Here is a 72,089-nt window from a genome sequence, read left to right on the forward strand (position 1 = left end):
CCTCCCCCTGTAGTTAACTCTTTGTTGTCCAGTGCGGCCAGTCCCCCTCCCTTCCCTGTAGTTAACTCATTGGTGGCCAGTGGGCCCCCCTCCCTCCCCTGTAGTTAACTCTTTGTTGTCCAGTGCCGCCGGCCCCCTCTCCCTCCCCTGTAGTTAACTCCTTGGTAGCCAGTGGGCTCTCCCCCCTCCCTCCCCCTCCTAATTAAAATCTCCCCCCTATCATTGGTGGCAGCGGAGAGTACCGATCGGAGTCCCAGTTTAATCGCTGGGGCTACGATCGGTAACCATGGCAACCAGGACGCTACTGCAGTCCCGGTTGCCATGGTAACTTAGCAATTTGTAGAAGCATTATACTTACCTGCGAGCTGCGATGTCTGTGTCCGGCCGGGAGCTCCTCCTACTGTAAAGTGACAGGTCTGTGCGGCGCATTGCTTAATGACCTGTCACTTACAAGTAGGAGGAGCTCCCGGCCGGACACAGACATCGCAGCTCGCAGGTAAGTATAATGCTTCTACAAATTGCTAAGTAACCATGGCAACCGGGACTGCAGTAGCGCCATGGTTACCGATCGGAGCCCCAGCGATTAAACTGAGACTCCGATCGGTACTCTCCGCTGCCACCAATGTTAATGGGGGAGATTTTAATTAAGAGGGGGAGGGAGGGGAGAGGGCCGGCCGCACTGGACAACAAAGAGTTAACTACAGGGGAGGGAGGGGGGGCCAGCCGCACTGGACAACAAAGAGTTAACTACAGGGGAGAAAGGGGGGGCCCACTGGCCACCAACGAGTTAACTACAGGGGAGGGATGGGGGGCCGGCCGCACTGGACAACAAAGAGTTAACTACAGGGGAGGGAGGGGGGCCCACTGGCCACCAATCAGTTAACTACAGGGGAGGGAGGGGGGGGCCGGCCGCACTGGCCACCAATGTGTTAACTACAGGGGGGGGGCTGCCCCCTGCTGCCTGGCAGCACCTGCCAGGCAGCAGGGGGCAGTCATGTACACAGTTCTTTTAGTATATTCTAACCTGAAGCGTCCCCATCACCATGGGAACGCCTCTGTGTTAGAATATACTGTCGGATCTGAGTTTTCACCAAGTGAAAACTCAGCTCTGAAAAAGCTTTTATGCAGATGGATCTTCGGATCCGTCTGTATGAAAGTAACCTACGGCCACGGATCACGGACACGGATGGCAATCTTATGTGCATCCGGGTTCTTTCACGGACCCATTGACTTGAATGGGTCCGTGAACCGTTGTCCGTCAAAAAAATAGGACAGGTCATATTTTTTTGACGGACAGGAAACACGGATCACGGATGCAGCTGCAAAACGGTGCATTTTCCGATTTTTCCACGGACCCATTGAAAGTCAATGGGTCCGCGAAAAAAAACAGAAAACGGCACAACGGCCACGGATGCACACAACGGTCGTGTGCATGAGGCCTCAATCAATATTTAGTAGAAACAGGTATATTGAACCCCTGAGGCCTCATGCACACGACCGTTTTTTTTACGGTCCGCAAAAACGGGGTCCGTAGGTCCGTGATCCGTGACCGTTTTTTCGTCCGTGGGTCTTCCTGATTTTTGGAGGATCCACGGACATGAAAAAAAAAGTCGTTTTGGTGTCCGCCTGGCCGTGCGGAGCCAAACGGATCTGTCCTGAATTACAATGCAAGTCAATGGGGACGGATCCGTTTGACGTTGACACAATATGGTGCAATTGCAAACGGACCGTCCCCCATTGACTTTCAATGTAAAGTCTGGAGTCTCTTTTATACCATCGGATCGGAGTTTTCTCTAATCCGATGGTATATTTTAACTTGAAGCATCCCCATCACCATGGGAACGCCTCTATGTTAGACTATACTGTCGGATATGAGTTACATCGTGAACCTCATATCCGACAGTATATTCTAACACAGAGGCGTTCCCATGGTGATGGGGACGCTTCAGGTTAGAATATACTACAAACTGTGTACATGACTGCCCCCTGCTGCCTGGCAGCACCCGATCTTTTACAGGGGGCTGTGATCAGCACAATTAACCCTTCAGGTGCCGCACCTGAAGAGGTTAATTGTGCGTATCATAGCCCCCTGTAAGCGATCAGGGGCTGCCAGGCAGCAGGGGGCAGACCCCCCACCCTCCCCAGTTTGAATATCATTGGTGGCCAGTGTGCGGCCTCCCCTCCCCCGCCCCCCCCCCTTCCGTCGGCCCCGCTCCGTCGGCCCCCCTTTCTCCGTTGGCCCCCCTCCCTCCGTCGGCCCCCCTCTATTGTAATATCATTGGTGGCCAGTCTGTGGAAGCAGGTATATCAAACCCCGTAATCAGTATTTTGTGGATGCAGGTATATCGCAGGCCTCAATCAACATTTGGTGGAAACAGGTATATCGAACCCCTTAATCAGCATTTTGTGGAAGCAGGTATATGGCAGGCCTCAATCAATATTTGGTGGAAGCAGGTAGATCAAACCCCTTAATCAGTATTTTGTGGAAGCAGGTATATCGCAGGCCTCAATCAATATTTGGTGAAAACAGGTATATCAAATCCCTTAACCCCTTAGGGACACATGACGTACCGGTACGGCATGTTTCCCGAGTCCTTAAGGACCCATGACGTACCGGTACGTCATGGGTTTAAACCGCGATTGCGGCGCGGCGGGGGTTAATCGGGACAGGATGCCCGCTGAAATCATTCAGCGGGGGCATCCTGTCACAACGCCGGGGGGGGGGGGTCAATTCAGTTTACCTGCGGTTGCGGCGGCGATCGGGCGGTGCCATCGGGTCCCCATGCAGCTGTAAGGGGGACCCGATGGCATGGAAGACAGCGCGATGTCTAAGGAAGGCATAGCGCTGCCTTCCGGTGACAAGCCTGTGAGATCCAGCCCCCTGGTTCTCACAGGCCCCGGAAGCTGTATGAGTAATACACACAGTATTACTCATACAGCCAATGCATTCCAATACAGAAGTATAGGAATGCATTGTAAAGGAATATACCCCCCAAAGTTCAAGTCCTAAAGTGGGACAAAAAATAAAGTGAAAAAAAAAGTTGAAAAAATATAGTTTTCCCCCCAAAAAATTTAAAGTTTCAAGTAAAAATAAACAAAAACGTCATTTTCCCCAAATAAAGTAAAAAAAAATTGGTATAAAATAGGGAGGAAAAAAAAGTATACATATTAGGTATCGCCGCGTCCGTATCTACCGGCTCTATAAACATATCACATGACCTAACCTTTCAGATGAACACCGTAAAAAATAAAAAATAAAAACTGTGCTAAATAAACCATTTTTTTGTCACCTTACATCACAAAAAACAGCAGGCGATCAAAAAGTCGTTTGCCCACCAAAATAGTACCAATCTAACCATCACCTCATCCCGCAAAAAATGAGCCCCTACCTGAGACAATCGCCCAAAAAAAAAATAAAAAAATATGGCTCAGAATATGGAGACACTAAAACATCATTTTTTTGTTTAAAAAAAGCTGTTATTGTGTAAGACTTACATAAATAAAAAAAAGTATACATATTTGGTATCGCCGCATTCGTATCGACCGGATATATAAAAATATCACATGACCTAACCTCTCAGATGAACACCGTAAAAAATAAAAATAAAAACTGCTAAATAAACCATTTTTTGTCACCTTACATCACAAAAAGTGTAATAGCAAGCGATCAAAAAGTCACACGCACCCCAAAATAGTGCCAATAAAACCATCATCTCATCCCGCAAAAATCATACCCTACCAAGGTAATCGCCAAAAAACTGAAAAAATTATGGCTCTCAGACTATGGAAACACTAAAACATGATTTTTTTTTGGCTTCAAAAATGAAATCATTGTGTAAAACTTACATAAATAAAAAAAAAAAGTATACATATTAGGTATCGCCGCATCCGTGACAACCTGGTCTATAAAAATATCACATGATCTAACCTGTCAGATGAATTTTGTAAATAATAAAAAATAAAAACGGTGCCAAAACAGCTATTTCTTGCCTCACAAAAAGTGTAATATAGAGAAACCAAAAATCATATGTACCCTAAACTAGTACCAACAATACTGCCACCCTATCTCGTAGTTTCTAAAATGGGGCCTTTTTTTGGAGTTTCTACTCTAGGGGTGCAACAGGGGGGCTTCAAATGGGACATGGTGTCAAAAAAAACAGTCCAGCAAAATCTGCCTTCCAAAAACCGTATGGAATTCCTTTCCTTCTGCACTCTGCCATGTGCCCGTACAGCAGTTTGCGACCACATATGGGGTGTTTCTGTAACCTACAGAATTAGGGCCATAAATATTGAGTTTGGTTTGGCTGTTAACCCTTGCTTTGTAACTGGAAAAAAATTATTAAAATCGAAAATCTGCCAAAAAAGTGAAATTTTTAAATTGTATCTCTATTTTCCATTAATTCTTGTGGAACACCTAAAGGGTTAACAAAGTTTGTAAAATCAGTTTTGAATACCTCGAAGGGTGTAGTTTATAGAATGGGGTCATTTTTGGGTGGTTTCTATTATGTAAGCCTCGCAAAGTGACTTCAGACCTGAACTGGTCCCTAAAAATTGGGTTTTTGAAAATTTCTGAAAAATTTCAAGATTTGGTTCTAAACTTCTAAGCCTTGTAACATCCCCAAAAACTAAAATACCATTCCCAAAATGATCCAAACATGAAGTAGACATATGGGGAATGTAAAGTAATAACTATTTTTGGAGGTATTACTATGTATTATAGAAGTAGAGAAATTGAAACTTGGAAATTTGCAATTTTTTAAAAAAAATTGGTAAATTTGGTCTTTTTTATAAATAAAAATGATTTTTTTAACTTCATTTTACCAGTGTCATGAAGTACAATATGTGACGAAAAAACAATCTCAGAATTGCCTGGATAAGTCAAAGCGTTTTAAAGTTATCAGTACTTAAAGTGACACTGGTCAGATTTGCAAACAATGGCCAAGTCCTTAAGGGCATAAGGTGTTAATTTGTATTTTTTGGAAGCAGGTATATCACAGCCCTCAATCAGTATTTTGTGGAAGCAGGTATATCAAACCCCTTAATCAGTATTTTGTGGAAGCAGGTATATCACTCCCCTCAATCAGTTTTTTTTGGGGCAACAGGTATATTACACCCATTGCAAGTAGTTGTTTCAGTAGCACTTGTCCCTCTATATAGTGAAAATAATTATTACCTGGAATTTTGCTTTCCATGAGTCCGAAGGCAGCACATGAAGGGTTAACATAGTCCTATTCTCGCCCCAGGACCGCCCACCTAGATAACAAAACAAGATAATTGATTAATTAACAATCCTATAGGTCCCTATAAAGTACCCCCTCTGGCAAACCTCCAATGTGTATAAAAAATAGATTCAGGCAAAATGCAAAACAAAAGGATTTATTAGGGAGGGTATGTATGTGCTGCCTTCGGACTCATGGAAAGCAAAATTCCAGGTAATAATTTTCACTTTCCCCTGACGTCCTCGGCAGCACATGAAGGGATATGCATAGATACTAAAGGGAGGGAATTACTGAACTGCTGCACTCAACACCGCAGTGCCAAAGGCTGAGCTCTTATTTTCTATGTCCAGCCGGTAGTGCTTCATGAAGGTAGATGGCGTAGACCATGATGCTGCTCTACAGATCTCTTCTAGGGAGACATGCGCTTGTTCAGCCCAAGATGTTGCTGTGGCCCTAGTTGAGTGGGCTCTAATTGGAGAAGGAGGAGAGATGCCCTCTATGGTGTATGCCTCCAAGATGATAGACTTGATCCATCTTGCCAGGGAACTCTTAGATGCCTTGTGACCTTTATTAGGACCGGAGTATAGCAAAAACAGATTTTCATCTAGTCTAAAATTCTCAGTTCTCCGAAGGTAGATCTCAACTGCCCTCTTGACATCCAAGGTGTGCCAGCGAGCTTGTTCTTTATCTGAGGGGTCCGGGGAAAAAACTGGTAGAAACGCTTCTCGGTTGACGTTAGCAGAAGAAGGAACTTTTGGCACAAAGGAAGGTAGAGTGCGCAGCAGAACTCCATTCGGCAGGATTCTTAAATACGACGTCTTAAACGATAGTGCTTGCAATTCCCCGGGTCTCTTAGCCGAAGTGATGGCAATAAGAAAGAGAACTTTGCAGGAGAGCCATTTAAGTTCTGCGTCTACTAAGGGCTCAAAGGGGGGTTCAGCCAATCTTCTGAGGACCAATGACAGATCCCAAACAGGCATAGGGTGTCTCACCACCGGTCTAAGCTTCTTAATGGCCTTGAAGAAACGATTAATTAAGGGATGATGTCCGAATCTGCTCTCTGTCATCGCATTAATGGCTGTCATGTGCACTTTTAAAGTGTTTGGAGTAAGACCCTTCTGGAATCCATCTTGCAGGAACTGGAGGATAACAGGGACTGTAATATCTGAACATTCATTCTCTGACATCCAGGATGAAAATTTGATATTTGTAGAAGTTTTCCGGGAGGAGAGTAGAGTATTGATGACAGGGACAGATAGACCTCTTTCTTCTAGTCTGGACCTCTCAGTCTCCAAGCTGTGAGATGAAGTTTGTTCAGATGTTGATGAAACAGGCCGTTCTGAACTAGTAAGTCGGGATGAGATGGAAGCTTCCAGTAGACTCCTTTGGATAACTGGAGTAGAAGTGGGAACCATGGCCTGCGTGGCCAAAAAGGAGCAATCAATATAGCTTGCGGTTTCTCTAATATAATCTTCTGCAGGACTCTTAAGATGAGGGGCACCGAAGGAAAGATATAAACATACTGGTCCTTCCAGGTTATAGAAAAGGCGTCTACTGCTGCTGGATTCTGGAATCTGTTCAGAGAACAGAACTTGGGAAGTTTGCTGTTTTCCCTGGAGGCCATCAGATCTACAGACGGAGTACCCCATCTGGCTGTAATCTGCAGGAAGTATTTCTGGTTCAGCTCCCACTCGGTTTGTCTGATCTTCCTCCGACTCAGAAGATCCGCCTGAGTATTCAACGAGCCTTTGATGTGTACCGCCCTTAGATTCTGTAAGTGCCTCTCTGCCCATGCAAAGATCTTCTTGCATAATGCAAGGAGTAGAGGCCTCCCTGTTTGTTTATGTAAAAAACTGCAGGGAGATTGTCCGTTTGAATTAGGACTGATTGGTCTTCCAAACCTGTCCGAAAGTGTTGTAACGCCAGCTTGATTGCCTTCAACTCTCTGAAGTTCGAGGACAGCTGTCGTTCTGTGCAGGACCAAGAACCTTGAACCCAACTGTTTCCGAGATGGGCTCCCCATTCCCGGGAAGAGGCATCCGTTGTAACAGTCACCGTAGGTGTTAGCTGGAAGGGTCTGCCCCTGGATAAAGTCCTTCCTCTTAACCACCATTTCAGCTCCGTGATTGTAGAAGGTCTCAACCTGACACGGGCTGAAAGATTGTGGTTGTGCTTCCAGACCTGAAGAAAGTCCTGCTGTAATTCCCGTATGTGGGCCTGAGCCCATGGAACTGCATCTATTACCGATGTCATATGACCCAGGGTTTTCATCACCCTGTGGACTGTAGGTCTTTGGCCCGCAATCAAGGTCTTTATTGCTGATGTGGCAGGGCTTATCCGGGAAGTCGGGAGATACAGGGTCATGGTACAAGTGTCTATCCAGAAGCCTAGAAACGTTTTGGATGTTGCTGGCTGGATGTCGGATTTGTCCTAATTGATGAATTGATTCACGTAGCGGAGGTCTATGATTAGGCGCCACTTTCCCTATGACTTGGGGACTGGAAACACTCTGGAATACACTTCTGTTCCTTCTTGATGTTTTGGTACAGGTTCCAGAGCACCCTTTTGAATAAATTCCCTTACGAGGTCTATGACCCGAGGGTCTTCTCTTTGATTTAAGAGAAAACAGTCTCTTGGACGGCGGATAAACTCCAGTGAGTAACCTTCTCTTACGATCCTCAAGGCCCAACTGTCTGAGGAAATTCCCTGCCATGCTGCGTAGAATCGAGTAAGCCGACCTCCTACCCCTTTGCTTCTGGCGTCAGAAGTCCTCTTTGGTGGGTTTATCCTCTGGTCTCTTCCTACTCTTATCCGATCCTTTCCTGTCCGAACGCTCGCGAAAATCGGATCTTTGAAAGCGCTGTCTTCTAAAGGGCCGAAAGCTTCTGGGTTGAAATCTGCGCCTGGAAAGGGGAAATTCCAGTGCTTTATCTTCTTTATTGGTTTCCAATAGAGTGTCTAGCTGCGAGCCGAACAGACGCCCTGGTTCAAATGGAAGAGAGCAAAGGTTGTTCTTGGAGGGGACATCACCCGACCACAATTTTAACCAGATTGAACTCCTGATAGAGTTGGAGAGAGCCATATTTTTGGCTAAGCCTTTCAGGGTATCCACGGGAAAGTCACAAAGGAACTCCGCCGCGATCTTCAAAGAAGGAAGTTGCTGAAGTAAATCTTCTCTATCAACGCCATCCTCAATATCCCTTCCTAGTTGACTCAACCACACTCTCAGGGCACGGGCTACAGGCACTGCGGCCATGGACACCTTCTTCAGGGAGGCTATATAAGAATGAAGCCGCTTTAGGAGATTATCTGCCTTTTTATCCATGGGATCCTTTAACAACGTAGAGTCGTCAGACGGAAAAAAGGACCTCTTCGCTAGTCTGGCCACTGCAGGATCGACCTTGGAAGGTGCCCCCCACTTCTCACATTCAGCAGGGTCTATTCTGTACATAGCCTTAGCTATTCTTCCTGAATCCATCTTCCTTAATGGATGTTTCCATTCTTTCTGGATGATAGATTCAAGCACCGGATGACTGGGAAAGACCTGCGCTTTCTTTTTAGGAAAGTAAAACAGGCTCCCCTCATCTTGGTCGGCACGCATCTCCGTCTTGGATTCAATTATATGCTTCACATCCTTGATGAGACGGTTAATATCCTCCTTCCTGAACAAGAAAAGTTCTCCTCTGTGGCTGGTTCTGGATCTGAGCTAGAACCAGGGGACACCTCCCCTTCCGAGTAAGAAGACCTCTCGGGAGACGTAGAAGGGCTAGGCTCAACCCGTTTCCTCTTATTCGTCTTCTGTCTCTTAAATTGAGACAGAAAGGATTCGAGTAATGAGATTAACTTTTTAGTATTATCTTCAGAGACGACCTCCGGCTGAGTACAGGCTACGCAAATGTTAGACGTATAACTCTCAGGAAGCGGTTTAATACAAGTGATACATAAGGGCTGCTTTTTCTTTTGTCTCTTCACACGCCTGGGTGAGGATTCCGGGGAATGGGAAAATGCCTCTAATCCACAGCTTCCACAATAATTGTCCTGGTGGTCATCAGGGAGAGGCTGGTCGCAGGATTGGCACAGCCTGTGCCTGTGCTTCCTGGATCTTTTTCCTCCTTTACTGAAATGGCTGGACATCTGGGAAGAGGAACAGATTAAATATATAAAAATGTATAGAGACTTAAGGTACCACATAAAATAAAGCCAGAACAAACTGGCTGTAATCAGTCATGACCAGAGAGCCTGGATCAAGGGTACCTTAAAAATAAATAGAGCTCGGCTGCCAAGGCACAAGGGCAGTAAGAGCATGGACTATACCACCTTAAATACAGGAGATCTTCTGAATTTGCCGCCAGAATCCCGGGGGCGGGCGCCCGCTGATGACGTCAGACGCAGCCGACGCTGCGTTCCACGATGCGTTCCACTGAAGTTTGCAAGCACCGCCATTGCCGCCCAGTGAAGTGAAGCACTGGTGCGGCATATTGCAGGCCCCGCTGCACCCCGAACCTGGTTAACTCTTTTAGAGCGGCAACACAAAAGGTGGCAGGAAAGGAGAATTCCACAGAGCAGCGCCAAGGCACCCCCATGGCTTGCTGGACTCTGAGCCTAAGCCTGGGACACCCCCCAGGCATGAGGGCTTCCAGATGAGGTGGGCTATGGAACCTGTCCAGAATAAGGACATGAAAAAAACACATTGGAGGTTTGCCAGAGGGGGTGCTTTATAGGGACCTATAGGATTGTTAATTAATCAATTATCTTGTTTTGTTATCTAGGTGGGCCGTCCTGGGGCGAGAATAGGACTCTGTTAACCCTTCATGTGCTGCCGAGGACGTCAGGGGAAAGCTGTGGTGTCGCAGCAGAACCACACACAACTGCTGCACAATACAAATGCGCTATAATATACTTTCTATGTTAGAAAGTATATTATAAGTATATTAGACCCCTCAGTATATAACACCTATCAATAGCACACCTATACCAGTTCTTAAAAGGACTTTTGTGGCCCTATTAGCTAGCGTTTGGTGTCCCTAGCAGCCTGTTCCTGCTCCACAAAGTAACCTCTCCCTACACTGTCAAAACACAGAATGTAAAATAGCTGCCAGATTGGATTCTGTTAGAAGATGGGGGGGGGGGGGGGGTCTATGTGTTGAAACGTCTCAATTGGCTGTCCTGTCCCACCTGATGGATGTGTCATGGGTCAAAGTTCGGCACAATGCAAAAAGAATGTGCCGCCGGTGGACATCGCCATATGTTCGCATGTTCAGCGAATTGTGAACGTGCAAAGTTCACCGCGAAACGACCACCAGGCGAACCGCAAGGCCATCTCTACTTTTAGTAATTTAGAGATAAGGTTTATTAGATGACCTGCACAAAGTGAAAGTAAAAAATATGATTCAGATAGCTCATTATTTATAATAAAGACCAATTAAATTTTTTTATTTTTAGCCCAAACTGACTAAAATGCAATCATGAAAAAAATAAAAATTGCCCCCAAAGGTGTACATAGCTTTTAAATAGACAAAATGAAACATCTTGTACTGCCAAGTGGCAACTAACATTGTTTTTGGCATCTCATTAGGAGCTAAATGGTCTTAATTGGGGCTTTCTTTTTTGACACGTTTCTTTGGTGCTTTGGAACAAAGGTTTGCTTTTGGCTATATCTCTGGAAATTGAGTTTATCCTGTTCAGTTATATTACTCAACAAAGACATGCCTACTGATCCATTGTGACTGGCATATGCTTGCTGGGTTCACCTTAATGTTATGTTTAAAATGTGGTTGAGCTGGATTTACAAGCAAGTACCATTTACTTAGTGCCCGTGTTGTTGTCAACAAACTGATGCCAAGGCATTTTCACGATTCAGTGATATCTCAGAAAGAAGGTTTCAGGTGCTAAAATATCTATAGGTTTTCAGTCCACACCTCAGGTCAACGAATTGTATTATGCGCTGCTACATGCCTGTTATGTGCCAGCTCTGTATTTTTGTCTGCCAACTGGTCTAATTCAGAGCCATTTTGGGCCACAACACCAAGCACAAAAGGGGTTTACAGTATTAAGATTTTTGTTTGATATAAGGTTACTGTAGACTGTCAGAGCGAATTGCAACAAATCTATTCTACATCTGCTGCATATGTATGTATCTTTAAAGGTGGTGTTCATGAGCTGAGTGGGCTCCATAGCTGGTGAGTGTCTGCTGTTTTACTCCAATCATGAACTTTAAAGGGACACTGACAGGCGAAATCAGCATATATAGTTAGATATAAATATATATCTAACTATAGGCAGCAGCTGCCTCAGCCATGCACTGTTCAGAGCAGCGCTTCAGAGCGCTGCTCACTCACATCATATAAGGGGTTAATTATAGTGCGTCCGACGGCACGGCGGGGCGCAGGCGCAGAAGATTGGGCATGAACGATGCCGGGAGGATTGAATTGCGCAGGCGCAGGATCGGGACTGGGGAGAGTTCTAGCCCCGCCCAGCGAAGTGAATAATGATGAGCTGGGCGGGGCTTAAGAACGGCAGTTGGGAAGGCTGGCTGGGCGCATTTTCACATGAAACGCCGCCCCTTGGGCAGATTGCTGACCGCAGAAGCAGGTTATAAAACTTTATATTTCGCTCTTTATAAGGTGGACAGGGGGGATACTTATATGCTTTTAAAAGACTCTATAAGACCTGTAATGTGATATATCTAACTATATATGCTGATTTCGCCTGTCAGTGTCCCTTTAAAACCCTTAGGCTACGTCTACACGACGACATTTGTCGAGCGACAATAAGTCGCGCGACAGATAGGGTTCAACTACACTGCAACATTTGTTGCGCGACATTTTGTTGCACTAATGTCGCGCAACCATTTTTATAATGGCAGTCTATGGTGTCGCACTGCAACATGCAACATGCTGCGACTGCGACGCAACAGTCGCATAAAAATCCATCTCGAATGGATTTTCTGCGACCGTTGCGTCGCAGTCGCAGCATGTTGCATGTTGCAGTGCGACACCATAGATTGCCATTATAAAAATTGTTGCGCGACATTAGTGCAACAAAATGTTGCATGACAAATGTCGTCATTTAGACGTAGCCTTAGTTGCCATGGTCAATTGCAATCACGGTATCTGAGTGGTCAATTACCAGGATTAAGTTGCTCCCCATGACCGAATGTTCTTCCCCACTTCCAGGGTTGAGATTGCAGGAGCCTTCTAGTAGCCTTTTAGGTTACTAGGAAGCACTGCTTGTGGCAGAGCTTAAAAGGTACACAGTAATTTTTCCACAGGCTACATGTTCACATCCACTTGGGGGCTATAAGTAATGTTGCTTTATCTCTCTGATGTGCCAAATCATGCTTCAGTCTGATTACTGGACTTAGGGCTCTTTCACACTTGCGTTCTTGTCTTCCGGCATAGAGTTCCGTCGTCGGGGCTCTATGCCGGAAGAATCCTGATCAGGATTATCCTAATGCATTCTGAATGGAGAGAAATCCGTTCAGGATGCATCAGGATGCTTAAGGATGTCTTCAGTTCCGGAACGGAACGTTTTTTTGGCCGGAGAAAATACCGCAGCATGCTGCGCTTTTTGCTCCGGCCAAAAATCCGGAACACTTGCCGCAAGGCCGGATCCGGAATTAATGCCCATTGAAAGGCATTGATCCGGATCCGGCCTTAAGCTAAACGTCGTTTCGGCGCATTGCGCATTTAGCTTTTTCAGAGTGGTTACCATGGCTGCCAAGACGCTAAAGTCCTGGCAGCCATGGTAAAGTGTAGCGGGGAGCGGGGGAGCAGTGTACTTACCGTTCGTGCGGCTCCCCGGGCGCTCCAGAGTGACGTCAGGGCGCCCCAAGCGCATGGATCATGTGATCACATGGATCACATCATCCATGCGCATGGGGCGCTCTGACGTCACTCTGGAGCGCCCCGGGAGCCGCACGGACTGTAAGTATACTGCTCCCCCGCTCCCCGCTCCTACTATGGCAGCCAGGACTTTAATAGCGTCCTGGGTGCCATAGTAACACTGAACGCATTTGGAAGACGGTTCCGTCTTCAAATGCTTTCAGTACACTTGCGTTTTTCCGGATCCGGCGTGTAATTCCGGCAAGTGGAGTACACGCCGGATCCGGACAACGCAAGTGTGAAAGAGGCCTTACTGACAGCTGTGGTACCTTTAGGTGGGGTGCCTTTGGCTTTTGACCCATCGTAATATGCTGTCTGTTAATCTGTAAGGAGTCAAGGTGATTTTCATCCCCTTCCAACTCTCAATTTCCATCTCAACTCTAGACTAGACTACACAGACTGAAAACTTCCTGCAGCCCCTCTCTTGGTAGGAAACGAGATTGGCCGACTTCTCCCAAAAAGGGGGAATGTAAGTTCCATTCTATCCAAACATCTCCCTGCCATAAACACTGCCACCTGCTGGTGAATCAGCCATATAACATGTAATTAGTGGTTGGCCAGCATGCTCGGCTAAACACTAGTTCGGACTCGAGCATCGCAATGCGCTGCACAACACAGTGTTCGGCTGAATACTGAGTGTGCTCGAGTCTCCTCCCCAGGGCCGTTTCTTTGACACCAACAGCGAGGAGGCTCCTTGGCCAGAGTAGAGACTGCCACAAACACCAGTGTAGCGACTGCCACAAACACCACACACTGTAACGACATGCAGGACAGCGGCAGCCTTCTCTCACCTCCCGGCAGCACCCTTACTACAGGGGCAGCTGTCATGTGTATAGATGTAGCAGAGCTGGGTGTGCTGGAGCAGCTATCATATATAGAATTATAGAAGAGATGAGTGTGCTGGGGCAGCTGTCATATAGAGATATAGCAGTGCTGGGTGTGTTGGGGCAGCTGTCCTGTGTATAGATGTACACTGGCTATAACAGCCATAACAGAGTCTACAGTAGAAGTCTCATATTTTTTCAGTCAGTGGCTATGCAGCTCTTATAGCTGTGTGGGTAAGTGCCTTGCCTCTGATACAGAAGGTCGTGGGTTTGAGTCCCAGCAGAAACTTTTCTGAAGTACAGGCTAAATTAGAATACACAAGCACTGACTCCATATATGGACATATAGGCCGGAAGAGGCTGCATTGCATCGCTGACATGGAGGTAAGTATAAGTGTTTTTTTTTTTTTTTAAATACCCGACTGTTACTGCCACATGGGGGGAGCGGGAGGCACTTGATACTGGCACATGGGGGGAGGGGGGTTGGCACCTGATACTGGCACATGGGGGGGTTTGGCACTATGATACTGGCACATGGGGGGGAAGGAGAGAGGCACTTGATACTGGCACATTGGGAGGGGGGAGATGGCACTATGATACTGGCACATATGGGACGGGTGTGAAGGAGAGAGGCACTTAATACTGGAACATTGGGTGGGAAGAGATGACACTATGATACTGGCACATGGGGGGTGGGTGGGAAGGAGAGAGGCACTTGATACTGTCACATTGGGGTGGCTACTGGCACATGATAGGAGGCTACTGGCACATAAGGGGCACTACTGGCACATAAGGGGGCTACTGGCACATAAGGGGGGCTACGGGCACATAAGGGGAGCTACTGGCACATAAGGGGAGCTACTGGCATATAAGGGGGGCTACTGGCACATAATGGGGGCTATTGGCACATGATAGGAAGCTACTGGCACATAAGGGGGACTACTGGCACATAAGGGGGGCTATTGACACATGATAGGAGGCTACTGGCACATAAGGGGGGCTACTGGCACATGATAGGAGGCTACTGGCACATAAGGGGGGGCTACTGGCACATAAGGGGGGCTACTGGCACTTGATAGGGGGGCTACTGGCATATAAGGGGGCTACTGGCACATGATAGGGGGGCACTCTGGCTACTGGCACATGATTGGGGGCATCTATGGGGGCACATCTTACTGGCACATGATTAGGGGGGATCTATGGGGGCACATCTTACTGGCACATGATTGGGAGGCATCTATTGGGGCACTTATTACTGGCATATTATTGGGTGGCACTATAGGGGCATCTACTGAGGCTAAAAGGAAGGGGTATTTTAAATGGAGGGGGCTCTGTATTGGGGCATTTTACACTGGGACACATTATGGTGGGTACTATGGGGAAGGGGGGAGAGAAGCACTATGGGGTCATCTACGGGGGCACTGAGAAGGGGTATTTTATATTGGCACATTATGGGAACATTAGCCCAACTGGGGGCATTACAAGGGGGTATTTTTTGCACATTATAAGGATAATTATTTTCTTCTGGGGGGGGGGGGGGCATTATAGTGGGCTTTATTTCTCCCCCATGGTATGACCCCCTAGTAGCAGCACCAGCCTCTCCCTGCTCTGCTATCCCTCTGCCCCTTCTCCAAATCCTTATTATGAATTCTTTTAACAAATCTCTTTTTTATTAAGATTTTACAAGTTACATACACAATGAAATCGGAAGATTTTCGCCTAAAGCTAGTTTCTCAAACCACGATGGGGTTGAAGTGGTATCATATTTGTTGGCTAGTAATTAGCACGAGCGCTCCAATTCCCGTCTGGCAATTAACATAACAATATCTGAAGGCACTTGTGGTATAATGAAAGGAACCTCGCCAGAGCAGGAACCCTTTTCGACTGATCCATAACCACATCAGGCTAAAAACCATATAAGAACATAATCCTGGCATTAAAACAAAGTTACCAGTAAGAGTAAAGCGCATAAATGCACACAGACTAGAAGGAGCAACCTTAGACAATAAACAACAGAAGGAGGGAGACAATACATACAAACGATAGACACTAAAGGAGGGAGATGGGTACTGAATAGGGGGTAAACCCAAAGAATACAGAGTAAAATCCGCAGCTTAGGCCAAAAGGTCCTGGAACTCCTGAGACTCCTGAAAAGAAAACCAGGTGGCCCATGAATCAAGGAAGGCTTTATGCTTGGCTCTCAGCTGCGAGGTGAGTTCCTCTATTCTCCGGATCTCCTCCACCTTTTGGATCCAAAAACCGATAGTCGGAGGCGCAGAGAGCTTCCATCTCGCAGGGATACATGACCTAGCCGCTATCACCAGGGAGCACCGACATGTCTTCCGGAGCACACTCATTGGCAGATCCGAGAGAAATAATAATAAGAAACCAGGGGTGTGTGGTATCGTAAATCGGAAAATTGAAGACAAGGTCTTATGGACCAACTGCCAAAAAGGACGAATTTTTGGGCAGTCCCAGAAAATGTGTATCATGGAGCCCATACTGGAGTCACAGCGCCAGCAAATAGGAGACGCAGATGGGAACATTTTCTGCAATCTGGTTGGAACATAGTACCACCTGGACATTATTTTATAACCCGCCTCCTGGAACCTACTCGCTATGGATGACCTGTATAGCAGACTGAAGAGTTTTGACCAGTGGTCGGGGGGGATGTTCACTCCCAGGTCTTGAGACCATTTAGCCACAAACGGTGGAAGATAGTCCTGACGAGGGGCTACCAAGGACTGATAACATTCAGAAAGGGAATGTCTATAGGCGCCCACCCCAACACAAATTTTTTCAAACGAGGTGAGAGCCCTGTCATACCCCGTGGAGGTCGGAATAGAGGATAAAAAATGCGTCAGTTGCCTGGCTCTCCAGAAACCCAAAGAGCAGGGATCTGTTATACTCAAAATCTCGTCATAGGTGCGCCATCTGCCTGAAGTTCTGAAGAAGGGAGCGCGGAACCTACCATTAGTCCTCCACTGCAAGAACGGTCCGCCCTTGCAACCCGCTGGAAAAGTGGGATTCCCTAAAATGGGAGAATTCTTTCTCATTAGGATAAAGCACAACATCAGCTCCACCGAGCCCCCCAGCCAAAGTGTTGAAGTGGCGTCCGAGATCCCCAAGGGCCAAGCCAAGTAATTGTAAGTTTTCATGTGGAATATGTTTATGTTATACACATATAGGTTACACTTTGCCACACAATATACAGTATACCTCTACACTGTGTAGGGGTTATACTGTTTATTGTACAGCATGGCACAGAGGCTATATTGTCCGGCATGGTGTAACCTCCATACATTTTATGTACAGTATACAGTAATCCGCCTTGCCATCTATGCTTTGAATCTGGTTTTATATGTTACTTTCTACCTACCAGCGCCAGTGTAAATTTATACCGTAAGGTAACCAACATTTAATCAACTTTGTATCCTGGGCGTCAGCAGCAAAGCCCATTATATACACTGTGCAGCGGACCTCCAACTGGAGTTTGGTGGATTTTTTGTATGGGAGCGCGGGAGTGCTTTTGATTTTATTTTATATGTTACTTGGTTTTTGCACATTTACTTGCGTGTGCTAGTTGAGACCTGCTGTGATTGGGTTTTAGTTAGTTATTAAATGCTAACATGACAGTTTTTTAGTTTTGCACATTATTGATGACTGTATTTCATGACTACTCTTCTAAGGGTATTGCCTTCCTTTTATACTGCAGTTCTCCTGTACCACTCTGCCTGCGACTTTTAGCAGTTTAAGCAGTAATTTATGATTTTCTTTTGCTCTCAATAAATCTTGTGTTAAGCATAAAAAAAAATAAAAAAATATGGTGAGACGGTTGCAAGTACTCTTCTGATATGATTTCATCAAGCAGTTTTGATGGGGGGGAGTTCTTTTGACACTCGCCCTGAGAGAAATTTTACGTAGAAACTGCACTGCTCCTCACCACACGTTTGTTGGCTGGTACGCAGCCAATAAACATGCAGGTAAGTACTGCCATTCTCTGTAATGCCGTAGCCATGTTGGCTGCTGGCATTACAGTTATTGGCTGGCCAGAACGTGTCATCGGGTGCTATATAGCACCTGATGACACGTGTTCGGCTCAGTATTAGTCAGGGAGAGATGGAGAGCAGAAGGGAAAGATAGTGTAGGCAATGAAATAGCAATATTTTATTTTTTATACTTGTTATTATAATAATAATAATAATAATAATAATAATAATAAAATGTATTTTTATAGCGCCACCATATTCCGGAGCGCTTTACACAAAACTAACTGGCTAATATGAAACTGAAACACTAGGAGTCAGGGCCCTGGTTGCAAGAGCTTACAATCTATGAGGAATTGGAGGTGACACATAAGGTAGTTGATTGTGATAACTAGGATTTGAGCCATTATTGAACTGACAGGAGTGGTGTCGGCCAATCTGCTTCGGGTTTGGGACTACTAGAGGATCGAGTTCAGGCCAGAGGAGTTGGTGGGGGAGAGGTTTAGTAGGGGAATAATCAGTTTAGGTAGCTTGATAAGCCTGCCTGAAAAGATGTGTTTTTAAGGCACGTTTGAAGGTGGAGAAGTTGTGAATTGACCTAGTATTCCAGGGCAGAGTATTCCAGAGAGTAGGTGCAGCTCGAGAAAAGTCTTGAAGACAGGAGTGAGAGGTACGAATTATGGAGGTTATTAGTCTTAGGTCGCTAACAGAATGGAGAGCACGAGTAGGGTGGTAGATAGAGATGAGGGAGGATATGTATGGAGGTGCAGCACTGTGGAGATCTTTTTGGGTGAGAAGTTTGAACTGTATTCTATGGTGGATGGGCAACCAGTAAAGTGACTGGCGCAGGCTAGTAGCATCAGTGTAGCGGTTGGATGGATAGATGAGCCTGGCTGCAGCATTTTGGACAGACTGAAGGGGGGAGAGTTTAGTGAGAGGGAGATCGATTAGTAATGTGTTGCAGTAGTCAAGACGAGAATGAATTAAGGCAACAACAAGAGTTTTTGCTGTTTCCACCGTAAGAAAACGGCAGATTCTGGCGATATTCTTGAGATGCAGACAACAATAGCGTGTACTAACTGATTGAATATGGGGAACAAAGGAAAGATCAGAGTCAAATGTGGCCCCAAGACAGCGGGCATGTTGCACAGGAGTTATATTAGTGCTGCTGACCGAAATTTTAATATCAAGTTTAGGTGAGTTAGTAGATGGTGGAAAGACAAGAAGTTCAGTTTTTAGAGGTTCAGTTTTAGATACAGAGAGGACATGATGTTAGAGACAGCTGCCAGAAAATTACTGGTGTTTTGGAGTAAAGCAGGGGTGATGTCAGGGGATGAAGTTTATAGTTGGGTGTCGTCAGCATAGAGATGGTATCGAAAGCCAAATCTACTGATAGTCTGTCCGATGGGGGCTGTATAGAGGAAGAAGAGTAGAAGACCTAGTACTGAGCCCTGAGGAACGCCGACATCAAGAGTAAGAGGAGAAGAAGAGGAGCCAGTGAATGATACACTAAAGGAGTGGCCAGAGAGATAGGAAGAGAACCAAGAGAGAGCAGTGTCCTTAAGGCCAATTGAGTGGAGCATGGTGAGGTGGAGTTTATGGTCTACGGTATGAAACGCTGCAGAGAGATCCAGTAGAATCAATAGCGAATAGTCACTGTTTATTTTTGCTGTTAGGAGATCGTTAGACACTTTAGTAAGGGCAGTTTCTGTAGAGTGAAGTAGGCGAAAGGCAGATTGTAAGGGGTCAAGACGTTCAAGGAGTTTTGGGATGAAGGGGATGTTAGAAACTAGTAGCTAGTTAGCAGCACCGGTCGGGTCAAGAGATGTTTTTCTTTTTTTGTAGTGGGGTTATAAGAGAGTGTTTGAAGAAGGAGGGAAAGATACCAGAAGAGAGAGAGGTTACAAATTGCAGTTAGCTGAGTAATAACAGCCGGGGAGAGGGACTCGAGGAAGTGTGATGGAATAGGATCACTGTTACAGGTTGTGGGTCAAGAAGAAGAGAGAAACCTGCAGACTTCTTCCTCTGTAGAGAAGAGGAGAAGAGAGAGCATGTGGAGGAATGGAAGGGAGGGGGATTGAAATTATTTGGGGACTGGGAGATTATTTTTCTGCCAGATACTGCCAATCTTGTCTCTGAAGTAGGTGGCCATGCCTTCAGTGAAGAGGTCAGTGACAGGTTATGGAACTTTAGGGCTTAGAAGGGAATTAAATTGTCAGAGAGACATTTTGGGTTATTTGAGAGTGGGGAGATGAGAGAGGTGAAGTACTTTTGTTTCGCAATGTTGAGAGCCGAATTGTATGTTTTGAGGATAAATTTATAATGGAGGAAGTCTGCTGATATTCGCGATTTTCTCCATAAGCGATTTTTTGAACATCTGGAGCAGTGTAGAGAAAAAGTGTTTCAGATGTGTGCCAGGGTTGCTGTGTTCTGTGTCGGGAGGGTCAGATTGATATTGGAGAAACTTCATCTATGGTGGTTTTGAGGGTCTGGTTGTATTGATTGGCAGCCAGGTCTGATCGGAAGAGGGAATTGGGGTAAGAGCTAATTGTAGGGTGTTAATAAGTTGCTGGCAGTTAATAGTGTGCAGGTTTCTGTAAGTGTGAAAAGTAGGATTGTCATAAGAAAAGTCAGAGGTCTTAATAGAAAGAAGATTGTGGTCAGAAAGTGGGAAGGATGAGTAACTAAAGTTTGAGACTAAGCAGTGATAGAAAAAGACTAGATCAAGTATATTGCCCTGTTCATGCGTGGCAGAGGAAGTAAGTTGTGATAGGCCAAGAAAGGAGGTTAAAGAAAGAAAGTGCGAGGCTGATGGGGAGATAGGATCATCAATGGGGATATTATAAAAACCCATAGCAAGAGTTGATGATTCAGAAGATAGAAAGTGAGGATGGCAAGCTGACAAATGATGCCAGAATTGGTGGGGGGAGCCTGGGGGACGATAGAAAACTGCAACTCTCAGAAATGGATGGAAGAGTCTAATGGTGTGAAACTCAAAAGAGGGGAATGTGAGAGAGGGCACAGGGGGAATGACCTGAAACGTGCACTGTGGAGAAAGTAGTATGCCTACTCCTCCATCGTGCCTGTCATCAGGTCTGGGGGTATGGGAGAAATTAAGTCCGCCATAGAATAGGGCAGCAGGGGAAGCAGTGTCAGAGGATTGAAGCCAGGTTTCTGTAAGGGCCAGCAAGTTTCATAGAGTGTGAGAGGAAGAAATCGTGAATTGTGGGTAGTTTATTACGAACCAACCGTACGTTCCAGAGTGAGCAGTTAAAAGGGACTGGAGAGGATGTGCAGTGAACATTAATAAGATTTTTGGGGTTTCTGTGTGTGGCAGAGGAGAAGCTGAAGTTAGCAACAGAGGGAGGGCCAGGATTAGGTGAAATATCCACTGCAGCTAGTAGCAGCAGAACAGAAAGAGATAGCAAGTGGTTTAAAGATATACAGTTGCAAGAAAAAGTATGTGAACCCTTTGGAATGATATGGATTTTTGCACAAATTAGTCATACAATGTGATCTGATCTTCATCTAAGTCACAACAATAGACAATCACAGTCTGCTTAAACTAATAACACACAAAGAATTACCATGTTTTTATTGAACACACCATGTAAACATTCACAGTGCAGGTGGAAAAAGTATGTGAACCCCTAGACTAATGACATCTCCAAGAGCTAATTGGGGTGAGGTGCCAACTGGAGTCCAATCAATGAGATGAGATTGGAGGTGTTGGTTACAGCTGCCCTGCCCTATAAAAAATACACACCCGTTCTGGGTTTGCTTTTCACAAGAAGCATTGCCTGATGTGAATGATGCCTCGCACAAAAGAGCTCTCAGAAGACCTACAATTAAGAATTGTTGACTTGCGTAAAGCTGGAAAGGGTTCCTAAAAGTATCTCCAAAAGCTTTGCTGTTCATCAGTCCACGGTAAGACAAATTGTCTATAAATGGAGAAAGTTCAACACTGCTGCTACTCTCCATAGCAGTGGCTGTCCTGTAAAGATGACTGCAAGAGCACAGCGCAGACTGCTCAATGAGGTGAAGAAGAATCCTAGAGTCTCAGCTAAAGACTTACAAAAGTCTCTGGCATATGTTAACATCCCTGTTAGCGAATCTACGATACGTAAAACACTAAACATGAATGGATTTCATGGGAGGATGCCACAGAGGAAGCCACTGCTGTCCAAAAAAAACATTGCTGCATGTTTACAGTTTGCGCAAGAGCACCTGGATGTTCCACAGCAGTACTGGCAAAATATTCTGTGGACAGATGAAACCAAATTTGATTTGTTTGGAAGAAGCACACAACACTATGTGTGGAGAAAAAGAGGCACAGCACATCAACATCAAAACCTCATCCCAACTGTGAAGTATGGTGGTGGGGGCATCATGGTTTGGGGCTGCTTTGCTGCGTCCCGGCCTGGACGGATTGCTATCATCGAAGGAAAAATGAATTCCCAAGTTTATCAAGACATTTTGCAGGAAAATGTAAGGCCATCTGTCCACCAGCTGAAGCTCAACAGAAGATGGGTGTTGCAACAGGACAACGACCCAAAGCATAGAAGTAAATCAACAACAGAATGGCTTAAACAGAAGAAAATACGCCTTCTGGAGTGGCCCAGTCAGAGTCCTGACCTCAACCCGATTGAGATGCTGTGGCATGACCTCAAGGAAGCGATTCATACCAGACATCCCAAGAATATTGCTGAACTGAAACAGTTCTGTAAAGAGGAATGGTCAAGAATTACTCCTGACCGTTGTGCATGTCTTATCTGCAACTACAGGAAACGTTTCGTTGAAGTTATTTCTGCCAAAGGAGGTTCAACCAGTTATTAAATCCAAGGGTTCACATACTTTTTCCACCTGCACTGTGAATGTTTAAATGGTGTGTTCAATAAAAACATGGTAACATTAAATTCTTTGTGTGTTATTAGTTTAAGCAGACTGTGATTGTTTATTGTTGTGACTTAGATGAAGATTAGATCACATTTTATGACCAATTTGTGCAGCAATCCATATCATTCCAAAGGGTTCACATACTTTTTCTTGCAACTGTATATAGGTGTTTTTTATGCTGCACCGTGGAGGAAGATAGTTCATGGTGATGTATGAGGGTATAAAGTGTATGCGAACTGAACAAGGGTGAGGGAGGGACTGATTTGGAGAGAATGGACAGAGGGTGGAAGGTGTGGTTGAATTTGAAGGTAGACAGCTATAGCAATGAGAAGAGTAGCCAGAGCCTGAGTGAAACAATATTGTACCATACCTGTGCTGTGTTTAACTTTGTTTGAGTAGTACACATAGCACCTCCATCTCCTGCCCTGTCTAACTGCCATGATTAACTGCCAAGCGCTTAGGCAATATGGTGCTTTGGCAGAGATGGTGCTTTTGGTTGGTGCTGAGTCTGACCCCTGTTAGTGCTTCCCTTAGACTGTGTCTATATTTATAGGGGTAATTTAGCTCATTAATCAATTAATCACTTAAGTAAGGCACATGAGAAGAGATGCTATATGTAGGTAAACAAACAAAGCTAAGGATCTGTATGGGCCATAAAATCACTACAGATCACAAGCATTACGACAGTAACATACTGTAAATCACAGGTCAATTGTAAGAACCTCTATAGGACTAATAACAATGATATCACACTTGCAGAAAATAGTATACATTGATGAATATGCAAAGTTCTATACCAGGGAAAATGGAAGCTGCACTATTAGGCTTAGGGAAAGCTGGGTGGAACAGTATTGTCCAAATGCAATGCAGACATACCTGTGTGAAGAGAGGAGAGAAGCATGTTATATAACTGCCATTATTAACTGCCAGCACTTAGGCAATATGGCGCTTTGGCAGAGATGGTGCTTTTGGCTCGTGCTGACATTGACATTGAATAACTCATTTTACATATACAGTTACTGTATAGTATGTCCAACAGACAGGTGCCAGGGCCCTCTGAGACTACAGGCAGTGGCAAAAATGTTGCTGGAGCCAGCAGAAGTAGCAGTAGAAGAGGGGGGAACAGGCAACAGGCCACAGCTGCCACTGTCATCCAGTAGTCGTGTTTTGACCAGCAATCCAGGTGTCTTTGGTTGAATCTTAAACATCATCTCAAATGACATCAGACACCCACAGCCAGGAGTCGGTGGGTTCCTCTGACACCACGATTAGTTGGCATTGCCCAGGAACAAGCTCTGTGCCCTTACCTGTCCGGAACCAGCCTCTTTTTTTTATTTTTTTTATTGCTGTTTCTGCTTGAGAAGTATTGTATGCTGCCGGCTATGCTCTGTTTTTCAGCGAGGTCGAACTTATTGAGGATAGTCAGCACCTACTGCCCAGCCCCAATTTAGAAGAGAGGTCTGCTGCGAAATCCTGTAGGTGTGCAAGTAGCAATGATAAGAGTTGCTTGGGAGAAGGTGTTGCAAGTGGTAAGGGATACGGCCATACGACTGGTGAGGATGACATAAGTGAGTAGCAGACAGTAGTGGATGATGTAACAGATCGCACATGGGAGCCGGGTGAAGAGGAGGCTTCATCATCATCATCAGGCTGTGATAATTGCAGCTTGTGCGTGAGTCAGCAGGGAGGCAACAGTGTGAGATCTGGAGGCAAACGTGCCTGGAGTAGCAGATGGTCTACCCAGGAGCCTACCTGTCCAGAAACAACTAACTGTGCATGGGTTCATAGAGGCAGAGGCAGGGAGTAAGAACACAGTGGTGGGAGTAATGTGCCATACTTGCCGATGTGGTAATTTTTCATCAAGTTGCGAGAGGATGTAGAATCTGTGGGCAGAAGGTGAAGTGCAGCTGGTGTGCCAATGTTGGCACCATGGGATAGTACCCACGGACTGATGTGCTGGGACACTCCTCCAATTCGGGAGAGATATTGGCAGATGCCACTCAAGTGGTACCAAGAAGTGAATACGTTGTTGAAACAGATGATAGATTCCGGAGTGGTGTGGGGTAGCCAGAGCCCTTGGGCAGCCCCAGTGGTGCTTGTCAAGAAGAAGGATGGCACTATTTGATTTTGTGTGGATTATCGGCGGTTGAATGCGAGCCATCAGAGACTCATACCCTCTGCCTCGCATCGAGGAGTCTCTGATGGCTCTAGGACGGGCAAATTACTCTCCACCCTGGATCTAGCAAGTGGGTACTGGCAGGTACCGGTGTCAGAGCACCACAAGGCAAAGACAGTGTTCATACTCCCCATGGGACTATTTGAATTCAACAGGATGCCATTCGGGCTATGTAATTCTCCTGGCACCTTCCAGCAGCTGATGGAGAGATGTCTGGGAGACCTGAAATTTGAAGCCACTCTGATATACCTGGATGATATTATTGTGTACTCTGCTACTTTTCAAGAACACCTGAATTGACTAGAGAAGGTACTCGAGTGACTTCGATCCCATGGCCTGAAGGTAAAGCCAAAGAAGTGTCATCTCTTCAAAAGGGAGATGGAGTACTTGGGCCATACAGTGTCCCAAGACGGAGTGCTGCCTTCCCAAGACAAAGTGGCTGCAATATGACAATGGCTAGTGCCCAGGACGCTCTGGTAGTTGAAGGCCTTCCTTGGACTGACCGGGTACTACCGGTGGTTCATCAAAGACTACGCAAAGATAGCGTGCCCTCTGAATGAGTTGTTGATAGGAACGACTGGGAGACCCAAGAGCCAAAGCATTCCCTGGGGACAGAAGCAGAAGGAGGACTTCCAGGCCCTGAAAGAAGACCTGACATCGGCCCCATCTTGGCTTATGCCGACTTCGACAAACCATTCCTCTTATCTACTGATGGCAGTCTCTACAGACTGGGGGCAGTCATGTCGCAGGTACAAGATGGACACGAAAGACACGAGTTATCGCCTATGCCAGTAGGTTCCTGTGGGATACAGAGCGAAACCCCCATAACTACAGCTCCTTTCGGCTGGAACTCCTTGCCCTGGTGTGGGCCATAACAAATAATATACTTTATATATAGTGCATTTGGGTAGTGCAGCTACACAGAGTGACAAACGCTATTGGAACAAATAATTTAAACTGGTGTGATATACCAGTTGCCCCCCCAAAAAAGTGATTGAGGTAGGGGTGTGATATACCAATAATATACTTTCTATATAGTGCATTTATGTAGTGCAGCATTTGTTTGTGGTTCTGCTGCGTTACCACAGCTACATAGAGTAACAAACGTTATTGGATGAAATAATTTCTACTGGTGTGATATACCAGTTGTCAGCCCAAAAAACTGATTGAGGCAGGGGTGTGATATACCTTCTTCCACAAATACTGCTCTCCTATAGGGACTTTTGTCACAGTGTCATTTTGAAAATGACAGGCAGAGGAAGAGGCAGGCCATTCCGCAGGGGTGGTAGGGGACGGGCAGGTGCACCAGGCCGGAGCCTAATTGGGAAGTTGGAGCAGGTGTGTGCGATTACGTTAAAGGATGCACCAGAGTTGGTTGAGTGGCTCACTCAGCCTTCCGCTTCTGCACCCTCCTCATCCTCTGTATCAGCACCCTCCTCACGCTTAGGGGAGTTCAGAAGGAAAAACTGAGCAGCAGATAGGGAGGAGAAGAAGGCAGAACTTACTGTGCACATGAGGCAAAAAGCAGACTGCTAATGTATCTGGAGCGAGCCATTTACCATGCACGGTCACATCTGGCTCTCCCAGGATACCTGCACATGGCTTCGCAGTGTGGGCTTTTTTTAACGTGTCCGCTGCTGACAATAGTGTTGCCATCTGCAGCCTGTGCTGTCGACGCATAAGTCTCGGTAAGCCCAACACTTACCTAGGGACGACCGCCTTAAGAAGGCACCTGGCCTCCCATCACCGAGCCCAGTGGGAGCTACAACGTCAGAACCCACAAAGCTACATTCCCGGCGCTCCACATCCTGCCTCTTCTCCTCTCTCCTCCCATTTGTCCTCCACTCTAGCTTCCACTGTGCCATTGTCGAGTTCATCTGGAAAAAGGCAGGCTTCCGTTGCCTAAATGTTCGAGCGTAAAAAGATAATGATGCCGGATAGCCCTCTTGCCCAACGGATGACTTCCAGCTTGTCAGAACTGCTAGGCCGCCAACTACTGCCATATAAACTGGTGGACTCAAAGGCCTTTAGAAAATTTGTGGCCATAAGCACACCGCAATGGAAGGTCCCCGGAAGGAAATATTTCTCCCAGAAGGGTATCCCAGAAAGTGAAAGTTCAGCGGAAAGTGAATATATCTCTGGCACACAGTGTCGGTGCCAAGATATAACTGACCTCAGACACGTCGTCTAGCAAACATGGGCAGGTAAGGTACATAATTTTCACTGCCCACTGCCATCAAGCATGCAACCTGTGGCACCAGTGTGGATTTGGTGTTACCGCCACGGATTGCATGCAGGCCCGTCTCTTCTTCTCCTCCTCCTACTCCATCCTCTGTCTCCTCCTCGGCTGACTCCTCCTTTTCCACTGCTACCGCCTCTTCCGCTCCACCCCCAAGCTCCCCAGAACCTATTCAACGTCCCAGGTGAGACGTTGCAATGCTTTGCTGCGGCTGTTGCGCCTGGAAGCCAAGAGCCACACTGGTCCTGCACTCCTTTCAGCTCTGTGGTCACAGGCCAATCAGTGGCTAACCCCACTCAATTTGACAGTTGGTAAAGTGGTGTGTGACAACTGTGCCAATCTGCTGAGCGCGCTGAAACAGGGCAAAATGACACACGTGCCATGCATGGCACACATCCTGAACTTAGTCGTGCAGCGATTCGACACGGCCATGGCTCGTCTTGATGACGTTCAGTGGCGACACCACCTGCGCGTCAGATGTCTGATTTGTGACTGACAGACGCGATGGAACTCTACCTTGTATATGCTTGATAGGCTGCTCCAGCAGAAACGTGCAGTTAACGACTACCTGTACGAACTCTGCGGCAGGACAGGTTCTGGGGAGCTTGTTTTTATTTCACCGCGCCAGTGGCTGCTTATGCGCGACGCATGCAGACTTCTGTGGCCATTTGATGAGATCACCAAACTGGTCGGTCGCAGCCAGGGCACCATCAGTGACATCGTACCTTACGCCTTCTTTCTGGAGTGAGCATTGCCTCGTGTCATTGATCGAGCTGTCGAGGAGCAGGAAGATGAGGAAGTCGCAATGGTGAATGAATTTCCAGGGGGGGATATTCCATCTGAGACAAGCCAACAGGAGTCTGAGGAGGAGCAAGAAGAGCATGCTTTAAAATTTTTTGGGATCCCTGGTTTTGTCCATGGCTGGGGGGAGGAGACAAAGGACGACATTATCCTGGACGATGAGCAGGAGCCAGGCCATTCCACCGCTTCCAGTTTAGTGAAAATGGGGGCCTTCGTGCTCCAGTATTTGAAGAGGGACCCCCATATAAAAAGCATAAAAGGCAAGGACCAGTACTGGGTGGCAACTTACTTAGACCTCCGGTACAAACACAAAATGGCAGACATGTTACCAGCATCACAGAGGGCTATCAGAATGCAGCACTTCCAGGCCTTGCTTCGAGAAATGCTGCATTCTGCTTTTGCGGGCGCTGGCAGAGGAATTTCTACTCACAGAAAAACAGTTGTGGGTACCAATCCAACAATGCATGCAAGAAGAGGGCGGTTTGAAGCTGTGTTGGTCACTCCAGATATGAGATCATTCTTGCAGCCAACTCATCGACAGCCGTGCTCCGGATCCAGCTTCAGCGAACGCCTAGACCGACAGTTGTCTGACTACATCAGGTTAACGGCCAATATTGACGCTCTGAGAAGCGTGGAACCCCTGGACTACTGAGTGTGCTGGCTTAACCTGTGGCCAGAGCTGGCACAATTTGTCATGGAACTCTTGGCTTGCCCCTCGTCCAGTGTCCTGTCCGAAAGGACGTTCAGCGCAGCTTACGACAGTGTGGACTACTAAAAATGAATGAGGCATGGATCTTGGGGGAATTCAACACCTGTGACGACCACGTTTAATTGAATTTCCTCATGCCACACATATCCTACAACACCAAGAACAAAGAATGGTCCCTGTCTTATGTAAATAACGAGGCATAAAAGTCCTTTTCTGTCCGTTAAATGCCTAATGTTTTGGGCCTCGGAGGAATTCAACACCTGTGACGACCAAATGTTTCAACTATTATCATTAGGGTTTTTTTTCAAGAGGGGGGATTTCGTTAGCCATGTTTTTAGTCCAATTTTATATTTTTAGTTCTTTTAAACATATGTTATTTGACATGTATTTGTACTGGCCTTCAGTAAAATTGATATCCATTGACCGTCTAATATACCTCCAGCCATATAATCACTTGATCTTTTCTGTACGGTGAATGCATAATTTTTGTGGCCTGTAAATACACTGGCCTGCAGTAAAATTGATATTCAATGACCGTGTAATCTAACTCCAGCCACATACTTAATTGTTCTTTTCTGTCCGCTGAATGCATAATTTTTAGGGCCTGTAGTCAACTGACCTACTGTAAAATTGATATCCAATGATCGTGTAATCTACCTCCAGCCACATACTTACTTGTTCTTTTCTTTCTGCTGAATGCATAATTTTTGGGGCCTGTAGTCTACTGGCCTGCTGTAAAATTGATATCCTATGACCGTGTAATCTACCTCCTTCCACATACTTACTTGTTCTTTTCTATCCGCTGAATGCATAATTTTTGGGGCCTGTAGTCTACTGGCCTGCTGTAAAATTGATATCCAATGACCGTGAAATTTACCTTCAGCCACATACTTATTTGTTCTTTTCTTTCTGCTGAATGCATAATTTTTTGGGCCTGTAGTCCACTGGCCTGCTGTAAAATTGATATCCTATGACCGTGTAATCTACCTCCTGCCACATACTTGTTCTTTTCTGTCTGATAAATGCATAATTTAATTTTTGGGGCCTGTACTCCACTGGCCTGCTGTAAAATTTATATCCAATGATCGTGTAATCTACCTTCTGCAACATACTTATTTGTTCTTTTCTTTCTGCTGAATGCATAATTTTTGGGGCCTGTAGTCCACTGGCCTGCTGTAAAATTGATATCCAATGACCGTGTAATCTACCTTCTGCCACATACTTATTTGTTCTTTTCTTTCTGCTGAATGCATACTTTTTGGGGCCTGTAGTCCACTGGCCTGCTATAAAATTGATATCCAATGACCGTGTAATCTACCTCATGCCACATACTTATTTGTTCATTTCTTTCTGCTGAATGCATAATTTTTGGGACCTGTAGTCCACTGTCCTGCTGTAAAATTGATATCCAATGATCGTGTAATCTACCTCCAGCCACATACTTGTTCTTTTTTGTACGGTGAACGTACCTTCTGCCACTTAATCAGAATTAATTTTATGTCAGGTCAAAGCCTAATTTTTAATGCCCTACTCCCGTGGCCTAAAATAAAAAATTTCTAGGCTCCAACAGGGCACATTCCAGAGAATTTCCCTTTAAGATGCATTAAAATGTCCCCTGATTGAGATATATATCTTTTGTTGGAATTTTTGTCATTGATCCTGTCATGCCCTGCTCGGACGGTGTGTGGAGGTCTGTCAGATTGTCAGCACGTGTCTAACCATTTGTTTTGTTTTGTTTTGGAATCATGCTGGATCCGCCTTCCTTCAGGTGCTCTGGGTGGGGTCATTGGCTTAAATTGCCTTCACTCCCAGAGGGCCGTGCGGGTTATAGAATTCTGTCTGGCCTTGGATCCAAGGAAGGAAGGTTTGTCTGTTCCAGCTCAGATAAGTTTGGTTTCTGTTTTTGTTATTTGCGGTCTAGGTTGTTTGTGTGTCTTCTGCCCCTTCTCCCCTTTCACCATCTCAGGGATTCTAGGGTGTGTGCAGTCCAGGCACGAGGACACATTATTCCTACCATCTAGGTCTGAATGTGGGCTTAGCAGCGTAGGGACAGAAGTCAGGGATATGCTAGGAGGTGACCATTCCCCAGCATCCTGCCTAGACACTTGTTTATTTGGTTGTCTGTATATCTGAGATCCAGTCTGCCGTGACAGATCCCCCTTTAGTATGTCACTGTCCATGTTGTGGGACTATTTGTGCACTTCTACTAAGTATTTGGTGGCTGCAAATATGAGCTGAATGTTTTTCAGGTTCGCTTGCCATTAAAGTGAATAGGGCCACTATTCAAATTTGATCGCGTTCGCGAACCATCCCGGCCGATGTTCGTCCATCACTGTTAAGGACTATAGTTGTATCTGGCAGCAATATATACAGTGAGGAATATAAGTATTTGAACACCCTTTGATTTTTCAAGTTCTCCCACTTAGAAATCATAGAGGGGTCTGAAATTCACGATGTAGGTGCCTTCCCACTCTGAGAGACAGAATAAAATAATAAAAAAAATAAAAATTCAGGAAATCACATTGTATGATTTTTAGAATGTATTTGTCTTGCACTGCTGAACGTAAGTATTTGAACACCTGAGAAAATCTGTGTTAATATTTGGTACAAAAGCCTTTGTTTGCAATTACAGAGATCAAACGTTTCCTGTAGTTCTTGACCAGGTTTGCACACACTGCAACAGGGATTTTAGCCTACTCCTCCACAGAGATCTCCTCTAGATCTGTCAGGTTTCGGGGCTGTCACTGAGCAACACGGAGTTTCAGCTCCCTCCAAAGATGTTTTATTGGATTTAGGTCTGGAGACTGGCTAGGCCACTTCAGAACCTTGATATGCTCCTTAGGGAGCCACTCCTTGGTTATCCTGGCTGTGTGCTTCGAGTTGTTGTCACGTTGGAAGACCCAGTCATGAACCATCTTCAATGCTCTGACTGAGGGAAGGAGGTTGTTGCTCAAAATCTCACTATAAATGGCCCCATTCATCCTCTCGTTAATACAGTGCAGTTGTCCTGTCCCCTTCGCAAAAAAAGCACCCGCAAAGCATGATGTTACCATCCCAATGCTTCACAGTAGGGATGGTGTTCTTGGGATGCAACTCATCCTTCTTTTTCCTCCAAACATGACGAGTGAAGTTTAGACTAAAAAGTTCTTCTTTGGTCTCATCTGACCACATGCCATTCTCCAATGCCTCCTCTGGATCATCCAGATGGTCATTGACAAACTTCAGACGTGCCTGGACATGTGATGACTTGAGCAGGGGAACCTTCCGTGCAATGTATGATTTGAAACAATGACGGCATAGTGTTCTACCGACAGTGACCTTTGAAACTGTGGTCCCAGCTCTCTTCATGTCATTGACCAGCTCCTCCCTTGTAGTTCTGGGCCGATTCCTCACCTTTCTTATCATCAGTGATACCCAATGAGGTGAGATCTTGCATGGAGCCCCAGTCCGAGGGAGACTGACAGTCGTCTTTAGCCTCTTCCATTTTCTAACATTTGCTCCAACAGTTGATCTATTTTCACCAAGCTGCTTGGCAATTGCCCCGTAGCCCTTTCCAGCCTTGTGGAGGTCCACAATTTTGTCTCTGGTATCTTTTGACAGCTCTTTAGTCTTGCCCATGGTAGTAGTTGGCGTCTGACTGACTGTGGGGTGGACAGGTGTCTTTAAAGAGCTCAGACAGGTGCTACTAAGGTAGATTCATGAGTGGAGTAGAGGTGGACTTTTTAAAGGCACAGTAACAGGTCCTTGAGAACCAGAATTCTTGCTGTTTCTCAGGTGTTCAAATACTTAAGTTCAGCAGTGCAAGACAAATAAATTCTTTCAAAATCATACAATGTGATTTCCTGAATTATTTTTTTTTTTTTGTCTGTCTCTCAGAGTGGGAATGCACCTACAATGTGAATTTCAGACCCCTCCATGATTTTTAAGTGGGAGAACTTGCAGAATCGCAGGGTGTTCAAATACTTATGTTCTTCACTGTATAATACAAGAAATAACAGTTACATAGCAGAACAATTAATGCACAGAGTAAGTGACCTGGAATAAATAAACGGATGACATTATGGTTAGCCCATTAGAGACAGTAGCAGGGTGTAGGAATGGCAATACCACTCTGGGGTATTACACAACATATCCTGTAAAAAAAAAGTCTTCATTTATTTATGTGAATGGAAAAGTAAAAAAGTTACAGTTCTTGCATGGCAGAGAGGAGAAAATGGGAAAAACGGAAAATGGCTACATCAGGAAGGGTGTGAATTTGGCACATCTTGGGCTGTATTAAAGCCAGAAAATGCAATCTACACCTGTTATGAACAGGAGTAGATTTACACCTTTTTATGTGCCCCCAAAACTAAAGGGAAAATGCCCCAAGAACAGTGCACATATAGCATGCACAAGAATTTGCAACTTTTTTCACCACAAATTGGTGCCAATCAAAAATAAATGGTTCCATTGTAGTGTAATGTTATGATAAACCATGGCAACATCATTCCTCTCAGGAGCAAGCAGAACGTCACGCTGGCACTAAAGCTGTTAATGCTACAATAATATGTAACATACAAACTGTAATGCCATTGTAAATGTCATGTAGGCTGAATACAAAGGCACAACAAAATGTTTCAGTGAAAAAATATCCATATCTTGTCATAAGCCACTGACTACACGTAAACAATTGTGTAACATCACTAAATGATAGGATGCAAAACATTCATGTAACAGGGCTGTAGTGCATTGCTGCTGCCCCGCATAAAGGGAGGTGAGTACAATAATAATAAGGCCTCATGTACACAACCATTGCCATTTTTGCGGTCTGCAGATCGCGGATCCGCAGAACACGGATACTCTTTCACAAATGTCCTATCCTTGTCTGCCAAAAGCCCACAAGAATAGGACATGTTCTATTTTATTGTGGGGTCACAGACCAGACTTAGGGATTGAGAACAGCACACGGGTGCGGATCGGATACGGACCAGAACTACAACCATGTGTGGGAGCCCTGAAGAAGATGCCTGTGTGAACTTACTAACTCTAGTGTGATGGAAAAAAAAGGTGGCATTCACAGTATATATAACACTTAGTTCTGTAACTACATGGGCAGACTAAAATTAAGGTGGGAAGGACAAAGTAAGGAGAAAGCAGCAATGGCAGCTTATATCAAGCTACTGGTGCCCGCACAGGGCCTGGACGTCATTATGCAACTACTTTATGCAAGCACAGTGGTCCCTCAAGATACAATGGCCTCGGGATGCAATATTTTCAACATACAATGGACTTTTCTGACCCATCTTAAGTTGAAACCAAACTCAACATACAAAGTCTCAGACTCAGATCCAACCAATCCAGGCCACTTCTCTGGTAAAATAAATAGTATTAGTTGCCAGTTAGCAGCTATTCCTGACTGTTATATGTAAGAACTTGCTTTCTCACTCTTGTTATCAGCTTACTTTTCTTAAATCTTCATCTTCTCTTATTTTGGATGACATTTTGGGGCTTTGGAACCAATTACTCAGGTTACAATGGTTTCAACATACAATGGCCTTCCTGAAACCAATTATTATTGCAACTTGAGGGACCACTGTATGTACAGACGGCTGTCGCTACACGCTCTGCACCTGTCCCAACTGCTGTATTTTTAGGCTACTGTTGTTATTAAAGTTTTTTCGGGGGATTTTTGATCTGATCGGCTGGGTCCAACACCAAGGATGCCCAGTGATCAGCAGTTTGAGAGTGCACCACCACTCACAGTAGCGCTGCAGCTTTCTCTTAGCTCACCAAGCACAGTGCTGTATATTGTATAGCAGTTGTGCTTAATAACGCCGCTCACCCTCACTCACTTCTGTGGGGCTGAGCTCCAACTAGGCCATGTGACCGATGAACATGACATCAAAGCCGTGAAAGATGTGAGACGGTCGCAGCGCTACTGCAAGCACTAGTGCCTTCTCAAGCAGCTGATCGGTGTCGGATCAGTTTTAAAATCTCAGAGAACCCTTTAAAAGTACTAAGGGGGGGGGATTTATCATCTCTCTATGCCACATTTTTGGCATAAAAAAGTTGCATAAACAGCATGTTTGCGATTTTTCAAGCACTACTTGCAACAACGTTTATCGCAAGCTGCGTTTCTGCTCCTCCCTTGCCACTTTCTGAAAAAGGGGCATGGCAGGGGCCAGAGTGGGTGCGTGGGCAGCTGCCCTAGATTTCATTGTGGAGTAGGACCTGTCGAACAATTTGCCTAATATATGAGGAGGCCTGCACTTTGTCTAATAGTACTTGCATTGTCTGGGCAGGAGATTTCAAAGAGTGGTGTAAAATGTCTCATTTTATAAATGTAGTGAGTTCTGCCTTTTTTTCCTTTACACTGGATTATGGATCGATGTTTGCGACATTACTGTGCATCACCTGAATTAACTATTGTTTATTTGGACCAAGGGCGTACATAAAAATCATTGGGCCCCTTAGCAAGAGTCTGAATTGGGCCCCCATGTCTGGAGGCGCCAGGACAGGCACAGCCGTGATTATTATTGTTGTGCTCCTATGACTGAGCAGAACAGCGAACATTACTAGTGCAGATGTTAACAAAGCCTAATATGCACCTCAAATGCTGCAGAACATCATCATGACCACTTTAGGCCTGTTTCACAGTAGTTCCAACACTCTGTTCCGGCAGAAAATAGCCCGCCAGAGCTCTATGGGTACAATGTGCAGTGGCCAGGACTGGGTTGCTATTGTTCTGTATTTGTCGTGACGCCAATTGGTTCTGTATTTGTCGTGACGCACATGGTACTATCTCAGTGCCCTTCCAAGGTGTTATAACGCATGTCCCAGATTAGGAATGCCAGAGTGGTGTAATGTTCTATAATGTCTCTGTAGGGTAGTGATAATTGTGTCATGGTGTCTCCTAACTGGGTACAGCTGCACTCCCGACTCCTGGCTCACTTGCAATAAATTTGAGTGCAGTGATAGTAGGAGTAATAGAGGAATTTTGCAGCAGAAATAATGTCCAGACCTTTAGATGAAGTTCAAACATTTCTTTAGTTGGCATAACTTGTATCCAAGCAGTATACAGCTTTGGTCTCTTGGTCCCAGCAGGTTTTGGCAATGATTGGCAGGAATGAGTGCTTCTGCTTTGAATACAAACTAAGAAGACAGGTTGGCATTAGCAGGAGGTGCTCAAACCCGCATGCAGTTGTGCATATATATAGGGGAACAAATCCTGCACTTGTGGCCCGTTGCTAATGGCAATCCCCAGCAAAATGCATACGGTGGAGGATGCCCGCGGCGAACCACAAGTACCACAATAGACATCCTACACAAGATAACAAGTGCGGATGTCATAAATAATATAACAATATAACAAAACAATAACAAATACAGGTGCACTCTGCAGTCTCACTAATCCCTCAAACTGATTTTAAAATTGAGAGATTAGTCAACATGTCCTACGGTGTAGAACATGTCTAAGCTCGGGCACCACGCCAAGGTTTCTCAAGTAGCCCGGGACCTAACACTCTCCTACCTGAGCCGTATGGGCAATACCAGGAGCCAGTGGACAAATTACAGGAGCATAAGGCCGACTCGCAAACAGCTCACCAGTTACCTCCAGCATGTAGCCATGCTTCCAATGGGAGGAGGGAGGAGTCTGCGAGTCCCACTCAAGCATGGCTACATGCTGGAGGTAACTGTAATTTGCCCACTGGCTCCTGGTATTGCCCATACGGCTCAGGTAGGAGAGTGTTAGGTCCCGGGCTACTTGAGAAACCTTGGCGTGGTGCCTGGGCTTAGACATGTTCTACACCGTAGGACATGTTGACTAATCTCTCAATTTTAAAATCAGTTTGAGGGATTAGTGAGACTGCAGAGTGCTTCTGCTTTGAATGTGACATCTGCTGTGTGGGAGACAGACTAGCTGAGGAGGGAATAGCTTCTCCTAGGTCTGTGGACTTATCTCTCAGATGGATTCTCAGGGGATGCTTTCTTCCTGGAACTCTGGAGGTTGTCTGTAGTTTTCTGCTTCTTCATCCAGCTGAGGCTGAAGGTGCTCAGACTGGGAATATGACCAAATCTCAGCCGAGACTATGTCCTGGCTGTCTTCCCTATGCAGGGGGTAACTAAATCTGGATCTAACTGGTTTATCCCTCCCTTGCTGCAGGAAGACGGAATAGTCCACCTCTCTTCAGAAGGGGGGCAGAATAGAACAGGATTGTTCCACTCTGAACTGCCATAACATTAAGACTATGTCTCTGCCAAAATGTTGCTGCCACCTGCTGGTGAACCTGGAAAATTACAAGAACAATTACTTTAACCTCTTTAGGACACGCCCTGATGTCCTGGTACTTAAGGACGCCCTGTGTATTTCAGATCACCGTCACGCGGCGGGCGGTGATTGGAAGTCGGTGCCCGCTCAAATCATTGAGCAGGCACCTCGGCTAAATGCGCGGGGGGGTCCTGTGACCCCCCATGTCGGCGATTGCCGCAAACCGCAGGTCAATTCAGACCTGTGGTTTGCGGCATTTACCTATTGCGGTGGCGGCAGGCGGCAGTGCCATCAGGTCCCCATGCGGCTGTAGGGGGGACCCGATGGCATGGAAGGCAGCACGATGCCTAAGGAAGGCATCGCGCTGCCTTCTGGTGACGAGCCTGTGAGATCTAGCCCCCTGGATCTCACAGGCCGGAAGCTGTATGAGTAATACACACATTATTACTTATACAGCCAATGCATTCCAATACAGAAGTATTGGAATGCATTGTAAAGGATCAGACCCCAAAAGTGGGACAAAAAATAAAGTGAAAGAAAAAGTTGAAAAAATTAAGTTTCCCCCCAAAAAAATGAAAAATTTCAAGTAAAAATAAACAAAAACGTCATTTTCCCCAAATAAAGTTAAAAAAAATTGGTAAAAGATAGGAAAAATAAATAAATATACATATTAGGTATCTCCGCGTGCGTATTGACTGGCTCTATAAACATATCACATGACCTAACCCCTCAGATGAATACCGTAAAAAATAAAAAATAAAAACTGTGCTAAATAAACAATTTTTTGTCACCTTACATCACAAAAAGTGTAATAGCAAGCGATCAAAAAGTCATATGCACCCCAAAATAGTGCCAATCAAACCGTCATCTCATACCGCAAAAATCATATACTACCCAAGATAATGTCCCAAAAACTGAAAGAACTATGGCTCTTAGAATATGGAGACACTAAAACATGATTTTTTTTTCTTGTTTCAAAAATGATATTATTATTGTGTAAAACTTACATAAATAAACAAAAAGTAAACATATTAGGTATAGCCGCATCCGTATCGACTGGCTCTATAAAAATGTCACATGACCTAACCCCTCAGATGAACATCGTAAAAAAAAAAAAACGGTGTAAAAAAAGCCATTTTTTGTCATCTCACATCACAAAAAGTGTAATAGCAAGCGATCAAAAAGTCATATGCACCTCAAAATAGTGCCAATCAAACCGTCATCTCATCTCGCAAAAAATGAGACCCTACTTAAGATAATCGCCTAAAAGCTGAAAAAACTATGGCTCTCAGACTATGGAGTCACTAAAACATGATTTTTTTTGTTTCAAAAATGAAATCATTGTGTAAAACTTACATAAATAATAAAATTGTATACATATTAGGTATTGCCACGTCCGTGACAACCTGCCCTATAAAAATACCACATGATCTAACCTGTCAGATGAATGTTGTAAATAGCACTTTTTTGGAGTTTCTACTCTAGGGGTGCATCAGGGGGGCTTTAAATGGGACATGGTGTCCAAAAACCAGTCCAGTAAAATCTGCCTTCCAAAAACCGTATGGCATTCCTTTCCTTCGGCGCAATGCTGTGTGCCCGTACAGCGGTTTACGACCACATATGGGGTGTTTCTGTAAACTACAGAATCAGGGCCATAAATATTGAGTTTTGTTTGGCTGTTAACCCTTGCTTTGTAACTGGAAAAAAAAATATTAAAATGAAAAATATGCCAAAAAAGTGAAATTGTGAAATTCCATTAATTCTTGTGGAACACCTAAAGGGTTAACGACGTTTGAAAAATCAGTTTTGAATACCTTGAGGGGTGTAGTTTCTTAGATGGGTTCACTTTTATGGAGTTTCTACTCTAGGGGTGCATCAGGGGGGCTTCAAATGGGACATGGTGTCAAAAAAACCAGTCTAGCAAAATCTGCCTTCCAAAAGCCGTATGGCATTCCTTTCCTTCTGCGCCCTGCCGTGTGCCCGTACAGCGGTTTACGACCACATATGGGGTGTTTCTGTAAACTACAGAATCAGGGCCATAAATATTGAGTTTTGTTTGGCTGTTAACCATTGCTTTGTAACTGAGGGGTGTAGTTTCTAGAATGGGGTCATTTTTGGGTGGTTTCTATTATGTAAGCCTCACAAAGTGACTTCAGACCTGAACTGGTCCTTAAAAAGTAGATTTTTGAAAATTTCAGAGAAATTTCAAGATTTACTTCTAAACTTCTAAGCCTTGTAACATCCCCCAAAAATAAAATGTCATTCCCAAAATGATCCAAACATGAAGTAGACATATGGGGAATGTAAAGTAATAACTATTTTTGTAGGTATTACTTTGCATTATAGAAGTAGAGAAATTGAAACTTGGACATTTGCAAATTTTTCAAAATTTTTGGTAAATTTGGCATTTTTTTATAAATAAAAAAGATTTTTTTTTACTCCCTTTTACCAGTGTCATGAAGTACAATATGTGATGAAAAAATAATCTCAGAATGGCCTGGATAAGTCAAAGCGTTTTAAAGTTATCACCACTTAAAGTGACACTGGTCAGATTTGCAAAAAATGGCCTTGTCCTTAAGGTGAAATAAGGCTTAAGGAGTTAAACATAGTTTTTATGCACATTTCTGGGGAATATAAGCAAAATCACATCAGATGACAGTATAAAAGCTCTTAGAAGATAGTAGCAGGGTAACAGCGTGTAGTAACACAACTCTGGGGTGTTACAAATGCAGCATTCCGGTAACTTCCAGCAATCCCATATCCAGAAAGCTCCGACCAGCTGTTCTCTACTGTAACTATTGTCAGTAAGACAAAACTAAAACTCTCAGTATCTCTAGGATGTTATGGGCTATCCCACCACTAACCTCTCCTCCAGGCACAGGACAGAAGCTCCTCCCCAGGCATTTCACCACACTTTCCTCTCCACTGCTAAGCTCAGTCTCCCTGCCCTGATCAAATGATTATGACATCATCACAGGTCCTTCAGCTGTAAAATTAATGACCCTGATCACATGATGATGACATCATCGCAGGTCCTTCTTCACAGCTAGCTAAGTTTTTACAGCTAGTTATGTAAGTGTAATTGGGGGCGCCCCGCACTGCAGGGCCCACTTACACCACGGGCCCCATAGCAGCTGCCTGGTCTGCCCCTATTACAAGTACAACACTGATCTGGAATAAATGCTGGTACAATGTGCTGACACTTTGTGCTGGTACAATGTGCTGACACGGTTTATTAATAAAGATGAACAAATCCATTCTAAACTAATCAAATTCAACTTGAATTTTGTAAAAATTTTAGTTTTATCCAAGTCTGAAATTATGGTGAGCTATGGAGAAATAAAATGGATTAAAATGTTGGTATTCACGTATGTATGCTGTTTAATGAAATTTAACACTCCCCGTTCAAAATTCAACCGTGTGGAAAATGAATACACTTAAATGGACGATTTATGCATTAGTGGCATGATGCAGGGCACAGCATGCAACCGTACAGAACGTGATGGGAGGCAGACAGACAGACAACAACAGTGACAAGATGGGGCGCCACCAGCAAAGAGAGGTCTATACCATTGTAGCGCCATCCTCTACAGTAAGAGCAATCATCCCTGCCCTAAACTAGCTCCCTATTTGTATTGCGCATGCGCGTGGTCCGACGTGATGATGTCAGACCGCCGTCATGTTACCATATAAACCCGGCAGAACGCCGATTTAGGCACATCCAGCTCCACAAACAGATGCATGGGCCGCAGGTAATTGAAAATACTTTAATACATATATATTTAATTGCACTCTTCATTTACATATCACCTTCTCTTGTTATCTTTACAATCTCCTGGTACTTCTCTACTCTCTCCCCTCCTTCACCCTAGTTCTGTTCATATATATCTTGAAATCTCTTATCTAATGGATTACAATGGTTTCTACAATGGCATTCAATCAGAGACCGATTATACTGAGTCTTTCATCATGAATAACTCCTTGTATATTCGTTCTGTACATAACCTCATCCTGGATCTATATTTTTCTTTACGTACGCTTTCTCATTCCCTCCCACTTATATGTTCTTAATACATTTTTTCTAGATCCCTTGATAATGGTCACAAACAACTGACCGAAACGTCGGGACTTCTGTATATGACCCTATGTTATGCTCAATATAATTCTGGATGTGCAATGACACAAAGTGTTGTAAAGATTACAAACATATGAATTAATTAATTAAAATTACAATTTTCTGGGGGGCGGAGCTAGCGCCGTCAGGAGATGGCTGCATGAGTGAATAGCTCCGTACATAAATCACCCTAATAAGCTTGTTAACATCGCTTGGAGATCCAAAAATTGTCAAGATCGGAGGTCCCAAGCCTAGCGACACCGTTGATCAACATAAAACCCCTGTCTGTAAAGGGGACATGGACAAATTTATCAAAAAAGCGGCGGCTATCTATGTGGCACGTGAAGACAAGATGGCGCCGACTTCACCTCGCGCCTCAGGCCGCTCGCAGAAAGAACCGTCGGCAGCAGCTCAGCTCACGGAGGCAGAGTCAGATAAGTTACCCATATCAAGAACATACCTAAAAGATGTACTTACCTCCTCCCTGACAGCAGCGCTGGAACCCCTGAGCACAGATCTTTCTGAGATAAAACAGGACGTCCGGCAAGTAGGCAGAAGAGTCGAGGCCCTAGAGGAAGCACAAGCGGCCCTGGTGAGTCACCAAATAGGAGTAACAAATAACCTGATCTTCGTACAAAGAAATTTAAACAGCCTATATTGTGCTATTGAAGATCAGGAAAACCGCGGCAGACGTAACAACCTGCGATTCCGGGGTGTGCCGGAGACAATCGCCGCAAGGGATATTCCCCATACCATCACTCAAATCTGCCTCTCTATTTTGGGCCCTGACTCAGCCCATGAAATCTTGATTGAGAGAGCTCATAGGGCACTAAGACCCAAACCAGCCGCAACAGACCCACCAAGGGACATAATCTGCAGATTTTTAAGCTTCCAAGTTAAAGAAGCCATACTAATTAAAGCCCGTCCTATGGAAGAGATATCCTGGGATGGAAGTAGCATCACCATCTACCAAGATCTTTCCCAATCTACACTCAAGAAGAGAAGATCTCTAAAACCCCTAACAGATTGGCTTAGAGCACACAACATACCGTACAGATGGACCTTTCCTTTTGGCCTGTCTTTCTTCCACGAAAGCCGCAGGATGAATATTTCCACCTTCACAGATCTCAACTCAGTGTACGACCACCTCAACATTGAACCTATGAACATCCAGAACTGGGATCTTGTTCAAGACCTATCCTCACTACCAGAACTGCCTACCCCGATTCCATGGGAAAAACAACATACCCCAAGACCTAATAGATCCAGAAGAGAAGTCCCACAGTCAACACCAAGAAGGCTTCCACTGGGAGAGTGAGATGATATGTCACTTGTATATTTTTCGCCATTTATTATCATTCACACTCTTCAAACTTTAACCCTTTAACCGCTTTCTCTACCTCCAACCTCTCATCCTGATTTCCCTCTCTCTTACCTTACCCTTCTACTTCCACCTCCATTCTAATTCCTATTACTGTCCAGCAAAATTATGGATATATAGCCCAAATAGGGTGATATCTTTCACAGGTTGATAATTCCCCCTCTGATCAACCAAATAATTTTTTGCGCAAGTGCGCAGATATTCTTCTATTCAAGTTTATTTTTGTTTTCATGTTTAAGTTCTTTTCAATTGTACTTGTTCCGTAGATATCTTGCATATTGCGACCAAGTCTTTTCTCAATTAAGACTTCATATAAGTATGTTCTTATTTTCAGGGTATACTCCAACAGACATTTTGAACTATATGTTGACCTCTCGTGTGGGGAGACCTGAGACGCAGTGGTTCATCTCACAAAACAAAAAGATATGGCTGATATCACTGTAGCATCATTTAACGTAAAAGGCTTTAAGGCCCCCTCTAAAAGATGTCAAATTTTCTCTCTTTTGAAAAGAAGAAACACCTCCATACTATTATTACAAGAAACTCATTTTAAGTTTAACCATTACCCTGATCTTTCCCGTTCCAGTTTTTCTGAGTGGTTCCACTGCGGCTCGGATTCCTCCGCCTCCAGAGGGGTCAGCATCGGTTTTAACAAGAACACAGCCTTCCAATACACTGCACATATTCAGGATGCGGAAGGTAGATACATTATGCTAAAAGGTACCATAGCTAACCAGGTCTACACACTAATAAACATATATGCTCCTAATGTTGACCAGGCTTCATGGTTTGATGCTATATACCCAATTATAGAATCTTTCCAAGAAGGCACAGTTATCATGGGAGGAGACATCAATGTTACCCTCAATCCCATACTAGACTCTTCAAAAAGGAAGTCTGCCCTTTCACAGAAAAAACTTAACTTCATAAATAATAAACTTCATAATCTTAACCTTATTGACACATGGAGAACATTTAATCCCACAGAAAAGGATTATACTTTCTTTTCAAGTGTACATGGCTCATACCAAAGGTTAGACTACTTATTTATTTCAAAAGCACACCTACAGTTATGCTCAAAGACCCACATAGACTCTATACATTTATCCGATCACTCTCCAATATTTGTCACTATAGCAGCCCCTCAACCAGCTGGTAAAAGAATCACCTGGAGACTCAATGAGCAAATGATCTCCTCAAAAGAAAACAAAGAAAAAATCCAAAAAACCCTTAACGACTTCTTCTCCCTAAATGCCCTCAATGCCCTCTCGGATACCTCCCTACATGTTCTATGGGATACACACAAGGCCTACATAAGAGGCCAATTTATTAGCCTTGGTGCTCATATCAACAAAATGAGGAAAGCTCGCATTGATAACCTTTTATCTGAAATCCGGAAGTTGGAAACGATCCACAAAAAATCCCTTTCTGACCAATATCTTCCTAGACTTAACTCCCTTCGATCTGAACTTAAAAACAATTTAAATGCTGTGTCGGCCAAATATTTCTTAAATTCCCAATTTAAATTTTTCGCCCATGGCGATAAAGCATCTAAGTTCATCATGAACAGAATAAAGAAAATAAGGAGTTTTAACTATATCTGTAAGATCCATGATAACAAAGGTAAAATAGTCACTTCATCTAAAGAAATAGCTTCCCAATTTCAAGCTTTCTATCAAGCCCTTTACAATTTACCCCAACATGCCCCACCATCTAATGCCCCATCCACCATAGAAGCTATCAACAACTTCCTGGATACTGTTTCCCTCCCTAAACTCAACACTTCCAACATGGAAACATTGGGATCTCCTTTTTCTATGTTTGAACTGGAAAAAGCCATCAAACAACTACCAAAAAATAAAGCCCCAGGCCCCGACGGTCTTACAGCCCATTATTATAACACCTTTAGAGAAACTATTTCCCCTTATCTTCTAAATATCTGTAACCAGTCACTCAAAGGTACCCCCCTCACTATTGACATGACCAGAGCACTAATAACCATTATTCCTAAAGAAGGCAAGGATCCAGCGCATTGTGCTAACTACCGGCCCATTTCTCTACTAAACCTTGACCTGAAGCTTATGGCTAAGATGTTGGCAAACCGTCTCTCCCCTATTCTCCCCTCACTAATACACGGAGATCAAACTGGCTTTGTGATTGGAAGAGAAGGTAAAGATAATTTGGTCAGAATTATTAATGCCATTCATTATGCTACCAAACTCTCTCACCCCTTAGTTCTTCTCAGCACCGATGCCGAAAAGGCGTTCGACAGGATTAGTTGGGACTTCCTGCGCCTTACCTTGTCTAAATTTGGAATGCCAAAACCTTTTATAGAGGCGATCTTTTCCATGTATTTCAATGCCTCGGCATCGGTGCTGGTGAACGAAACCACCTCCCCTCCTTTTCCCATTAGAAATGGCACTCGCCAGGGTTGCCCACTATCTCCCCTAGTATTTGTTTTAACCATGGAACCACTCTTACAATCCTTCCGTCAAAACGACAAAATTAAAGGTATTAAACTCGGCAACCATGAACACAAAGTCGCAGCATTTGCCGACGACCTCCTTCTCCTTACCTCCAACCCCAAAACATCCCTCCCACTAATATACGAAACCTTAGAAAAAATCAGTCCCCTTTCTAACCTCAAAATAAATATGAAAAAATCACATGTTCTGAGCATAGGTCTAAAGTCCCGTACCAAAAGTGATCTAGCAGCCCAATCCCCGTTTAATTGGGATACCCCTTATATAACTTACCTGGGAGTTAAAATTAGTACTGATATTTCTAAATTGTTCCAACTAAATTATGCCCCACTGTTACAAAATATGCAAGAACAACTAAGGAACCTTCACTCTCATACATTATCCTGGTTTGCCCGTAAAAATATATTTACCTCACTAGTTCTCCCTAAGCTAAATTATTTACAACAAGTCCTCCCCCTCCCCATCCCCAAAACCTTCTTTCAAGCCTTTGACAAAGAAATTCGATCCTTCATATGGATTCACAAGAAAGCCCGCATACGCCTTTCTATACTTCAGAAACGCAAAAACTTCGGAGGTATTAATCTCCCGAATCCTTCTTTATATAATCTAGCTTCCCTATTAGCCAGATCTGTTGATTGGTTCAGGAACCCCACATACAAATCCTGGCCTGGCATGGAAGCGGCCATAGCTAAAATCCCTTTTAGAACTTTATTGATCCACTCTCAGCAAAACCATAACACATTCAAAAATACTAGTCCTAACATAATGGCCACTATAGAAGCATGGAATACATTCCAAAAATCTGATAACGGAGTCCCACTGCCCTCCCCACTTATACAAATAAAAGACTTAATAGATTTGGCCCCAATAGAGCTGAAACAAAGCCTTCCTACTTACATTCGCAACTCTGAAACCTTGATTCTCTCCCTCTTTGGAGAAGATGATAACATGATCCATAAAGATCAATTTGCCTCCCTTTTCCCTGAAACTAAGCTATTTCCCTCCCTGTACTCATTTTTACAAACCAACATAACAAAATATGTTCCCTACCATGCACTGCTAAGACCCCTCACCTGGTTTGAAAGCCTCATAAACGCAAAACAACCCCCCAAGAAATTAATTTCTCAGCTATATAGAAGGTTGAGCCTCCCTATCTGCCCTCCTAAGCTGGCATTCATTGGTGCCTGGGAGAAAGACCTAGATATTACTCTTTCTGAAGAGGACCAATCTAAACTCTTTAGAGAACCCCATTACTCATCCCGTTGTGTCAGGATACAGGAAAATGGGTACAAAATACTCACCAGATGGTACAAAACGCCCGACATCACATATAGATACAACAGTTCTGGTTCTGACGCATGCTGGAGGTGTGGAGAGGAGGTTGGCAAATTTCTACATATATGGTGGTCTTGCTCACCTATATACAGCTTGTGGTCCGAGATCTTTAAGCACTGTAATACAGTCTGCAAAACTAAGATTGCACTATCTCCTCAACTTGCCCTCTTGGGCCTTCCTCCTCCCCATGCGAACACCGGTGTCACTCCACTGTTTAAAAAACTATTATCTGCTGCACGCCTCTTAATCCCTAGATTTTGGCTCTCTTCAGACCTCCCACCTACTGACTACTGGATTAATAAAGTTGATTCCATATATAGATTTGAAGAACTGTCAGCTTGGGAAAACCGTTCTCACGATAAATTCACTGCCCTTTGGAAACCCTGGAGTGTCTATAGGCATTTCAACGAGATCCACTAATGGATATGGGACCTACTATATCTCTTATATATCGGCACTTATACTGCTCAAATATGCAATATGTCTGGAAATGATATCTACTATGTTAATGTTGTAAATTGTGTTAACTCAGTTATTATATTGATTGCTTTGCGGTACACTGGCAATGTATACGGCTGTATATCTCTACTTTTGCCCATTGAAATGGATCTACTTGTACTGCTGAATTAAGTTTTCAATAAAGCTTTGAAAAAAAAATAAAAAAAAATAAAAAAAAAATTACAATTTTCTAATAGCAATATGTGTGGTGTGCCATAAATCGCTCCCTATATTCATCGGAATCAGCTTGAACTGTGAGAAAATGTCAGAATGGATGCAGTAATCTCGTGCATATGCTGCTTTATGATATTGAACCCCCAAAAGTTTTTAAAATTCAACTGTGCGGAAACTGAATACACATAAACTGACGATTGAGAAGCATTAGTGGCATGATGCAGGTCACAGCATGCAGCACATACATTTATGCTACTTAAAGAAATGTAACCCCCCCAAAAAAATTTTTACATTTCAACCATGTGGAAAGTGAACACACGTAAAAGGGTGATTTAGGCATGTTCGCCATAATCCAGGCTTAAGCTTGATAAAGGGCATCGTATCAGGGCCCGAAACGTTGCACTAGCCGTAAATGCTATCGTGTGTACTACTGTACGAATAAAGCCTAAATAGCAACTTCATCTGGTGTGCTGTCTCCGCCATCTTTTGTAAAAAATTTGTAAAAGGGTGATTTAGGCATAAGTGTCATGATGCAGGCCGCAGCAGGCAGTTGTACAGAACGTGATGGTAGGCAGACAGATCACAGCAGTGACAATATGGCGCAGCGACAGTAAAGCAAGGTCTACTCATGGGAATCAGTCAGAAGAGTGTGAAAATCCTCCTGAATCCAGGCTTGGTTCATTTTCACAAAAGTGATGTTTTGGACACTAGGGTGTCACCAAAACCATTGCAGTACCAAAAAACCTCTCCGAGATGACACTGCAGGCTAGGCAAGAAAGAAGAGCGTGCTGTTCCAGTTCGGGCCATGGTTCCAGTCTCTGTCCAGAAATTTTTGGGGTCCGGGAACTTTATATGCCCCAGAGACTGGCCATAGTTTAGGTACTCCTGAACTTGGGCGTTGATGCCGCAGCTGTCGGGTTGCTGACTTGCCTCTGCCTGGTGGGGTTTGTGGAAAAACTGCTCCATCATGTTAAGGAGATTAAAATGGCTGCTGCTGTTGCTACTGCTGCTTGTGGTGGCAGGAAGGTCGTGACTCTGTGGGAGGTGGAGGGAATCCTCCCTTTCAGACACACTGGTGGCAGGCGTCTGCTCACCAAAAGCTGTGGCAAGCTGTGTACACAGTGTTTCCTGGTAGTAATGTCATTTATCCTCCCTTTTTGCCAGGGGAAAACATTCCCCCCTTTTGCCTTGGTAGCAAGGGTCTAAAAGCATGGCTATGCAGTTATCATCAGACTGTTTAATGTCCACAATACGTCTGTCACTGCATAAGCAAGCCAAAATACAGGTAGCCATTCTGGCCAGCATATACGAGGAGCCACATCTTTCCAGCTCTGCCCCCTCTGAGACGATTAAGTGTTTTTGCTGGTGCATTCCGCATCATCGTCCTCTTGCTCCTTTACCTCCGATTCCTCCTCCTTGTCTTTCAGTGGCAACTCCTCATACTCATTTACCTCATCCTTATCTTCATCATCCTCCTCCTTCATGGTAAATTCCCTTTGTGTGTCCCCCAAGAGATACAGGACGGACAGCAAGATGTGTTAGCTGCTCTTTTTCCACCGTGATCCCCTGTTGCATGAGAATCAGCGTCTGTTCTAAGATAAATATAAGAGGTATGACATCGTTCATCCCACAGTTTGCCCTGCTGACAAATATTTTGGTCTCTTTGAAGGGCTTCAGCACCTGAAAGGTGTCTCTGATGAGCTGCCACTGCCTGACCTCGAAGCAACACATGTTCCCTGCATGACAAAATCATTCACAGTAGGCCATTCTGTGGCTGCAGGTTCAGGAGAGCGTTCCTCACCATGTAAGATTGGCTGAAGTGCTTGGACAGTGTCCTGGAATTTGCCAACACCTTGTGCAAGCCAGTTTACTTATTTATGCCTTATTCACATTCAGTGTTTTGGTCAGTGTTTTCCATCAATGTTTATGAGCCAAAACCAGAATTAGAGCCTCCACAGACAAGGTATAAAGGAAAGATCTACAGTTGTTTTGTGTTTAGAGTCGCACCTAGTTTTGGCTTCAAATCATTAGAAAGCGCTGCACCACTAGGTTGATGACATGTACCATGCAGGGAGCATGTGTTATTTCACCCAGGTTCAGGGTGGCCACGATGTTGTTCCCATTGCCGCTGACCACTTTGCCCAGTTAGAGTTGGCAGGGTGACAGCCAGCAGGATGTACTTGAGCAACTGCTTGCTTGTGTGGATAATCTGTCCCTGGCCGATCAGCTCCCATGTGGCATGGCAACTCTTGACCTGACACATATGATTGGAAGCAGAGGTAGTGCGAGTGACATGTCCATGAGGAAGGAGGTGGTGCCTGGTGTGGGAGCCAGGCCAACACAATTGTGGGGGGTCAAAAGAGCCTGGCCGCGTTGCCAGGGTGCTGCCTCACCGCTGCTGGAAAAAACATTGACCCAGTAGGCCATGAGAGACAGCTCCCAGGTCCTGTCCAGCACACAATTATCATTGGAGTCCTCACCCTCCCCTTTGTTTTTATCAGACTGTGGGATATCATCGTGGGTTCTTTGGCCCCCCTCCCCTGCACTTCCCAGACTGCCACTGTCGCTGCCCCCAACTTCAATAGCGTGGATACCACCACCACCACCAACATAGCTATGACTTGTGTCTGCAGCCTCCATCTCCTCTTCAGGGCAGTTCAAACACTGGCTGCTCTCACAGAAGTTGTCAACAGGAAGACTCTCTTGACTATCTGTCATAGGGCATGGTAGGGTTTTCTTGCCTCTTTTTAGGAAAAAGGAAAGTACCCCTCCAGGAAGGGGTACTGAGATGACTCCATGCCTTCTTTGGGGCTGCAAGGAGGAGGAGCAGGAGGAACGCTGTGACCCCTGGCTTCACGGCACAATGCTAAACTTTGAAGTCCCCTCCACATCATCCTGCTGTGACTGTGAGCCATCCAATCCACTATCTTATCCTCTTTCTCCTCAAGTATAATGTTGTCCCTTTCTGAAGCCAGTAGGGACAACTGTGGCCTACTACTACTGGCTGTATATTCAGTGTGGCTACTTCCAACATTCTGGCTCTAGGTCTTTCGTTTGGAAAACTTCCGTAGCTCAGACGTTTTTGGCTTCTCAGAAAATGTTGGGCACTACCCTGTGTACTTGCTAAGTAATTACATACATATGCTGCTAGTTTGATTATAATCAATGCCCCCCCCCCCCAAAAAAAAAAAAAACACTGATTAGAACGTGTGAACATAGGGAAATTAATTTAGGCCAAAATCCATTATCCCTCACATATACTTTTGTGTGCTGGCCTGTGTATTGGTGTTTATCATCATACAGTATATGCTGGTTCAATTAAATTGAAAAAGTCCCATATTTTTTTTTTTTATTTCAACCGTGTGGAAACTGAAACTGAAAATATACTGTAAACGGACAATTGAAGCTTGATGCTAAATTTCACCTTAATACACACTGGTAGATTGCTGTCACACCAGGGGTCTTGCTGCAGTAATCACGATATATGCAGCTTAACCTCCCTGGCGGTCTAATTCCTGTAGCATTTTCGTACCCGAAGCAGTACATTCTTCCGGAGCTGCGGACGGAAGTTCGCGCCGTGCTCCGGAATTGCTCATGCAGATAGAACACTGTGTGCTGTCCGCATCCATTCCTGCCCCGTTCTAATTAACCCATGGTAATCCCGAATGTGGTTCAGGGTTACCACTTCTTGCAGTGTAAATTAACCCCCAGCCACACTCGGGACGCTAGGGAGGTTAATTAAACTGGACCCCCCCCCCCTCACAAAAAAAATTTCAATTATAACTGCTTGGAAATTGAATACACATAAATGAACGATTGAGGCTTGATGCTCAATTTTTCGTTAACACACACACAGATAGATTGCTGCTATACCTTGTGTCTTGTAGTAAACACATATATAGGCTGGTATAATTATATTTAACAATCCCCCCCAAAAAATTTATTCCAACTGTGTGGAAACTGAATAGTGTTGATTGAGCACCAAAGTGCTCGGGTGCTCTGGCCGAACACATTGGGATGAGCACCCGAGTATAATGGAAGTCAATGGGAGAAACCGAGCGTTAAACCAGGCACCTCCTGCTCTGAAGAGGGGAGGGTGTCTGGTTCATAATAAAAGGTCAGAAATTCATGGAAACACCAATGAAATGGTTCGGGAACAGCATGGGGAGGATGTCTGGATGCATCATGGACCCCCAAGTCGCTGCTGGGAACGATGTTGTCCGAGAGGTACGCCACTTTTACAGACAAAAATACGCACATAACCGAAGATAAAATCGATTTTAGAGGAAAAATTGTTAGGAAACATACTTTGCTATATATTTACTTGTATATAAAGTGCAAGTTCTGCCAAAAATTACAAGAAAGAGGCACTCCGATACAACCTGTATATCAGATAACAAAGGAGGGCCTCATTCACATTGTTGTTCAATTGTTCATGTAGTGGGACTCCTACAAGGAACTGTCACTCCAATACACCCTTTGTTACACATAAAGGAGGGCATCATACACACCCTTGAAAAATTATGATTAATGGCCTGCTGGTGACCCTCTAAAACATTTGGAGCAAGGGCCTGCTCATCTGACCATCTAAAACATCAGGAACGAAGGCCTGCTGCTGAGCTGACCCTCTAAAACATTATGGGTGAGGGTCTGCTGCCGAGCTGACCATCGAAAAAATTATGGTTCAGGGCCTGCTGCTGAGCTGACCCTCTAAAAATAATATACCAGGGCCTGTAGGTGAGCTGACCCTGTAAAACATTATATGCGTGGGCCTGCAGGTGAGCTGACCCTGTAAAAGATTGTAGGCGCGGGCCTGCAGGTGAGCTGATCCTTTAAAAGATTGTAGGTGAGGGCCTGCTGGTGAACTGACCCTCTAAAATATTTTAGGTGCGGGCCTGCAGGTGAGCTGACCCTGTAAAAGATTTTAGTTGTGGGCCTGCAGGTGAGCTGACCCTGTAAAATATTGTAGGTGAGGGCCTGCTGGTGAACTGACCCTGTAAAAGATTGTAGGTGAGGGCCTGCAGGTGAGCTGACCCTCTAAAACATTATATGCAAGGGCCTTCAGGTGTGCTTACCCTGTAAAAGATTGTAGGTGAATGCCTGCTGGTGAGCTGACACTGTAAAAATTTATATGCGAGGGCCTGTTGGTGAGCTGACTCTGTAAAACATTATATGCAAGGGCCTGCTGGTGAGCTGACCCTGTAAAAGATTTTAGGTGTGGGCCTGCTAGTGAGCTGACCCCGTAAAAGATTTTAGGTGTGGGCCTGCAAGTGAGCTGACCCTATGTCACGGAACCATGAACCAGACGTACAACAAGAGATAAGTGAAAATAAGAAGGCTTTATTGAAAATAAAGCTGTAAAGCAAAAGTCCAAACGGATGGTGAAACCGAGCAGAGTCTTTGCGAAGCCAGAGGTCAGGAACCAGAAGGGTAGTCAGACGAAGCCAGGATCAGGAACCAGCAGGGTAGTCAGACGAAGCCAGGATCAGGAACCAGCAGGGTAGTCAGACGAAGCCAGGATCAGGAACCAGCAGGGTAGTCAGACGAAGCCAGGATCAGGAACCAGAAGCAGCAGCAGTCTTAGAAGCATGTGAACACAAGAGGACCAAGCAAGGAACTGAAGCCACAGACCTCCTATATATATGAGCTAGGCATCCAGCTCCTCCCAGGGGAAGGAGGAGACGCAGGGTGGAAGGCTACAAGAAACCCAGAAACCAAGATGGCTGCCAGCACATGTCAAACGAAGGAGAGCAGCAAGCAGGTAAGACCATGACAGTACCTCCCCCTCAAGGGCCCCTCCTCCGCGGAGCACAAAACGGTTTCTGAGGGAAGCGTGCGTGGAAGGCTCGGAGCAAGGCAGGAGCATGGACATCTGCGGAGGGAACCCAGGAACGCTCCTCTGGACCATAACCACGCCAATGGACCAAAAACTGCAACCGACCGCGGACCAGGCTTGAGTCCAGGATATTGCTCACCTCATATTCCTCACGATTGCCCACTTGGACCGGACGAGGCCGAGGAACCGAGGAAGTGAAACGATTACACACCAGTGGCTTCAACAGGGAGACATGAAACACGTTGGAGATCCGCATGCCAGGAGGAAGCGCAAGGGCATAGGCTACCGGGTTTACCCTGCGAAGCACTCGGAAGGGACCAACAAAGCGAGGCGCCAGCTTGGGAGTGGGCACTCGAAGGTTGAGGTTGCGGGTGGACAACCATACACGGTCTCCGACCTGGTAGGAAGGAGCAGGCGCTCGTCTGCGATCAGCCTTGAGTCTCTGGCGCTGCGCAGAGACCTCAAGGGACTTCTGGATCTGTACCCAAGAAGCACGTAGGACGGAAAGGTGATCCTCCACAGCCGGAATATCCTGGGGAGAGAATACCTCCGGTAACACGGCAGGTTGGAACCCATAATTGGCCATGAAGGGAGACGTCCCAGAGGAAGAGTTCACCGCCGTGTTCCTGGCAAACTCAGCCCAAGGCAGGAGGTCAACCCAATTGTCTTGGTGATCGGAGACATAGCAACGAAGGAATTGCTCCAAGGCCTGATTGGATCGTTCTGCGGCCCCATTGGACTGAGGGTGGTAGGCCGAGGAGAAGGAGAGATGAATCCCCAACTGGGAGCAAAAGGCGCGCCAGAACCTGGACACAAACTGACTCCCCCGATCCGACACAATCTCCTTAGGCAAACCGTGCAACCGGAAGACCTCCCTGGCAAAAATCGTGGCCAACTCTTGTGCAGAGGGTAACTTCTTGAGAGGAACACAGTGGCACATTTTGGAAAACCGATCCACAATCATGAGAATGACCGTATGGCCTCGGGATGCAGGGAGGTCTACAATGAAATCCATCCCCAGGTGTGACCATGGGCGCTCCCCGGTGGCTATGGGTTGCAGAAGGCCCAACGGAAGGTGCCGAGGGGACTTACTCTGGGCACAAACGGAGCATGCCGCTACATATGCGGCGATGTCGGAACGTAGGGAAGGCCACCAGAACAGACGTGAAACAGCCCAGGACAGCTGATTCTTTCCAGGATGCCCCGCGGTCTTGGAGTTATGGTAGGTTCGCAACAACCGAGTGCGCAACTCCTCAGGCACAAAACATCTGCCGTTGGGTCTCCCAGAGGGAGCACCAGATTGGGCCGCCAAAATCTGCTCACCCAGGGGAGAGGTCAGGCTGGTGCGAATGGCGGCCAGGATCTGATTCGGAGGTATGACCGAAGTCGGAATCGACTCCTCCCTGGACAGCTCGGAGTACTGCCGTGATAAGGCATCCGCCCTGATGTTCTTGGAACCGGGTAGGTAGGAGACCACGTAATTAAAACGTGACAAGAACAGAGCCCATCTGGCCTGACGTGGTGTCAATCTCTTGGCCTCAGAAAGGTAGGTCAGATTCTTGTGGTCCGTCAGGATGAGAACCGGAACCACCGAACCCTCGAGCAAGTGCCTCCATTCTTTAAGGGCCTGCACGATGGCCAATAACTCCCTGTCACCAATCTGATAGTTGCACTCCGCGGAAGACAGTTTCCGGGAGTAAAACCCACAAGGAAGCAGAGGACCCTCTGGTGTTCTACGCTGAGACAGAAGGGCGCCTACTCCCGTCTCAGACGCGTCCACCTCGAGGACAAAGGGCAACCCAGGGTTGGGATGCGACAGAATCGGAGCCGACACAAAGGCGGACTTTAGGGCCTCAAAAGCTCGGATGGCCTCGAGCGGCCAGACCTGGGAATTACTGCCCTTCCTGGTCAGATCCGTGAGAGGCTTGGCCAGCATGGAAAAGTCCCTGATGAACTTCCGATAATAATTGGCGAAGCCCAAAAAGCGCTGCAGGGAACGAAGACCACTGGGCTGGGGCCACTGTAAGACAGCCGAAACCTTCTCAGGATCCATGGAGAACCCCTCAGCGGAAATGATGTAACCTAAGAAGGTTACCTGGGATCGGTGAAATTCGCATTTCTCAAGCTTACCGAACAGCTTGTTCTCTCGTAACCGTTGCAACACTCGTCTGACATCCAGAATGTGGGCCTCCATGGATTCAGAATATACCAAGATGTCATCCAAATAGACTACCACACACTGCTGCAACAGGTCACGGAAAACATCGTTGATGAATTCCTGAAAGACTGCGGGCGCATTGCACAACCCAAAGGGCATAACCAAGGATTCGTAATGACCGGTCCTGGTGTTAAACGCGGTCTTCCACTCATCGCCCGCCTTGATCCTTACCAGGTTATATGCCGCCCTCAGGTCGAGTTTGGTAAAGACCGTGGCCCCTTTAAGGCGATCGAACAGCTCGGAAATCAAGGGTATCGGGTAAGCGTTCTTGATCGTGATGCGATTGAGACCCCTGTAATCGATGCAAGGCCTCAACTCACCGCCCTTCTTTTTCACAAAGAAAAATCCAGCCCCTGCCGGGGACGAAGATTTGCGAATGTGTCCGCGTGAAAGCGCCTCCCTCACGTACTCCTCCATGGCCTCATTCTCCGCTACCGACAGTGGATAGACTTTGCCACGAGGAGGAACGGCACCAGATTGTAACTCTATGGCACAATCGTATGGGCGGTGCGGAGGTAGGGCAACCGCGCGCACCTTATCGAATACATCCCGGTACTCCTCGTATTCAGGAGGCAACAGAGAGTCCGAGGAAGTACACAGCAACTTGACAGACCCATGGATGCAACTAGCCCCACACTGCGGTGACCACGAGAGGATCTCGACCGATCTCCAATCGAAAGTCGGATTATGCTTCTGGAGCCAGGGGTACCCCAAGACCACCGAGTAGTGTGGAGACGAAATAACCTGGAGGCAGACCGACTCTCTGTGAACGGCACCAATGGCTATCCCCACTGGAAGGGTCTCATGAGTCACGTGTGGCGGCAGAAGGGGTCTGCCGTCTATCGCCTCAAGAGCCAGTGGGGAACCTCAAGCCTGCAGAGGAATGGAATTGGCGGCAGCGAACACACTATCAATGAACAAACCACCAGCACCAGAGTCCACCAACGCCTGGGTCGTCACCGAGCCCCCGACCCAGGAGAGGACAACAGTGATCAGTGGTTTGTCAACACGGGAAACCGGGGACGAGGAGACTCCACCCAAGATCTGCCCCCGACAGGATCTCAGGGTACGAGCGTTTCCCGGACGGTTCGGACATGCCAACCGAAAATGCCCACCGAGACCACAGTACATGCATCGGCCCTCGCGTCTCCGGAGTGCCCTCTCCCTCTCGGACAGGCGAGCAAACCCCAGCTGCATGGGTTCACCCCCAGACAAGTCATCCCCAGGAGGCGTGGGAGGAGAGGAAGGCACGGGTGGGACAGCAAACGTAGGCACCAATCTGTTAGAAGACCTCCGCAGGTTCTCCTTAAAGGAAGGTCTCTCCCTGAGTCTGGTGTCAATCAAAATCAGGAAAGAAATAAGAGACTCGAGCTCAACTGGTAGGTCCTTAGCTGCAACCTCATCCTTCAAGGCATCCGAGAGACCATGAGAGAAAGCAGCGACCAGAGCCTCATTATTCCAGCCCACCTCTGCTGCCAGGGTACGAAACTCAATGGCGTATTCAGCTACGGATCGTGAACCCTGTCTGATGGACATAAGGAGCTTCGCAGCAGAGGCAGCACGAGCCGGCACATCGAATACCTTCCGAAGAGAAGCAACAAAACCGGAAAACTCGGCAACCACCGGATTGTTGTTCTCCCATAAAGGGCTGGCCCAGGCCAAGGCCTTGTCCGAGAGCAGCGAGATCAAGAAGCCCACCTTTGATCTCTCAGTAGGAAAGGCATGTGGCAGCAACTCGAAATAAATGCCCACCTGGTTAAGGAAACCTCGGCACTGAGTTGGCTCTCCCCCAAAGCGCTGTGGAAGAGGGGCAGAACCGGTCATACCCCGAAACACCGCAGGCGCAACAACAGGTGTCGGGGTAGACTCTGGCGCAACAACCGGAGCGGCAGTAGGAGCGAGCCCAGGAGCGACAACCGACCCATCGGCAACGGGAGCGAAATGAGCCGTGCGTTCAAGCAGGGTTTGCAACGCCACAGCGAACCGACCCAACAGGTGATCCTGCTGATCAAGTCTGGCAACCAGCGTGGGTAGCGAGGATGGCCCTGTACCGTCAGAATTCATGGCTTGGTCCTAATGTCACGGAACCATGAACCAGACGTACAACAAGAGATAAGTGAAAATAAGAAGGCTTTATTGAAAATAAAGCTGTAAAGCAAAAGTCCAAACGGATGGTGAAACCGAGCAGAGTCTTTGCGAAGTCAGAGGTCAGGAACCAGAAGGGTAGTCAGACGAAGCCAGGATCAGGAACCAGCAGGGTAGTCAGACGAAGCCAGGATCAGGAACCAGCAGGGTAGTCAGACGAAGCCAGGATCAGGAACCAGCAGGGTAGTCAGACGAAGCCAGGATCAGGAACCAGAAGCAGCAGCAGTCTTAGAAGCATGTGAACACAAGAGGACCAAGCAAGGAACTGAAGCCACAGACCTCCTATATATATGAGCTAGGCATCCAGCTCCTCCCAGGGGAAGGAGGAGCCGCAGGGTGGAAGGCTACAAGAAACCCAGAAACCAAGATGGCCGCCAGCACATGTCAAACGAAGGAGAGCAGCAAGCAGGTAAGACCATGACACCCTATAAAAGATTGTAGGTGAGGGCCTGCTGGTGAGCTGACCCTCTAAAACATTATATGCAAGGGCCTTCAGGTGAGCTGACCCTGTAAAAGATTGTAGGTGAGGGCCTGCAGGTGAGCTGACCCTCTAAAACATTATATGCAAGGGCCTTCAGGTGAGCTGACCCTGTAAAAGATTTTAGGTGTGGGCCTGCTGGTGAGCTGACCCTGTAAAAGATTTTAGGTGCGGGCCTGCTGGTGAGCTGACCATGTAAAAGCCTCAGTGTCCACAAGCCAAAATGGCAGCATTTTTCTGGCCAGTAATTTGGAAAGCTGCGCATGTAGTGGGTTGGTGGCTGAGTATTTGCTCTTTCATTCAAATGCCTGGGGTAAGGACATTTGTACTCTGCGCTGGGACACGGAAGTGGATGTGGTCGCTCATGGTGCTTGAGAAGGTCCAGGTGCAGGGTGGGAGGCATCCGGGCCTGCGCCTTTGACAGGGGATTGGCCAGCACGTAACACAGGGGAAAAGGAGGCAGTGGTGTGACCCGCAGACGCTGATTGTGGACCCAGGCGTTCAGCCTACCTATTAGGGTGCTTTGATGCCATGTGACTGGGGAACAGTTGTGGGCCTGTTTGGTTTGGCCCGCCTTCTCCCTTTTGCCACCCCACTGCGTCTTCCAGCCTGTTGCAGTGCCGAAGATCCCTCCCTCTCTGTACTGCTGTCCTCGCTCAGCTTTCACCTTCCCAGGTTGGGTCAGTCAGTGACTTCATCGTCCACCACTCCTCTTTCACTTCCTCACTCTGCTTATCCTCCTGACTTGTTGAGCTAACCACTACGTCAGTGATTAACAACTGTGTCTCATCCTCTTCATCAACCTTTTGAGACAGTAATTGCCGTTGACTTATTGGCAACTGTGTCTCATCATCATCCGTGTAGAACAAAAAAATGGAATAGGACATCACCACTTATTGGGACTGATAGTCCATGGTATGGCGGCGGTGCTCGTGGCGTCAGGTCCCGGCCCCAGGGACCCCTCAAACGTAGACAAAACTTCAGGAAAGTAACGGCACTCTTGTTCTTGAATCAAGGCTTAGTGTTTAATTACACCGAAAAAACAGCAACGTTTTGACACACAGGTCTTTCTCAAGCTACATAGCTATGTACATATGTAGCTTGAGAAAGACCTGTGTGTTGAAACATTGCTGTTTTTTCAGTGTAATTAAACACTAATCCTTGATTCAAGAACAAGAGTGCTGTGACTTTCCTGAAGTTTTGTCATCATCATCCGCCTCATTAAACATTAATTGCCATTCCCCACCATCATCTTTTTGTGATTGTGGATGCTCAAGAGTTTGGGAATCAGAGCACAAAATCTGTCCCTCTTCAAGCGTGCTTGGCGAGAGGGCCAAATCAAGGAATGGCGCTGAAAAGAGCTCTTTGGAATATCCAAGTGTGGGATTGCTTGTTTGCCCAGACTCTCCATGGTGGGAAGAAGGAGGATCAGGGTGAGGATTGGGTTGAGCAGAATCTTGGCTACTGAGACTGGACTTAGTGGAAGACAGGGTGGTGCTTAACCGACTAGAAGCATTATCTGCTGCAATCCAACCGACCACCTGGTCGCACTGGTCTGACTTCAAGAGTGGTGTCCTGCGCCGGACTGTAAACTGGGACATGAAGCTAGGCATCGTGGATGATTGTTTTTCTTGTGCTCATGCAGCAGGCACAGTTTCACCGCGCCCAGGGCCACGGCCTCTGCGTGCACCATCAGCATCACGGCCACTGCCGAATCCCTTACTCCTCGCCTTCTTCATATTAAATGTTATATATGATTGAAAGTCTGTCACACGTGCAGTAGCGTAGGATTTGGAAGTGTATGAGCAAACAAATTTTAAAAGGTATTTGGGATGTGGAAACGTCACACAGGAGATATCCCGCAGATAATGTCAATGCATTCACCAGAGGCTAATGAAAAATTACAGGGAATGTCACAGGTATTTGGGAGGAGGAAACGTTATACAGGAGAGGTACCACCGGTAATGTCACTGTCCCCAGCGTCTACGCAAAAAAGTACACTGTATGTCACAGATAAATTTTTTAAGCGCACGCGTTACACTGCAGATGTGGCGCTGGTGATGACACTGTCAGAAGGGGACACCGTCTATTGAAAAAGTACACTGTATGTCATAGATACATTTTTTAAACGCACCCGTTACACTGCAGATGTGGCACTGGTAATGTCACTGTTAGAAGCAGACACCGTCTATTGAAAAAGTACACTGTATATCATATATTTTTTTTTTGATGCACACACTTTACACAGGAGATGTGGCGCAGCTAATGTCACTGTCCGCAGTGGACACCATCTATAGAAAAAGTACACTGGATGCCACAGATATTTTTGGATGCGCACACTTTACACTGGAGATGTGGCACAGCTAATGTCACTGTCCGCAGCGGACACCGTCTACGGAAAAAGTACACTGGATGTCACAGATATTTTTTGGATGTGCACACTTTACACTGGAGATGTGGCGCAGCTAGTTTTGGTGGTAAAAATATTCCTAATCACTCCCTACACTGTCTGTCCCTTCTTCAGCACAACTCTCCCTGACTAAGAATGAGCCGAACATGCGTCATTGGGTGCTATATAGCACCCGATAACGTGTTCCGGCCAGCCAATCACTGTAATGCCATGTTTATTGGCTGCGTAGCGGGGGGGAGACTTGAACATTGCGCTCGAGCACATGCAGTATTCTTCTTCCAAATACTGCCATGTGCCGAGCATGCTCGATCATCACTAAAACTGAATATACGTAAACGGACGATTGAGGCTTGATGCTAAATTTCACCTTAATACACACTGGTAGATTGCTGCCACACCAGGCAGTAGTAATCATGTACAGGCTCGGACTGGCCCACAGGGGTACAGGTGAATCCCCCGGGGGGGCCCCTGAGCAAGGTGGGCCTCTATTCTCCCACCACCTTCACAAGTGGCACATAACACAGTAGACATACTGCACTACATACATATATTTCATGTACAGCACCTCAACCAGCCTATGTTCATATAAAAAACGTGATAGATTATTAGCAAAAACTCCCCAGTTTATTATTATAAACACGATCAGAGCTGAGATTACTTTTAGGTATTGAGGAAAGCTACTGTAGCCAGTATCCTCTTTTCCCCAGGACCTAGCTTCTCAGAGGTGCTGCAGGGACGCCCATATTCAATCATTTGGTAGCATCTTGTTGCTGTGTGGGCAGATAATATTTGAATATATCCGTACGGTGGGCCCCCAAAATAAATTCTGACACTGATCATGTATATATGCAGCTGAATTATAGGAACTCTCCCACAAAAGTGCCACAAATGTTTATTTTATGACCTATTAGAAAGGTGCTGTAACGGGGAGCCGGCAAAGCGCTTCCTTCTTGCAGCGCCGCCGGCATCCCGGCTGTGTGCAGGAGTGAGGACAGCGTCCTCGTCTCCATGGGAGCCAGGGGGTGGGAGGACACGGCTGCTCACGCCTCCTCAGCGCAGACGGCGTTCCCTTAGACTATGAGCAGCAGGGGAGCCGAGCGCCGATAATGATGAATCGGTGCTTGGCTGTGTTGGGCTGTGTAATGTGAGTCACGTGACGCTGGCCACGTCATGTGATTCACCAGTCAGGTTGCCTGTGATTGGTCTAGTTAGCCTCAAAAGCCTTCTTTATATATTCAGACCTTGCTTGCTTTGACCTCGGCTTTGTATGTGACCAAGACCTCGCTACCTCCATTTGTATTTGACTTGACCTCTTGGCTTCCGACCTCGGCTTTGTTTGTGACCTTGCTATTGTGTTTTTCCCTGTGTACTGCGTGACCTCCTAGATTTTGACTTTTTGCTTCCCTGACTCTGTTCACGGTTTTCCTTTGCTTTTAGGCCCCTGCATGTATTTAAGCTAGGGACCGCTGCCAAGTTGCACGCCATTGTGAAAGTAGGTAGGGACAGAGGTGCGGGTGGAGTCCAGGGCTGCACTCTTCCCTTCCCCCGTGACAGGTGCATGATGTAATCTGTAGTGAATGTAATCTTCTCATCAGTGACTACATTTGTGAGTTATCCCGTGCCTTCTAATTATTAGCTGTGTCATGTGACCAACTCTCTGATCTCCAACTGACACAGGACAGGAAGTCAGTCACTGACATTGAGACCAGGGGCGGGCTGGTCCGGGGGCAGGGAGACAATTGCCCCCCAGGCCGCCCTAAAAAAAACGGCCGCTGGGCCGTCTTTAACAAATAATTTTTTTATATATTTTTTTTAATTCCTCAGGGCAGCACCGCCAATCACCACAGGTGGCGCGGCCCTGGATGTAATTGTGGCGGGCAGTAGGAGATGAGCGCTTCCATATTCATCTGTATCGCAGTCCTCAGGACAGCGATACAGATGGCTGTGCTGTGGGGCAGGAGAGGGAGATGCGTGTCCCTCCCCTGTTCTTCTGATAGGCCGTAGGCACTAATGCCTGCAGCCTATCAGAGGCCGGCTCAGGCAGCGCGATGACATCATTATCATCGCGCCGCCTGAGCCGGGCAGCACGCAGCAGGGACACAGACCTGAAGAGGCCTGCATCGCTGCTGATGGAGGTAAGTAGTGTTTTTTTTTTCTTCTTTGTGGGGGGAGCTGTCACTATGGGTATGGGGGAGCTGTCACTATGTCTATGGGGGAGCTGGCACTATGGGGGGGAGCTGGCACTATGGCTATGGGGGAGCTGGCACTATGGCTATGGGGGAGCTGGCACTATGGCTATGGGGGGAGTTGGCACTATGGGGGGGATCTGGCACTATGGGGGGGCTTGCACTATAGGGGGAGCTGGCACTATTGGGGGGCTGGCACTATGGGGAAGCTAGCACTATGGGGAGGCTGGCACTATGGGGGGAGCTGGCACTATGGGGGGAGCTGGCACTATGGGGGGACTGGCACTATGGGGGGGGGGCTGGCACTATGGGGGGAGCTGGCACTATGGGGGGGCTGGCACTATGGGGGGCTGGCACTGAGGGGAGCTGGCACTATGGGGGCATTTCTTACTGGCACATTATGGGGGGCACCATGGGGGAGAGGAGCACTATGGGGGTATCTGGGGGCTCTAAAGGTTTTTTTTTTAAATTATTGGCACATTATGGGGGGCATTATAGGGGAGAGCGGCAGTATGGGGCATCTGGTGTCACTATAGGGGCATTATTTTGGGGCACTATGGGGAAGTGGGGGCTCTAAAGGGGCCTTTTTTATTGGTACATTATGGGGGCCACTATGGCATTTGGTGGCACTAAGGGGGCATTTTTTACTGGCACATTATGGGAGGCACTATAGGCGAGAGCGGCACTATGGGGCATTATTTGGGGGCACTATGGGGGAGTGGAGCACTATTGGGGCATATGGTGGCACTAAGAAGGGGCATTTTTTACTGGCACATTGTTGGGGACACTATGGGGAAGGGGGAGAGGAGCATTATGAGGGCATTTACTGGGGCACTATATAGGGGTATTTTATACTGGCATACATTATGGGCGCATTAGCTCAACTGCGGGCACTAAGCGGGGGTATTTCATGTACTGTCATATTATAGGGAGAATTATTACTACTAGGGGGTATTATGGGGAGCTTTACTACTATTGGGGGGCTATGAGGAACATGATTACTATTATGGGCACTATAGGGGCATTATTACTACTAAGTGTGCTCTGGCAGAGAATTATTTCTAGTGGTGGGATTTTGGAGAGCACTGTTACTTTGGGGGCACCCTGGCATAGTATCAGCTTAGCACAATTATTTTTGGGGGACATTATCTTTATACTATTAGTGTCTGGGCGCAGTTATTTTTTAGAGCACTGTGTGCCAATAATTGTTTAAGGGGGCACTATCTGTGTGGTAGTAGTATTTCCAGGGGGACTGTTTCTGCAGTATAGTATTGGGGGCATAGCGGGCACAGTATTGGGGGCACTATCTGTGTGGTAGTAGTATTTCCAGTTCTTAAGTATAACCTTAAAGGGAGCCTGACACTGAAAAATTCACTGAATAGACATAATAGATGCAACAATTATATATAGACCAAGGTGAACATTTATTAACCACCTCAGCCCCCAGTGCTTAAACACCCTGAAAGACCAGGCCACTTTTTACACTTCTGACCTACACTACTTTCACCGTTTATTGCTCGGTCATGCAACTTACCACCCAAATGAATTTTACCTCCTTTTCTTCTCACTAATAGAGCTTTCATTTGGTGGTATTTCATTGCTGCTGACATTTTTACTTTTTTTGTTATTAATCGAAATTTAACGATTTTTTTGCAAAAAAATGACATTTTTCACTTTCAGTTGTAAAATTTTGCAAAAAAAAACGACATCCATATATAAATTTTGCTCTAAATTTATTGTTCTACATGTCTTTGATAAAAAAAAAATGTTTGGGTAAAAAAAAAATGTTTGGGTAAAAAAAAAATGGTTTGGGTAAAAGTTATAGCGTTTACAAACTATGGTACAAAAATGTGAATTTCTGCTTTTTGAAGCAGCTCTGACTTTCTGAGCACCTGTCATGTTTCCTGAGGTTCTACAATGGCCAGACAGTACAAACACCCCACAAATGACCCCATTTCGGAAAGTACACACCCTAAGGTATTCGCTGATGGGCATAGTGAGTTCATAGAACTTTTTATTTTTTGTCACAAGTTAGCGGAAAATGATGATTTTTTTTTTTCTTTTTTTTTTCTTACAAAGTCTCATATTCCACTAACTTGTGACAAAAAATAAAAAGTTCTATGAACTCACTATGCCCATCAGCGAATACCTTGGGGTCTCTTCTTTCCAAAATGGGGTCACTTGTGGGGTAGTTATACTGCCCTGGCATTCTAGGGGCCCAAATGTGTGGTAAGGAGTTTGAAATCAAATTCTGTAAAAAATGACCTGTGAAATCCGAAAGGTGCTCTTTGGAATATGGGCCCCTTTGCCCACCTAGGCTGCAAAAAAGTGTCACACATCTGGTATTGCCGTACTCAGGAGAAGGTGGGGAATGTGTTTTGGGGTGTCATTTTACATATACCCATGCTGGGTGAGAGAAATATCTTGGCAAAAGACAACTTTTCCCATTTTTTTATACAAAGTTGGCATTTGACCAAGATATTTATCTCACCCAGCATGGGTATATGTAAAAAGACACCCCAAAACACATTCCCCACCTTCTCCTGAGTACGGAGATACCAGATGTGTGACACTTTTTTGCAGCCTAGGTGGGCAAAGGGGCCCATATTCCAAAGAGCACCTTTCGGATTTCACAGGTCAATTTTTACAGAATTTGATTTCAAACTCCATACCACACATTTGGGCCCCTAGAATGCCAGGGCAGTATAACTACCCCACAAGTGACCCCATTTTGGAAAGAAGACACCCCAAGGTATTCCGTGAGGGGCATGGCGAGTTCCTAGAATTTTTTATTTTTTGTCACAAGTTAGTGGAAAATGATGATTTTTTTTTTTTTTTCATACAAAGTCTCATATTCCACTAACTTGTGACAAAAAATAAAAACTTCCATGAACTCACTATGCCCATCAGCGAATACCTTGGGGTCTCTTCTTTCCAAAATGGGGTCACTTGTGGGGTATTTATACTGCCCTGGCATTCTAGGGGCCCAAATGTGTGGTAAGGAGTTTGAAATCAAATTCTGTAAAAAATGACGAGTGAAATCCGAAAGGTGCTCTTTGGAATATGGGCCCCTTTGCCCACCTAGGCTGCAAAAAAGTGTCACACATCTGGTATCTCCGTACTCGGGAGAAGTTGGGGAATGTGTTTTGAGGTGTCATTTTACATATACCCATGCTGGGTGAGATAAATATCTTGGTCAAATGCCAACTTTGTATAAAAAAATGGGAAAAGTTGTCTTTTGCCAAGATATTTCTCTCACCCAGCATGGGTATATGTAAAATGACACCCCAAAACACATTCCCCAACTTCTACTGAATACGGAGATACCAGATGTGTGACACTTTTTTGCAGCCTAGGAGGGCAAAGGGGCCCATATTCCAAAGAGCACCTTTCGGATTTCACTCGTCATTTTTTACAGAATTTGATTTCAAACTCCTTACCACACATTTGGGCCCCTAGAATGCCAGGGCAGTATAACTACCCCATAAGTGACCCCATTTTGGAAAGAAGAGACCCCAAGGTATTCGCTGATGGGCATAGTGAGTTCATGGAAGTTTTTATTTTTTGTCACAAGTTAGTGGAATATGAGACTTTGTATGAAAAAAAAATAAAAAATAAAAATCATCATTTTCCACTAACTTGTGACAAAAAATAAAAAATTCTAGGAACTCGCCATGCCCCTCACGGAATACCTTGGGGTGTCTTCTTTCCAAAATGGGGTCACTTGTGGGGTAGTTATACTGCCCTGGCATTTTCCAGGAGCCCTAATGTGTGGTAAGTAGGTAAATGACCTGTGAAATCCTAAAGGTGCTCTTTGGAATGTGGGCCCCTTTGCCCATCTAGGCTGCAAAAAAGTGTCACACATCTGGTATCTCCGTACTCAGGAGACGTTGGGGAATGTGTTTTGGGGTGTCATTTTACATATACCCATGCTGGGTGAGAGAAATATCTTGGCAAAAGACAACTTTTCCCATTTTTTTATACAAAGTTGGCATTTGACCAAGATATTTATCTCACCCAGCATGGGTATATGTAAAATGACACCCCAAAACACATTCCCCAACTTCTCCTGAGTACGGCGATACCACATGTGTGACACTTTTTTGCAGCCTAGATGCGCAAAGGGGCCCAAATTCATTTTAGGAGGGCATTTTTAGACATTTGGATACCAGACTTCTTCTCACGCTTTGGGGCCCCTAGAATGCCAGGGCAGTATAAATACCCCACATGTGACCCCATTTTGGAAAGAAGACACCCCAAGGTATTCAATGAGGGGCATGGCGAGTTCATAGAAATTTTTTTTTTTGGGCACAAGTTAGCGGAAATTGATATTTTTTATTTTTTTTCTCACAAAGTCTCCCGTTCCGCTAACTTGGGACAAAAATTTCAATCTTTCATGGACTCAATATGCCCCTCACGGAATACCTGGGGGTGTCTTCTTTCCGAAATGGGGTCACATGTGGGGTATTTATACTGCCCTGGCATTCTAGGGGCCCTAAAGCGTGAGAAGAAGTCTGGAATATAAATGTCTAAAAAATTTTACGCATTTGGATTCCGTGAGGGGTATGGTGAGTTCATGTGAGATTTTATTTTTTGACACAAGTTAGTGGAATATGAGACTTTGTAAGAAAAAAAAAAAAAAATTCCGCTAACTTGGGCCAAAAAAATGTCTGAATGGAGCCTTACAGAGGGTGATCAATGACAGGGGGGGTGATCAATGACAGGGGGGGTGATCAATGACAGGGGGGTGATCAATGACAGGGGGGGTGATCAATGACAGGGGGGTGATCAGGGAGTTTATATGGGGTGATAACCACAGTCATTGATCACGCCCGTGTAAGGCTTCATTCAGACGTCCGTATGCGTTTTGCGGATCCGATCCATCTATCAGTGCATCCGTAAAAATCATGCGGACATCTGAATGGAGCTTTACAGGGGGGTAATCAATGACAGGGGTGTAATCAATGACAGGGGGGTGATCAGGGAGTCTATATGGGGTGATAACCACAGTCATTGATCATGCCCCTGTAAGGCTTCATTCAGACGTCCGGATGCGTTTTGTGGATCCGATCCATCTATCAGTGCATCCGTAAAAATCATGCGGACATCTGAATGGAGCTTTACAGGGGGGTAATCAATGACAGGGGTGTAATCAATGACAGGGGGGTGATCAGGGAGTCTATATGGGGTGATAACCACAGTCATTGATCATGCCCCTGTAAGGCTTCATTCAGACGTCCGGATGCGTTTTGCGGATCCGATCCATCTATCAGTGGATCCGTAAAAATCATGCGGACATCTGAATGGAGCTTTACAGGGGGTTGATCAATGACAGGGGGGTAATCAATGACAGGGGGGTGATCAGGGAGTCTATATGGGGTGATAACCACAGTCATTGATCATGCCCCTGTAAGGCTTCATTCAGACGTCCGGATGCGTTTTGCGGATCCGATCCATCTATCAGTGCATCCGTAAAAATCATGCGGACATCTGAATGGAGCTTTACAGGGGGTTGATCAATGACAGGGGGGTAATCAATGACAGGGGGGTGATCAGGGAGTCTATATGGGGTGATAACCACAGTCATTGATCATGCCCCTGTAAGGCTTCATTCAGACGTCCGGATGCGTTTTGCGGATCCGATCCATCTATCAGTGCATCCGTAAAAATCATGCGGACATCTGAATGGAGCTTTACAGGGGGTTGATCAATGACAGGGGGGTAATCAATGACAGGGGGGTGATCAGGGAGTCTATATGGGGTGATAACCACAGTCATTGATCATGCCCCTGTAAGGCTTCATTCAGACGTCCGGATGCGTTTTGCGGATCCGATCCATCTATCAGTGCATCCGTAAAAATCATGCGGACATCTGAATGGAGCTTTACAGGGGGTTGATCAATGACAGGGGTGTGATCAGGGAGTCTATATGGGGTGATAACCACAGTCATTGATCACGCCCCTGTAAGGCTTCATTCAGACGTCCGGATGCGTTTTGCGGATCCGATTCATCTATCAGTGGATCCGTAAAAATCATGCGGACATCTGAATGGAGCTTTACAGGGGGTTGATCAATGACAGGGGGGTAATCAATGACAGGGGTGTGATCAGGGAGTCTATATGGGGTGATAACCACAGTCATTGATCATGCCCCTGTAAGGCTTCATTCAGACGTCCGGATGCGTTTTGCGGATCCGATCCATCTATCAGTGCATCCGTAAAAATCATGCGGACATCTGAATGGAGCTTTACAGGGGGTTGATCAATGACAGGGGTGTAATCAATGACAGGGGGGTGATCAGGGAGTCTATATGGGGTGATCAGGGGTGATCAGGGGCTAATAAGGGGTTAATAAGTGACGGGGGGGGGGGGTGTAGTGTAGTGTAGTGGTGCTTGGTGGGACTTTACTGAGCTACCTGTGTCCTCTGGTGGTCGATCCAAACAAAGGGGACCACCAGAGGACCAGGTAGCAGGTATATTAGACGCTGTTATCAAAACAGCGTCTAATATACCTGTTAGGGGTTAAAAAAAACACATCTCCAGCCTGCCAGCGAACGATCGCCGCTGGCAGGCTGGAGATCAACTCTCTTACCTTCCGTTCCTGTGAGCGCGCGCGCCTGTGTGCGCGCGTTCACAGGAAATCCCGGCTCACGCGAGATGACGCGTATATGCGTCGCTGAGCGCAGGGCTGCCACCTCCGGAACGCGAATCTGCGTACAGCGGTCCGGAGGTGGTTAAGACCAGCATTTTAGACTCCGGTCTTAATAAACCCCTATAGCTGGTGGTGGATCCGCCGGAGTTATGAAGAGGCGACGGATCCACCGCCGCTTCTAAATGTAAGACAGCTCACGAGCTGTCTTACATTTAGACCTTTTTCTACGCCTGAAACAGTCCTGTTCCCAACTGTAGGGAAAAGTCGCTTATATTAAGCAATCTGCCAAAATGTGTGCCTGAAATATGCCTAATATAGGCGTATTTCAGTATAATAAATGACCCCCGAAATCCTCATTCTGATATGATAAAATCTGAGATTCATAACCAATATATTTTGATCAAAATACATTTGTGCCTGCCTACTAGTGGCAAGGTGATCTCAGACAGACAGGAACCTACAATGTTTAATACCTTTCTCTTTGCCAGTGAGTTCTACATTCACCAGAGCAGACCCAGCATATATAATGTGCTGCTTGTTACCTCTATGTGCATTCAAGCATCCAATGAGAGGAGGAGCATGCACAGCTATATGTACCACCTAATCAAATCAGCCTGTGGAATAGGTGGGGTAAAAGTGCAGTGAAAACAGCAATTTTCGTGCATCTATTATTTTCAGTGATTTCTCTTCTTTAAATATAGCCATGTACAGTACAGACCAAAAGTTTGGACACACCTTCTCATTCAAAGAGTTTTCTTTATTTTCATGACTATGAAAATTGTAGATTCACACTGAAGGCATCAAAACTATGAATTAACAAATGTGGAATTATATACATAACAAACAAGTGTGAAACAACTGAAAATATGTCATATTCTAGGTTCTTCAAAGTAGCCACCTTTTGCTTTGATTACTGCTTTGCACACTCTTGGCATTCTCTTGATGAGCTTCAAGAGGTAGTCCCCTGAAATGGTTTTCACTTCACAGGTGTGCCCTGTCAGGTTTAATAAGTGGGATTTCTTGCCTTATAAATGGGGTTGGGACCATCAGTTGCGTTGAGGAGAAGTCAGGTGGATACACAGCTGAAAGTCCTACTGAATAGACTGTTAGGATTTGTATTATGGCAAGAAAAAAGCAGCTAAGTAAAGAAAAATGAGTGGCCATCATTACTTTAAGAAATGAAGGTCAGTCAGTCAGCCGAAAAATTGGGAAAACTTTGAAAGTAAGGGCTATTTGACCATGAAGGAGAGTGATGGGGTGCTGCGCCAGATGACCTGGCCTCCACAGTCACTGGACCTGAACCCAATCGAGATGGTTTGGGGTGAGCTGGACCGCAGAGTGAAGGCAAAAGGGCCAACAAGTGCTAAGCATCTCTGGGAACTCCTTCAAGACTGTTTGAAGACCATTTCAGGGGACTACTCCTTGAAGCTCATCAAGAGAATGCCAAGAGTGTGCAAAGCAGTAATCAAAGCAAAAGGTGGCTACTTTGAAGAACCTAGAATATGACATATTTTCAGTTGTTTCACACTTGTTTATTATGTATATAATTCCAAAACTGGTGTTTTGTAAGGCTAGCTCAGCTGAATGTAATTATCAGCTAAGGTGCTTTATTCTATTGTTTGGCCATGTACAGTACCAATCTCTGCCCAATTCCTGATTCTGGCCCTCCACTGTCTGTCCAACCTGTAGTCCTGACCTTGGATCTGTTTCATGCATTTGCACATACACTGCCTACCCTGGTCTGTTATTAACTACAAGTTTTCCTGATCCCTCGGTGCCTTGCATCAGTGTCTCAGACCCCTGTGGGTCAGCTGCCAACCACATTAGAACTATTCCAGGGCAGTGATGGCCAGTTTGCAGTGTTCGCTAACGAACACATGCGGGCTGCCATCTTTAGTATGGTTAGACTCACCCGTCCGGCGATGCACAGGTAAGCTCTTACCTGTGCCTGTGCCGCGAGCCGGTCTAAAATCAAATGCGGTCACCGGGAGAAGGCAGTTCCGAGAACAGCCCGATGAAGGCCCCCGGTGGCTGTTCTCGGAACTGCCTGCTCCCAGTGACCGCATTTGATTTTAGACCGGCTCGCGGCACAGGTAAGGGCTTACCTGTGCATCGCCGGACGGGTAAGTCTAACCTTACTAAAGATGGCAGCCAGCATGTGTTCATTGGCTAACACTGCGAACTGGCCATCACTGTGCCAGGGTAAATAGTCTGGTTGGTTGACACAATGGTTCAACACCCCCTGCCATATCAGTATTATTACATTCAAGTGAGCTAGCCATACAAGACATTGTGCCTGGTCTAACAGTAAATTTCCTGTTGACAGATTCTCTTTAAGGTAATGCTAATGAGGAATATGATGATTTTCAAATGTCCTAGAAAATTCCCTGGTTCATAAATGTTTCAAATAAAATGTGAAATTCAAATAAAACACTATATAACTTATTTTCTTTGTTGTGATTTCTGTTATGTTAGCATGGCTACTAGTAGTGTTAATGTGACTTAGTTTAATAGTTACTTACAACTCTGGTGTATTATTCTGATTGTTATAGAGTGTTGTTTCTGCTTAATAAATTTTTCTCCAGTACACTGCCGCCCCTGGCATTAGCAGTAAGGAATTACAAGTTGTGTTGTAATTATAGCCTTACTCACAGATTCCATGAGGTTACCTCAGATGGTAATGAAAGCCAAAGCAGGGGTGTGATATACCAATAATATACTTTATATACAGTGCATGTGCAGCATTTGTGTGCGGTTCTGCTGAGATACAGCTATACAGAGGGACAAACGCTACTGGAACAACTAATTTCAACTAGTGTGATATACCAGTTGCCGCCCAAAAAAAGTGATTGAGGCAGGAGTGTGATATACCTATAATATAATTTCTATATAGTCCATTTGTATTGTGCAGCATTTTTGTGCAGTTCTGCTGAGATACCGCAGCTATACAGAGGGACAAATGCTATTAGAACAACTAATTACAACTGTTGTGATTAGAGATGAGCGAATCGAAGCTGATTAAGTCTAATTCGTTCCTAATTTCAGGAAAAATAAATTTAAAAATAAGGGAAAAAAGCAATTTACTAGTGCAGGGAAAGGATAGTGAGATGAATCATTTCACAGTCAGAGAGAGACATGTGCAGATGCTAGTAAGGGAGAGTCATCGGAATTTCCTCATTGTGAAAACCAGCGATTTAC

The sequence above is a fragment of the Bufo bufo genome, chromosome 3 (assembly GCF_905171765.1).
Source record: "Bufo bufo chromosome 3, aBufBuf1.1, whole genome shotgun sequence".
Classification (NCBI taxonomy): domain Eukaryota; kingdom Metazoa; phylum Chordata; class Amphibia; order Anura; family Bufonidae; genus Bufo; species Bufo bufo.